General features: G+C 33.4%; 7 protein-coding genes across 7 annotated transcripts in view; 6 read left to right on the top strand and 1 right to left on the bottom strand.

The window, feature by feature from the left end:
• The window catches only part of LOC141677961 (transcription factor bHLH68-like), a 4094-nt gene extending 2983 nt beyond the window's left edge, over nucleotides 1–1111 (top strand). Inside the window, exons 8-9 of the mRNA XM_074484119.1 lie at nucleotides 117–164; nucleotides 702–1111. Coding sequence (XP_074340220.1) covers nucleotides 117–164; nucleotides 702–842 — 189 coding nt within the window. The 3' untranslated portion in view covers nucleotides 843–1111. The remainder of the gene's footprint in view (nucleotides 1–116; nucleotides 165–701) is intronic.
• An 11055-nt stretch (nucleotides 1112–12166) lies between these two features.
• On the top strand, nucleotides 12167–16558 carry LOC141678167 (bark storage protein A). Its single transcript, XM_074484417.1, has 5 exons — nucleotides 12167–12451; nucleotides 12569–12636; nucleotides 14290–14445; nucleotides 15099–15350; nucleotides 16035–16558. The coding sequence occupies exons 1-5, from the start codon at nucleotides 12232–12234 to the stop codon at nucleotides 16371–16373; spliced, it is 1035 nt and encodes a 344-aa protein (XP_074340518.1). The 5' UTR covers nucleotides 12167–12231; the 3' UTR covers nucleotides 16374–16558.
• Nucleotides 16559–21987: 5429 nt separating this feature from the next.
• On the top strand, nucleotides 21988–29060 carry LOC141678255 (putative E3 ubiquitin-protein ligase LIN-1). Its single transcript, XM_074484524.1, has 15 exons — nucleotides 21988–22882; nucleotides 24033–24233; nucleotides 24323–24408; nucleotides 24484–25638; nucleotides 25752–25896; nucleotides 25976–26233; nucleotides 26325–26631; nucleotides 27023–27147; nucleotides 27232–27348; nucleotides 27480–27611; nucleotides 27694–27816; nucleotides 27908–28018; nucleotides 28100–28246; nucleotides 28416–28661; nucleotides 28760–29060. Exons 1-15 carry the CDS (start codon nucleotides 22079–22081, stop codon nucleotides 28775–28777), a joined length of 3975 nt encoding a protein of 1324 aa, XP_074340625.1. The 5' UTR covers nucleotides 21988–22078; the 3' UTR covers nucleotides 28778–29060.
• A 1246-nt stretch (nucleotides 29061–30306) lies between these two features.
• Nucleotides 30307–34792, top strand: LOC141679169 (protein NRT1/ PTR FAMILY 1.1-like). The gene is made up of 6 exons (XM_074485677.1): nucleotides 30307–30361; nucleotides 30517–30621; nucleotides 30743–30960; nucleotides 31049–31602; nucleotides 31711–32613; nucleotides 34246–34792. Exons 1-6 carry the CDS (start codon nucleotides 30307–30309, stop codon nucleotides 34790–34792), a joined length of 2382 nt encoding a protein of 793 aa, XP_074341778.1.
• A 5495-nt stretch (nucleotides 34793–40287) lies between these two features.
• LOC141678774 (uncharacterized) lies at nucleotides 40288–45392 on the top strand. Its single transcript, XM_074485156.1, has 3 exons — nucleotides 40288–40533; nucleotides 43433–43721; nucleotides 44471–45392. The coding sequence occupies exons 1-3, from the start codon at nucleotides 40368–40370 to the stop codon at nucleotides 45183–45185; spliced, it is 1170 nt and encodes a 389-aa protein (XP_074341257.1). The 5' UTR covers nucleotides 40288–40367; the 3' UTR covers nucleotides 45186–45392.
• A 2822-nt stretch (nucleotides 45393–48214) lies between these two features.
• Nucleotides 48215–54860, top strand: LOC141678475 (protein tesmin/TSO1-like CXC 5). The gene is made up of 8 exons (XM_074484808.1): nucleotides 48215–48802; nucleotides 49552–49659; nucleotides 50271–50448; nucleotides 51853–52212; nucleotides 52556–52653; nucleotides 52759–52853; nucleotides 53674–54084; nucleotides 54458–54860. The coding sequence occupies exons 1-8, from the start codon at nucleotides 48546–48548 to the stop codon at nucleotides 54712–54714; spliced, it is 1764 nt and encodes a 587-aa protein (XP_074340909.1). The 5' UTR covers nucleotides 48215–48545; the 3' UTR covers nucleotides 54715–54860.
• A 1315-nt stretch (nucleotides 54861–56175) lies between these two features.
• On the bottom strand, nucleotides 56176–65786 carry LOC141681040 (peroxisomal fatty acid beta-oxidation multifunctional protein AIM1). The gene is made up of 18 exons (XM_074487102.1): nucleotides 65609–65786; nucleotides 65044–65115; nucleotides 64891–64953; nucleotides 64746–64802; nucleotides 64567–64634; nucleotides 64388–64469; nucleotides 64244–64299; nucleotides 63473–63775; nucleotides 63062–63148; nucleotides 62488–62662; nucleotides 62175–62296; nucleotides 61824–61987; nucleotides 59321–59575; nucleotides 58867–58988; nucleotides 58667–58788; nucleotides 58368–58516; nucleotides 56888–57026; nucleotides 56176–56599 (listed from the first exon to the last, which is right to left on the bottom strand). Exons 1-18 carry the CDS (start codon nucleotides 65700–65702, stop codon nucleotides 56558–56560), a joined length of 2172 nt encoding a protein of 723 aa, XP_074343203.1. The 5' UTR covers nucleotides 65703–65786; the 3' UTR covers nucleotides 56176–56557.
• Between the last annotated feature and the right edge of the window lie 6303 nt (nucleotides 65787–72089).

Genomic DNA, 72089 nt, shown 5'->3' with positions numbered 1-72089 from the left:
CACTTTAATATTTTACTTTTGCACAGTAAATTTAAAACGAAGTACATTAAAGTTGGTCCTTTTTAACCTGCTGATCAATGTGCTAATTCATGTTTTAAATGTTTAATTTCGTACAGCTGTTGAATGATAATAACTGCTTGAAGAGAAAAGCGGCTCCAGATCAGGTACTTAATCAAAAAAAAAAAAAATTGACTTTGTTAAAGTTATACTCCCTCCGTCCCTCCCAATTATTATCGTTTCTAAAATAGTGTCCGACCCGCATTTTAATATGAATAGAAAGTATAGTTATATAATTTTTTTTTTTAAAAATCTTTTTCTGGATAAAAGTTTGAACATTATATTTTTATTGAGAAAAAAAAATTTAAAAAGTTATAGAAATATACTTTATATTCATTTTAAAATGGGTGCGGAACAATCTCGCATAAACGATAACAATTGGCCAGGACTGAGGGAGTATTAGAGATAAAGCACTAGTTCGAGTACTAAGTGCCCGCCGTTAACTAGAATGTGAATGAGATATCACTATAAAATATATTAGAAACTCATTTTCATTCTCGTTAACTGGATTGATCCAGACGACTTTAAATGTTTTACGTTTTACAATATTCTGTATATTCTGCTTACATATGGAACTCCAACCAATTAGTATTAAATTTAAGTATTTCCACTTTTGCTAATTCTGTTGTAACTATAACTTGCAGGAATCAAATGAAGAGGCAAAGAAGGATCTGAAGAGTAGAGGGTTGTGCCTTGTTCCAGTATCATGCACACTTCAAGTTGAGAGTGACAATGGAGCTGATTATTGGGGTCCTGCAGCTCTAGGCGGCGGAGGGTTTCATTAGGAGTGTCATGGGCTCATGGCAGCACTGCTAGAAAAATCAATTAAGAAGGCTGAAAGATAGCTAGAGATTGTGGATATAACATCATGAGCAGTCACTCTGCTGATAATTTTTTAAGGCTGATTGCTCATGATGCTATGCCTGCAATCTTTCATGAATATCCCCCCTTGTTTATTACGTGTGCTAGTTGCTATATTATCTACATATATTTCCAGCCTCGGAGCTCTCTAATTAACTTTAGATAATCAAGGTTTAATGCTTGATTTTATGTATCTATAGTTTTAGAGTTAATTACCTGTTCTTCAGCATACTAATTAATCCTGCCTGCTAATTAATCATATCATGCATGTATACAATATGCTGTTATATATATCTTCCAGATGTAATTGTCAATATTCATCCTTCCAGATGCGTAGAACTGGAAACGACACTTGGTCGTGTAATATCTTGTGTTCTGTTCAACATTACACTGATAATGGTATAGAAATATGCCCCATATGTACTATATACCATGGTTAGCTGATTTTACTTCTTGACCTTTATCTTTCAGGTAAGGGTCCTGTTCCTTTGGGGCTATATTCAGGGATGTCGGATCTATATTTCAAAAATCCTGATTCAAGTTTTTTTTTTAAGGCGGATATTTATTTTTAGGGTTATTTCTAAAAATATAAGCGGAAATGAAAAAACCCTATCCGCGAAAAAAAATCGTGAAATTTAAAAAAATCTTTGAATCTGTACCCTTATTTTATAGATTTAAGGATTATACTTTATCTAACATTGATTCGGGGACGTCGAATCTATATTTTAAGAGTTCATATTCAAGTTTTCTTTCAAGGCGGATATTTTTCGCAGATAGAATTTTCTTTGAAAATATCGGCAGAAAGGAAAAAACTCTATCCGCGAAAAAAAATATCAAAACTTAAAAGAAAAATCTTTGAATCTAAACCCTTAAAATATAGATCTTAGAGTTCTGGAGCCGTATGTTAAACAAGGGTCCTCCCAATTGTCAGGGATTAAAACCCTTCAGGTAATAGTTCAGTGTTTGCTGGATAGTTGAACTACCAGCCGCTAATGTTTTTGTAATTGAATATTTATAAGCTTGATTTGAATAATAAAAAAGAAAATTTAATCAAGCAGGAATTTCTGTGAGCTGGTTTGATAATATAAAATTGTACTATAATCTGTTTTGTATAATTATAAATTTAGTTCTCCATTTCTGGAATATAAAAAATTCAAATACATGGTATAGAAAAAAAATAGTTTTTCTTTCTTTTAGCAAAGACCAGTTTATAATTTATTTATTTATTCGCAAAATCTGATGGTTTTTAACTAAAAACCATGGAATACATATACATCTATACTATCTATCTATACTATATTATAATAGCCGGAATAAAGATAATTTGGTTCAACGGTTTGGTTCAACGATAATTCCTAATTTTGATTATTACAAAAATAGATAAATAGTGTTATATATCTAATAAACTACTAAATTATTAAACTACTACTAAATATAGTATACTTATCATACTAAATTACAAATACAACTTATTCTATTATTAAAATATATAAATAATAGTGGTATTAATTAATGTTTTCCGCAACTCATGACCATAATATTTATGCAATGTTTATGAAGCACTTCGGCTCCATTTTTATTCTAATAAATGGATCATAGTAACTCCATATTATGTACAATTAATGTATCATTAGCCCAAATATATGTTTTTCATTTGGGCCTTCGCATGTTTTTCATTAGCCCAAACATGTCTATGCTTCTTCTGCTAAAATTAGTTGAGATCGTTGAATGCATGACTCTAGGGCTTATCATTTCAAAGTTCCGGACATTGACAATATACTTATAAGCCACTTATGGCTTATAAATTTGTAATAACTTATCGACGAGTATTTGTCGACCCAACTTATAAGCTGAATTTACAACTTATAAGCTGATAAGTTGAAAGTTGGCAGTGACGTACTTTTTTCCGACTTATTTTCATTTTTTCACTTTTTTCTAAAGTTTTGATTTTAAAATATAAATTTTTTAATATTTTCTAATTTAATATTCATGAACTAAGATAATTGTATTTAATAATCATTTGTTTTAATTCATTTAAGTAAAAAAAATTCTGACTTATAAGTAAATTTATCCAAACTTATAAAACTTATAAGTATTTATCAATTTATCACTTATTTCGCACTTAATCATTTTAAGTTATAAGTTACTTATTTTAAGATTTTCCAAACGGACACTAACTACGGGTTCCGAACGGTGTGTGTTATGCCGGCGTGTTGTTATGCTAGCCGTCTTTCAATTCAGTCAAGGTACGTATAAACGGGTATAATGAACTTTGTTTGTTTTGTAACCAGTGTATTAAAAATCGGAACTCCGATTGACTCGGTGAGCTTACTGAGTCCTCACCGAGTCAACCCGAGTACTCGGATTACTTGGGAAAATAATCTGAATGAAAACTTAGATAAAAAATCAGATGTAAAAAAAAAAATTATAGAAATAGTTATTAGTGTGTGTATATATCATATATATATTTCTTATCAATCAAAAATATAGGTATTACTTTTATTTTTATCAATATATATTTCTGTAGGTAATAAAAGGAAAATTATTAATTAATTCATATTTCATGCTTAAATCCGAGAGTTGGATGAGTTATTTACTCAAAGTCGTGAAAATCGTCAATTTTGTACATAATCGGGTATATAGATTATATGTTGACATAAATGTGTGAATTTTGAAACTTTTTTAAATCTAATTCGATTATTATGTTTGTTCAATTTTTTCTCTTTATTGAAATTTTAAATGTTAAATAGGAGTTAAAATGAGTTTGGCCCGAATTATGCCGAACTTGATCCGAGTTAAACTAAAAATTGAATTATTACCCGAATAATAAAAAATCGATTCTGAAATGAGTTTGAATACTCGTCCGAGTTTTGTCCGGGTCAGCTAACTTTTAGAATACAATTAATAACACAAGTTGATTCCCTGCTAGTGATCCAAACGATGGCCCATCCCTATTTCCAACTCTAATTCTAGATACTCAACTTCCACAACCATTTTAAATTTTTTATTCATCTAATTCATTAATTTTATTATTTTTTTCTATAAAATATAAGATAATATACATTTTGGCAATATTTTGATAGATATGATATGGAAAGAAAATAAAATCAGTCCCCTCTACTACAAAAAACAACATAAATTCAATTAAATAAATTTAACCGGACTAAATTCGACAGAATTTATCTAAATTTACGAATACTAAATATTCTTCTACTAAGTAGTAAGTGAATGCAAGGATCTTCTCTCATTTCTTAAACAACGTAATGTAACGTTAAATTTTGTTAAGCGTTCTGCGAATAAGGTTGCTCACTTTATAACGAGAAACTCGAGTTCAATAGCTGAGCGTATCTGGAATAGAGCTGATGTTCATCCAGAATTTCTTCATGTATTGTTGGAAGACTTGAAATTTTAATGCATTCTATTTCTGGCAAAAAAAATATTTGAATTCATAAGGCTAAATATAACTGTCAACCGTCAAATTTATATATGCATAGCGAAATAAGTTGAAATTTCATGCTACAAGTTGTGCAATGTGCATGTGCGTAAAACTCACGAAAGATTTTACGAGTCTTCGAAATGACGTGCCAAACTTACCATAACGAATTTAATAAATGAACACGATTACTATTACGTGTTGGATTACTCAGGCTCCATATGTACCATTAATAATGAGGAACCCTTTAAATATAATAAACTATTTGTCAAAAATGTCAAAACAAGGGATCAACGTATGGAGCTAAATTAGTTTTACACGTTTGGTCATTTGTTGTGGATTATATTAAGGTTTTCTATTTTTTAATGATTAAAAGTTGCTAGTATATGTATAATTAAGGATCAACTGAATTCCAAAATTAATTTAATTTTATTATTTTTTTTCAAATACCTTTATTATAATTATAATAATAATTATTATTATTTTCCATAAAAAATTATTACTAATTTCGATATGATTATTATTGTGAAATTATCTGGGTTCCGTACACTACCAAGAGCATGTGTTATAAGCTATGTTATTCGATTAGAAGTGACCAAGATGAACACGTGACTAAGTATTGGAGTTGGCTAACATGAAAAATTTACATATTTTTGCACCAAAATAAGTATTCAGTTTCGAATATTCATGTTCAAGTGACGAGTGATCGACAGGCGTACTCGATAGTAAAATAAATAGTTCCAGTAACATAAATTATAAGCGACCGTCACAAACACGACAAGAAATTTGCTCAATTGCGATGGAATTTTTACACTACAATTCGTCGCAATTGGCCCAATTACGACAGAAAAATATTACGTTTTTGCTGAAGTCTTAAGTTCAGATTTTCGTCATAAGTAACCATTTCGTCATAAGTATCAATTATGTCTCAAGTTCCAATTTTGTCACAAGTACATATTTCGTCATAAGTAACCATTTCGTCATAAATATTTATTTCGTCACAAAGTTAAGAAAAACTTCACAAATATTTCGTCTTTTATTTAATTTCAACTTAAAATTTTAATAAAAATAATTAACTTACGACGAAATGTTCAAATTGTCGCAACTTCAAATGATTTTCATTTCTCCGGCATAATTTTGGGAAATAGTTGAATTTCCCTCTTTGATAACTTACGACACATTTTAATTTCCGTTGTAAATTGGATGATCCGATCTTTTCCATTTTAAATATTTCGTCATAAATTTAGATAAAATATTTTTATATTTAATTTCATGTTAAAATTTTAATAAAAATAATTAACTTACGACGAAATATTCAAATCGTCGCAACTTCAAATATTTTTCATTTTTGTTTAAACTTGTCGTGCAGAATTTTATTAATAAAATAATAAATTTGCGACGATTTTGGGCTTTATCATAAATAATTACGACGTTTTACTTTTTCCCGTCGTGAGTTGGGCGCGCACTTTTTTCTAGTCGCAAGTTTTCCGTCGCAAATGGCCATATTTCTTGCAGTGAAATGCTCCTATCGTAGGTAAATTTTAATATTTTTAAACATAATGAAGAAGTTATTTTCGTGATATTTTATAAATTGTTTTTTCTTCCAAAAACACCCGAAAAACTCTTATTCTCTTTTTTTATCATATGTAACCCGCAGCCGCGATCATTTGGGTGCGCACTGGGTAACTCTTATTCTTATAATGATAAAATATAAATATACTACCTTAAACTCAATTTCAGAAAAAGGGGAGGAATATAATAAGAACTTATATATATTGTTTCAAAAAAAAGTACTTATATATATGAATAAATTCCAATACATTTGCGCATGCAGCATACATGCGCCTAATTCTGTTTTAAAATTTATGTATTATGGTGAAACTTTGAGTTCTAACAATCACACCTTAATTAGACCTGTAATAGATAGGGCCCGTTTGAGTTTCTTAACTTATGACTTAAAGTTGAAAAGTGTTATATAAGTGATATGATTATCGTAACTTATAAGTTATTTAAGTTATTTAGGTGTTTGGATAATTTTATTTATAAGTCGTAAATTATTACTTATAGATGATTTAGACGTTTAAGGATTTCTTAAAAAATGTAACATATAACTTAATAATTAATAAAATAAAATGAACATAAAGTACAAATGAGTCTTCAAAATGAGTTCCCAGACATGCAGATAGATGTAGACTGGATTGGTAGTTTTATCTGCACGTGAAATTGAATCTTCATCATTCCTGCTGACGCTTAGGTAAGTTTTCTAAATTCGTATTTACAAACATTATTTCTTAATAATTAATTATTATTATATATATTTTGTCTTTTAAATGTTAATTTGTGTGCAATTGTAATAAGGTATTTTTCTTAAATATTTAAGTTTTATAAATGTTTTGCAAAATTATCATTTTTATATTCTGCAATATTTAGACCATTTTATAACCACGTTTGCAACTTGAATTTTAAAAATATTTGCGAAAATACGTTCCGCAAAATTGTAACTAAATTTGCAACATAATGTGTAACATAAACTGCAACATAAAATGCAATCCGAAATACAAAATAAAGCAGTTACACAATATTAAATAAATATAATTTATTATGCAACATTGTATTTTTTACAAATATTTTCGGAATAAAATAACATTTTTGCAAATATTTTTAGGAGTTGGAAAAATTGCAAATAATTTTATAAAAAAAAAATTAGTTTTGATAAATTACCAAAGATAAATAATAAATAATTTTTAAAAACAAATGAATTAAAATATTTAATTTAGCTTAATTTCGACCCCTCCTGCGTCAACTGAGAAAATTAAATGACATGGTTTGTAATACGTCATTGGATTATTTATTTGGATCCTAAAAATGAATTATATATTTTTTCTGATAAATTTTTCTTAATATATTTAATACTGAAAAAATGAGAATACAAAAAAGGACATCATTCTATTCACTCTTAAATTATTGATTTTACATCTTTTTAATCACGAAAATTATCCATTTTGCCGACAATCGTTAGATGGATCGCCACCAATCTAATTATTCCAATAATTTAACATTTTTTCCAAATAATTTAAAATTTTGGGGTCAAGAACGTGAAGGGTTAATTGTACAATACAGTTACTGATTTTGACAGATTGGTTTCTGTCTAATAAAAATGAAAACCTCGTGCTTCATCAATAATACAAAAATGACCCATTAAGTTTCATATATTTTTGGGAAAAAATACAATTATCATTATTTGGCCCACTTATTTATATAAATATTGGAAAATCAGTGGTCAAATCAAACAAGTCGTAAGTTTATACTCCCTCCGTCCCTCTCAATTGATTATATTTGAGAGAGACGATTTAACACGCATTTAAGACTTAAGACTTATATATAGTATAGTTTCATATATTATTTTTTTAAAATTATTCTAAATAAAAATTCAATGTTTAAATTTCTATTGAGAAAAAAAATTTAAAAATAAATTATAAAACTACTAGTTTATAGCCCATGCTTTGCACATGGGTATTTCAAAAATTATTTAATAAAATAAATAAATAAATTTACAATTAAAATTGAATAATATAATTCTGAAATATTAAGTTATTTATATAATAAGTGTATTGCATCTACATATTATGGTAAATTTATTTAAGAACTACTTTCGTTACATAAGTTATTTTTATGTTATATATTTTATGAGATTATTTCTATAAGTAGATCTGTCAAAATTTAAAGTTTACTTCAAATTTGTATTAAAAACTTACCATAAGTAACACAATTCATATTTATAATTGTATTGCAAAGTTTCTATAATTAAAATGGGTCATAATAAATATATGAATCTTTTATAAACATAATATGGATACCAAAACTAAAAATGGATAGTCCACTGAGTCAAATTAAAGTTAAAAATTATATCCGAGTCAAAATATGGATATCAAACCTTAGGAAAAAGTTATCCAACCATTTATAATATATGGATAATAAAATTTTTGAATCAGTTAATTTCTGAATTATTCGAATAAATATTTATAAAATTTCCTGAAAAATCTGAATGACTAATATATATAAAATAATTATAATATTTATAAAAATAATTGTAAGAAGTTATATAAAATATTGTTTAATATATAATATAATTTGAAAAGCTATTTGGAAATTATTAATTTATTAATATTACTATATAAGTATGTAATACGTTGATATTATATAAATAAAATTGCAAACTTAAATTTGAAAGCTCGTAAGCCTAGCATACAATACAATATCTATACTATATTATAATAGACGAGATATTAAAAATTTGGTAGTTGGTCGGTCGACACTTGCTGAAATTACTTAATAACCTTACAAATTATTTTAGTTCTAATTAATATTGAGTCGATCAATTCTAATTCTAATTGATATTGAAATCAACTTCCTCTATTGATTTATCAATTTCAATTCTATTTTATATCGAACTCTATATCATTATAATTTTATATTAAATTCAACTTTTTCTACCAATTTATATTTTAATTCATATCGATTTCTATATTATTCTAATTTGTTACTTCGGGATAACTTAAGTTTAAGCAAACTAAATATAATTATTAAGATTTAGTTGATATATCATTTGAATCAAGTTAAGATAAAATAATAATACTATCAATCCTCCTAAAAAATTATATTAATGAACTTGGATAAATAAAATAATATATTTTATTTATCCTGGATAAAAAAATACATTATACAATTGATTCAGACTAACACAAAACTAAAATAAAAATACAATACGACCAACAAAAATAAAATCATATATACTAATTATTCAGTCTAAAACAAAATAATCTTAGTGATCCAGACTTTAAAAAAAATTAAACTAAAATAATTAGTTTGATTTGGTCGGTGTATTGAACATCAGGCTAAAATAAAATAATGTAAACCACTGATCCGAGATACATCGAATTCATATTAGACTAAGTATAATTCATATTCTATTTATGTGAACTTCAAAATCAAATTTTAATTAAAACATAAATATAATGTTTTAAAAATACACATAAATTACCAATAAAACTTTATCGTTCAATCAGTAATATTATCTTTTTCAAATATCTTTTATAAAATAATAATTAATCGATTAAGTAATCACCATGCTAAAATAATATTTTTTAAGGTCCCAACATATTAGAGACATTATATTTTTATCCTCAATAAAATAATAATTTCGTTATAATAACATTTTTCCTCTTACCAATATTATCAATTTAAATATGTTTAAATGTTCTAATAAGTTATGAACATATACGTCTACAACTATAATTATTATGAAGTAATATCATTTAAAATTTTAAATGAACAAAATTAAAAAAAAAATAAAAAATTATATAATATTAAAAAAAATCTGTGAAATCCGTGCATTGCACGGGTTTTAAGTTAGTAAGTACTAATGACTTATTCGAGTTTACTAAAACATTGTTTTTGATGTATAATTAAAAAAAAATTTGACCAAATAATAAATATACTAATGAAAAAGGGCAAAGAGCTAGAGTTATTGCAACTTTGAGTTTCGTTCACGTAAATTTTTGAGTCGTCCAAAAATTTTATGTTATAATCCAACGGTCCTGACCATTCGATCACATCTCGTTCAGTTCATTTCATCTCATTCATGATTTATCAAATGACCCCTTAATCGTGACTGTGTAGTAAGAACTAAGAAGTAAACTTATTTATATTTATTTACATCGAGTTCGCTTATGTTGAAAATTATTCAGTTGGAAAATTTTAGAACAAATATTCTACATTCAAACTCTGAAATGAATAATAGCATATACATGATAAATGATTGAATATAACGGCAATGTATTCTATCTCAATTTTGAATGATTATTTTTGAATTTGAAATTCATGTGCATTTAGTCTAGATTTTTAATATTTGTAAAAATATGAAGGTATCAGATTTGAATTATAAAGAAATACTTCATAAAATGATGATATTTCATCAATATTTAAAACAATTCGTTAAAATCTCATGTTGTTAAAAAATTAATGAATTTTTAACATTTTTTTCCCAATAATTTAACATTTTGGAGTCGAGAACGTGAAAGGGTTAAATGTTACTAATAATTAATAGTACAATACAGTTACTGATTTTGACAGATTTGTTTCTGTCGATTATAAATGAAAACCTCGTGCTTCATCAATAATATAAAAATGACCCAATAAGTTTTAGATATTTTTGAAAATAAAAATACAATTATTATTACCTTTTTTAAAAAATAATAGATTTAGTTCAATAATAAAATTCCATACGTCATCTACACAAATGATCGAGTCGAACAAACAAAAAATGGATCAAATCGCCGGTCTTCGTCCAAGTCTTTGTGCAGAGACCATCAATCGATATACTGAAGAAGATATATTTACATGTACCTCTTTCATCACAATCCCAACGCGTTTGAACTATCGACCATAAATGTAACTCAGTATAAGCATTCATCACTAAATCAGATCCACCACTCACAATAAAGGAGATAAACAAACACACTCTCACCAAGTAGAGAAAAATAAACTGAAAATCTAAATATAAAATTCAGATCTGATAAAATGAAATTTAAAAAGAGATAATTATTTCACCATCAAATCCAATATTTTTCGCTTAAATTCAAAATGAAAGAAAATCCAAATTCTGACAATTAGATCTAAAAACAAACTAAATAGATAAAAATTCTTTCCTGAAAAGAAAGATTATTGAAAGAAATAAACGAAATAAAACAAATCAACAGATTTGAGGCTTTTCACCGGATAAACGGACGAAAGTCTCTTTAAAAGGAGGCTGATTTTACGGGGGCTAGATTTTTTAGAGGAGGCTAACGGATTAGGCTTGTAAATTTGTTACAATTATTATTACCTATTCATCTATATAAATATTGGAAAATCAGTGGTCAAATAAAACAAGTCTTAAGTTCATAAATCCCAATTCGAATAAAATATATACACGAAATATTTCATATACTTCATCTTGCACGTAACGAATTCTAATTAATATTCAACACATTCACTTGTATTGCTCCATGTTATGCATCATCCACTGGATTCGACTATTCTTCATCCACATTTTGGTCGTGACTTTGTGTATATATATTTACATTGAGTTCGCTTATGTTGAAAATTATTCAATTGGAAAATTTAATTTAGAACTAATATCGTACATAGTTTCAAAAAAAAGAAGAACTAATATCGTACATTCTTCGGAAATTCTGAAAACAATAATAGCATATACGTGAAAAATGATTATTTATAGCGTCAATGTATTCGATCTGAATTTAGAATGATTTTTTTTTGAATTTTGAAAATTCATGTGCATTCAGTTTAGATTTTTAATATTAATCAAAATATGAAGGTATTATCTCCATTTATTTTAATTGTATATAGTTTTTTCAATGTTCGACATTAAATATACTGTCATAATTTATTTTGAATTTTTCTTTTTTTTTGTAATAATCTTTAAATATCAAATTTTTATTTAGAAGAAAAAAAATTACAAATATTTAAAAAAATATTAAAATGTGTGCCGAGTCCATGTTCCCACAATACTACCTAAAGGAACAGAGGGAGTTTCCGATTAGATTTTGAAAATTCTTATTAAAATTTTGTGGGTATTCAGATTATAAAGAAATACTTCATAATATGATGGTATTTCATCAAAATTTAAAATAATTCGTTAAAATCTCGTGTTATTCACAAAGTCATGATTTTTTTTATTTATACATGCAGACATTTATATATTTACGAAAGGTGGAGGGATGGACGTGGAAGAGTACTAGTATAAATATTAGCATACGTATACATAAGTTATAGACAACACATACACGGAGAGTTTAGAGGATAGCAGAATAATTAGCAAGATGAAGATGAAGATGGATTACATGTGGCTTGTTTGGATGATGGGAATTATAAGTGTAGCAAATGGTGCAATTCCTAAGAGTGTAATGCGTGATATAAAGAGGATCAACAATGAGGGTTCATACTTTGGGATTGTTGTGCCAAACAGCTTCGAAATGAACCCTCTTCTGCAATCTTCAAGCTTTCTGGTTGATGCAAATCTTCCATCTTTGGATTTTGCAGGTTCTTGAAACACACACGCGCACGCACACTTTTAAGTTCAGGTTTTAGGAAGCTGGCTTATACCGGATCATATCTCGTATCATTAACACGATAATTTGATTCTTGTTTTTGTTACAGGAAGAAGGTTTAGGGTAGGGAGTATAAAGGAGAAGAAGGTTATAATCGTTATGACAGGATTGAGCATGGTATGTACAATTTACTTGCATTTTTTTACCAGCAAGTTCAGAGGTTGAGCTGCAGATATATATGTAATTAGTTTTTTAAAAATAGCAGCAATTACTGGGATACCATCTTCCAAATAATTCCCTGATATTTAAATGCATATCATTATTAGTTAAAACAAAATTTCATTATATATTTAATTATTTGTGATAATATGTTATTATCTTAAGAATAACATACCACTACAACAAATCTACAAATCTGGCCATTTACGACGGCCAACTTACAATGGGAAAAAAATGTGCAGCCACGTGGAAGAATGACTCATTTAACTTACGACGGAAATCTAATTCCGACGTAAGTTATTTATCTTTATTAAAATTTTAACTTGAAATTAAATAAAAAAATATTTTATCTAAATTTACGACAAAATATTTGTGATAGAAAACATTGAATCGTCCAACTTACGACGAAAGTTAAAATTTGTCGTAAGTTATCAAATTGGAAAATTCAACTTTTTCCCCAAAATTTTGAGGGTAAATTTGACTTTTCTCAAATTTTTGGCGGCCAATAATTTATGACGGATTCCGTCGTAAATTAGTACATGATTTTTGATATTTTCAATTTTCAAAAAAAATATTATTTCATGATCCAACCATATTAATGTCAGCATTTATTTAAGATTCTTTATATTGGGGATGCGGGATTCGCATGCATTTTAAGGTTCTCGTAAAGTATGTTTTTCTAAAAAAATTTAAATATTTTTTTTGAATAAAAATATAATTTTTAAATTTTTATACAGAAAATAAATTTTTTTTAAAAGAATTATAGATTTATATTTTATAGTAGCTTTAAAATACGGGTCGTAAAAAATACTTAAAGAAATGAGTGAAACGGGGGAATATTATTTGTTTACATTTCATTGATAAAATTTGTAATGAGCCAGAGTCGAATCTAGAACATGGATAACAAGACCCGGGAAAACAAGATTTAAACCTTTATCAGTAGACAATAGTTCAGCTTGAATGGAAAATTAATCTTTTGAATTCCATATCCAGGAATTTGGAGTTACCTGACGTTGAAACTGACAAAAAACAATAGGAAAATTTAAATGCATGTTTTCAGATGGAAGTTTTTAGAAGATATTAGAAGTTATAATCTCCTCTGGAAAATTCTCAAACCTAATTATTTGTATTTACACACCCATAAATATTTAAATATTTACACACCCATGTCTTCGATTGGTGGGATCTTGATATTTTGCATTTGCGCGTCTTTTATCGATTAACAATACTAATTATTGTTATGATATTTTGCATTTGAGGAATGCGGGTCTTTTAACGATTAACAATACTTTATCTGTTTCATTTTATCGGTCGCTTGACTTTTTTGTACACATCTCAAGATGCATTGACTGCTTAATAAAAATTATCATTTTTAAATTTTCTTTTTGTAAATAAAAATTTAAGTTATATATTCTTATTCAAAAAAAGAAAATTTTAAAAATTATTATTTTAACTATACAGTCAAAACACTTAAAAATGAGTGCAGAAAAGTCAAAAGTCTATTAAAAAGAAACAGAGGGAGTACTAATTATTGTCATTAAACTAACAAATTAAGAGTGTAGCATTTTATTATATATGTACTCAGTAATTTTATGTGCTGCATGGAAAAAGTTGAATGCAGGTATTACTACACAATTGCTGCTAAGTCTGTTTAATATAAAAGGAGTTCTTCACTTTGGAATTGCTGGAAATGCAAATCCTCAGCTTGAAATAGGAGATGTAACAATTCCTCAGTATTGGGCTCATACAGGCCTCTGGGTTTGGCAGGTACACATTTATATAGTCCCAGTTTTAATTTTGCATATGTTGATGACCTCAACTTATTTATTCTTTGAATCATGGGCCGGTCTATATTCCAGTTTAATTATATTTTTATGTTGTATGTTTGATACTGAAATTGACGTGAATGTATGAGTCACGTCACTAAATTTGAACTTATTTGAATGGATTTTTTTGAAAAATACTTAAGTCCAAATATATTTTTGCAAAAATACTGTCATTTTAATAAAAAAATGCAAAAATATTTTTTTATTTGCAAAAATACTATTTTTCAATTTTTTTTTGCAAAAATACGATTTTTTGCAGCTGAAATCAACTGAATGCAACCTACGGCGAGTTTCTGCAACTAAATGCAACCTCGTGCAACTAAAAAAACTAGATTCAACTAGTTGCTGCATATCTGCTTGATTTTAGTTGATTTTGGTTGATTTCGTATTTTTGCAAAAAAATCAGAAGATAGTAAAATCGCAAAAAAAAATTAGAAAAGTTAGTATTTTTGGTAAATTCTCTGTTTTAATTTAGAATTTCACCTTTTAGCAAAAACTATTATGCTGATAAATAATTTGCTAACTATCGCATGTTACGGATTAGTGGCCGCTACGTATATCTTCATAATTACGAACCTAAATTTTATATGACAGCGGTATGGACAAGGCCCTGATGATGAGCTACCATTAGAAGTTAACGGAGATTACACGAGAACAGTTGGATATCTAAAGTTTTCGAATTATACGAACGGTACTGCAGATGATAAATTTTCCGATAATCTTCTGAACAATGTATGGTATCAACCAGAAGAGATCTTTCCTAAAAATGGACAGCCAGAAGAACGACAACATGCGTTTTGGGTCTCCGTCGATCCATATTATTTTTCCCTTGCGAAAGAACTAGAGGTAATCCTAGTTATTTATTTGACGGTATTTTTTATTAGTAGATGGTCCCGGACAAACGATTGTTAGCAGCATAACATACTGCAATGTTATTATGCAGTACGTAAGATGATATGACGAGTCCACCCATGTATTCATATAAAAAAAACCTAGTGTTATATGATATGCTGCAACAATCGTTTGTTCCAGACCGGACTCGTGATACTATCGAGGTTTGGAACTAGAGGTAATCCTAATTATTTATTTGACGATATTTTTTATTGGTATAAGATCTAGGACAAATGATTGTTAACAGCATATCATACTGCACTATTATTACGCAGCACATAAGATGATACGATGCGTCCACCCATGTATTCATATAAAAATAAACCTAGTGCTCTATGATATGCTGCAACAATCGTTTGTTCTATACCGGACCCCTGACGAGGTTTGGAACTAAAGGTAATCCTAGTTATTTATTTGACGATCTTTTTTATTGGTAGATGGTTCAGAACAAACGATTGTTAGCAGAATATCATACCGCACTAATATTATGCAGTACGTAAGATGATATGATGAGCCCACCCATGTATTCATATAAAAATAAACCTAATGTTGTATGATATGCTGCAACAATCGTTTGTTCCAGACCGGACCCCTAATATTATCGATGTTCCGGTTTACTAAAAAACGTGTTGAAAACAGACGATGAAGTTGAACGGATGTGTGAATGCAACCACATGTTTACCAAGACCACCAAAAGTTACAAGAGTCCAAAGAGGTGCAAGTGCCGGTGTGTTTGTAGACAATGCTGCATACAGAGAATTTCTGTATACAAAATTCAATATAACACCAATTGACATGGAAAGTGCAGCTGTGGCTCTGATATGTCTTCAACAAAACACTCCTTTCATTGCATTCAGAGCTCTTTCTGACTTAGCTGGTGGTGGTTCTGCTGTTTCTAATGAAGCTGACATCTTTTCTCCCTTGGCTGCTCAAAATTCAGTTGATGTTTTAATTCAGTTTATTACCCTAGTTAATTAATTTTCTAAACTACACTTGGACAATTCACACAGACCCATTTTAGGGTTGGTTCAGTGTAGTTATATCGTAAACCTAAGGATTAATAAATCATGCTTATATTTGTATTGAATAATATTGTATTTTTGTTTGATAAAATCTTTGTTGGGCCAGATTTGTTCCCAATTTATTTGGGTTTTGTTTATTCTGTTCTTATGAGAGCTTGGTGTGTTTTGGTGTGATTCGATGTCCAGGACGTTAGATCTGCCGGATTTTCATAAATTTGATTCAGTGATAAAGATTTATATGGGATTGCAATTATGATCGATAACTAAAATTGGTTTTGGTGAAGGCGATACATGTGTATATATGAATTTCAACAAATCGCTTGATTGCGTCTTCATAAAGACTAGATTAATCAGCGATATGATCTATTTTATGTTTGTTCGACTCGATTGTTCTTGTAGATGCCGTATGGCTTTTCATTATTGAATAATTCTGATTTTTTTAAAAAAAAAAAAAAATTATTGTCACATGATGTATTGGACTCATGGTTAATCATTGATTCATTGAACTATCATTTGTTTTTGCATATTTTCGAATAATCACAAAGTCAAATCCTTTGTAAACGGTAAACCGTGTTTTATGGGAAATCTTGAAAACCGTACATATTTTATGAGTAAAATATTATGTTAAATATTATAAAATAGTTTTTATAGATCATATAATATTATAAAATGTATTATTTTATAAAATATGTTCAGCTCGCAGATATTTTGCTTGTTGAACGAAAACTATTTTAATTTAATATTTTTAATAAAATAATAACTATTATAAAAAATATTTTATTCAATAATATTATTTAATAATATTTTGATTATAAATCATAAATAATATTCGAGATCCTCCAAAAAAGTGACCTTCATGGAATAATAAATCGTACTTGTGTTTGTCGCATGGTCCATCCTTATTTGTCCTGGTAAGTAATTAGCTCAAACTCGACCCGATACAGGGTTATGTTGGCTCGATTCGTTAAAAACTAGAGTTTGAGTTTACACAAAAAAATGTGTGCTTTAACATAAGCGAGCTCGAGCCGAATTTTAGCATGTGCGACACGATCTCGGCTTTAACTCGTCTCGTTAAAACTCAAAAGAATATAAATATATCATGATTTTAATAATAATATTTACATTTATAATTTAAGATAACACCAATAAATTATTTTACGAATAATTTGGATTATTTAAGGATAATAGACTAAAATTTGAATTTCAGTTATGTCGAAACTGATAATAAGTTAGTCCATATCACTTTCAACTATTATTATTAAGATTCAATGTTATCGTTCACGAGGTGTTTGTTAAGGGATCAAGTTCGACTTAACTCATTTTTGTTTGAAAAGATCGAGTGTGGCTCGGTTTGTTAACGAGTTCAAACTCGAACACAATTTTTATGCGATAAAAAAATTCAGTTCGGCTCAGTTTATTAAGAAAAACAAAGTAAGCTTGGTTCGTCAAGGACAAAGTTTGGCATAGGTACATCATCGTTAAAAACCTATAAAATCTTTGAGATCCAATAAAAAGGATAATCATGAAACCTAACAATAATTCATGTATTACGACATAAAATCGTCTTGGATATTTTATCGGGTTATTAAAAAACGGTCTGGACCATCGACGAAGAATGAGTAAATTGAGCTCCGGAGAACACGTATTCGAGCGCACTAGGCGGTGCTAGCCGGGGTTAGCACTAAGAAGTGCTAGCCCCGGGCGAGCACTAGTGAAACAGCCCGCACTTTCGGACTATTAATTCTAAATAAAAAAAACTATACAATTTACTAATTGAAATCTCTATTTCAAAGGTGTCTATTATAAAAGCGCAGCTAACGGAAGTCCAAAAGTCAAACCACTCCAAACCTAAGGTCCTCAAAACTTCAGCGCTATCCAACTCGAATCTTAGACAAAACCTGAAATTGTAAGTAATGAGTTATACATCCCAGCAAGAAACTAATCGATCCAACTAGCAGGCCAAGTATCACATGCATATAACAAAATACGATAATCTATAAGATACGATATTTGAAACAAACACTTTTGATACATATTTTTATTCTTATTCGATACATACGATACACATAACACATAAACAACAATAATTCAAAATTAATAACTCATGTCACGACAACTACAACCCGGTGATAACGGTCCTAAATTTTCAGAAAAATGTCACTATAATCCGGTGACTACGGTCCTAAGTTCTTATTAGATATTTTCACAAACCATGGCATAAATTAGAGATCTCAAATTATCATTGGCACACAACACATATACGACAATACATATACTATAACACATAGTACTTTCGAATATATCATCACTTAGCCCATGTTTTGATAATCAAATATAAATGCATAACATATAATTTTTAAAACACTAGCAAGATCGATCGAAAAGTTACCTCCAAACCTCATCATATCTGAAATTATCCTTTTTGACCCTCTAAACGATGTTTTCTTGAAAAACCTGAAACACGAAAGTTGAAGAAAACGAAAATAGCTTTCCGAAAAGTCCAGAATCAACGAATTCCGACTTATGATGAATTTTCTACGAATTTTACAAGACTGCTGATTTTTGTGTAAAGAGCCCTACGAATTTTATGAATAAAAACGAGGAAGACGAATATCGTGTATTTATAACGATACAAAACCCTATGTCTTAACCTACAAATTATCCATATTAGAATCTGATCCAAATTTTAAGCTTGTTATTCTAATTCAATTTTAAATCATAATCTTAATCAAATTTTAATCCTTTTAATTCTATTATTTTATTATTAATCTAATTCTAATATTTGCGGGATATTATAACTAGGAATTGCTAGCCCTGGGCGCGGCCGTTTGCGACGACTTTCAAATAACGAAAAGTTAAGATGACACTTTATTCACGATAATCGCAACAATGAAGGTGTGTGACGATCGCTACGACGAAGGTGTCATGACGGTAGTCACAATAGAAGGTAACGACGACGATTGAGTATTGATGAGAAGACCACAGAAGAGGTCACATAATTAGGAGAGAACGAATGTAATCATCAAACAACAAGAAGTGATTCGGTCTCCGGGGAAATGCCCCGGGACCCCTAGGGTGCGCCCTGTAGTATATAGATACAGAGGGTGGCCGTTTTGCAACGCGGAATAAATAAAGGATGGAAATTTTGCAAGGAAGGTTGTTCCAACAACTCAGAGAAGAATTTAACATAAAATTAAACAAGTGAAGGAGAGGAGCCTCCGGAGAGGCCCCACCTCTTAGGGTGCACCCTAGGGGTCCGAAGGAGCCTTCAGAGAGGCTTCAACCCCTTAGGGTGCGCCCTGAGGGTAAAAGAGGGGTCTCCGGGAACCCATTTTCCTGGAAAGTATTTTAAAGGCGTCTTTTTGTATTCTTGTGAGTTGTCCTCGTAGGAGAATGATCATTAACATTTAATGTATGTTTTGGGAGCCATCTCTCTTCATTCAATGAGTTGTACTCGTCTTATAGTCCAGTAGGGTTATCCTCATCGGGGGAGAGAATGTGCTTGAGCATTTACGGTAAATACCGGTTATACATATAATTACGGTCGACAAAAATAGCGCTAGTATAGAGGATATCCACCAACCGAAGAGTTTACTTATCCGTGAAATTCCGAAGTAACCGAGTCTTGAACCTTTGTGACTAGGCCGCGTCCTGGACAGTCTTTAAACAAATACATGCTTGAGTTATAATAAAAAGTTAGTTCGATTGATTTCTTGTTTCCACTGTCCGACTTGATTCTCTATGAAATGAGATAAATGAGATACATAACCACATTGTAAGTTAACGTGTTTGAGAGTTCCGAGAAGTCAAATATAAATTCTATCAATATTCGCCCCTTTTAAGCACAAATTACACACTCTAGCAATATTTCTAATCAACAATCATCATTATAAATCTTGATTCCGACCCTGAATTTCAATTTTTTTTGTTAACAAAATTCATCCAAAACCCCATGTATTATAGATGGAAATGAATGGTACACACAACTCCACCTGCATACACTATAATCTAAAATCATTGTGGTCAAACCAAGCCTAAGGTCGGTGATACAAACTTTACAAATATAAAGACAAGTTCTCAAAAAAGTTGTAACAAATTGACATCTCCTAACAAGACCGACCAGAGGAGTGCGGAAACTAATAATTAATCAAGATTTAGCGGGTCCAACACTCTTAATTTGTTGAAAAATGTAACAAAAAATCTAAAAAGAAGAGACTAATTAAGTAATTATTGCTAAAATCTATTCATTAATACGCATTAAACCGTCCAAGAAGCAACATAGTGTATACAGTCAAAGCCGGCAATGGACGGCTTAATCATTTCTTATTTACATTTTTTATTTGTTTAGTAATATTTATTTGATTTTTTAGTGATTATTCGGATACTAAACAACAAATAAAATGGATATTCCCTATTTTCGGTTACCTTTTGTTTGGCGTGTCGCAAGAGCGTAGGGAAAAATATCCATGGAATTCAAATTCAAAATCTAAACTAATTAAGTGAATAATATAATTTTTAATTGTAGTTGATTGAATTAAATAGATTTATTATTTTGTATGTATACAATTGAATATGTGAATATTTACAAACACTTTAAATTGGACTGAATTTTTAAAGAAAATATTGGTGGATTAAATTTTGCGGATATTTAGAGTGCGACTGTACGGACTTGACCGCCAAATATTATAATATTTTGCTGAATATTAAAAATACTGTTTTCGGGAAAATATAAAATTAGTAGTCTTACGGAAGTTTAAAAAACTACTGAACATTTGAGAAAAAAACTAACGAATTGAATCAAATTAAAAAATTAATTTAATATTAATGTTTGGTAGTTGGTTGATTGAAATAACAATTCGATTTAAATTCGTTAATTTTTAAGAACTACTTCTCAATTAAAGTATTATATGTTTGCTAATTTGCTAAGTTGCCATTTACATTTAAACCTCGCAAAATGATACGCTCGGGGATATGAAAATTATATGTATTTAACGAGATTATTCATTTATTGATATTAAAATATGTTATTTTTATTATATTGATCATAAAAAATTAAAAAAATGCTAAAGTTTTTAAAACTGTTCCTGAAACGGTTCGCAAATAATTATGTGTCAACTTGGTCATTCATTTATAAATAAACTGAACTCGGCATGTGTTAATATAAACTCCGTGTAATTCAGAATAAATTTGAGATTCATTTCGGGAGTTCTAGCATTACTTTAAAAATTACTCCCTCCGTCCCTCCATGTTCTTTATACCGGAGACTGGGGATCGGTACGTATTTTAAGGCCCCGCAAAATATGGTTCTCTAAATATTTTTAATTTTTTTTAAATAAAAATATAATATTTAAGTTTTTATAAAGAAAAAAAATTAAAAAATAAATTATACAACTATGCTTTATAGCCGTGTCAGGTATGAGAAAAAAAACATGTAAAGAAATGAGTGGTACGAACTACGAAATGTTAGTTTTGAAGATATTATTTATTTTACCTAATATTCATTTTTAAGTTGTAACTTTCATTTTTGTCATGTACCATGTCCTCTGTCTCGCGCCATCACCGTAAACAGTTAATTTAGTTACCTCTGCCTCTGTCCACAAAACTCAAACAAAAACAAATCAAAATATCAAACAACTTCATTGTTCTTCTTGTTCCACCACCATGTCCTCTACCGCTACCACCTCAGATGAAATTGTCCATCACACCAGTACCTTCTTCTCTGAAATTCTTTCGCAATCCGATCTTCGACGTCGTATTTACGCGATTTTCAGACAAAAATTCTCTTATTCAGACCAGAACATTGTTAAACAACTAAACATTGTCACAGAAGCACTAGAAACTGTAATATCAACTAGTAGTAATGTGTCTGTCAGGTCTTCGTCGCTTAGATTATCCGAAAAGCTTCTTAATTCTTACACTAAAACCTCGTTTTCATCGTTTCTTTTGTGTCTTGTTTATTTTTTATCTAATAGTCCTATAGAAGCTGCATTTAGTTTATTAGAAGTGTTTTATGATGACCCTTGTCTTGCTAGATCAGAAATATCACCTCAAGTTTTCGAGGAATTGTTTTTACGACACTTTGTTCGTGTTCTCGAATGGTATAATGAGCAAAAATCAAGAATTCTGTCTTCTTTGTCTAAGGACTCTGGATATGACAGTGATGATCATTCGATTTGTGTTGAGTCGGTTGGTGTTTCGTGCACGACTTTGTTGTCGAAAATGAATGGGAATCAGGCTTTGGAGTTGAAGGAATTGGAGAGGGATTATGAGGATGTTCTTGATGAGAATTGCAGAGTGTTTGTTTGGTATTTTAAAGAGGTTCTGGAGAATGCAGATGAAAATGCAGTGATTGATCCGCCGTCTGTGGTACTGGAAATAATCGATAGAGAGGACGAAATTGAGGATGCTGATGAGGTAGTGGAGATTGATACTGATGGATCTGGATTGAAGAATGGACGGTATAATGTAATGATTATTTCCAGATTTATTTTTTAATATCTGTTCTACATTATTTGTGTTTAGTTCCTGCTTTCCACATTCACCTTTGTAGCCTTAATTTCCCAAATAAGATAACAACGGAATGATCTATCATGCTCGTAGAGCAGAGTCTGTGGAGGGTAAGATGTAAGCAGATCTTTCCATTACTCCTACGAGAAGAAAAGCCATATCCGATTGACCCTAGCTTACACATTTTCCCCAATAAGATCGATAAGCTAATGTCGTTCTCATCTACATCTCCTTTCTAAACTTAGGGTTCCATACATTAAGTATAATTTTCCCAAGGAATTTTATGTTTTAGTCTTATATCCCAATAGAACGGAGATAGTTTTTTCTTACAAATATGTCCTAAAGTTCAAAAGTCCATCCTTTTCTCGAGCTTGTCTTCCTGACATTTCAGGCTATGTAGATTCTTGCAACTTGTATGGTAAGTGCAAGTTTGATTTCAGTGGAAGAGAGAGATTTTCCATTGTGCCTTTCTAATGTAGTCAATGGGGGATTTTTTTTTTTTGAAATACATTGCCCCCACCAAAAAGTTGCATTTTTCGATATATTTATTCTTCAATTTGTAGAATTTAGCTATAGAACCCTGAGAATTTAGTTTCTAAAGATTAATAGAACCTTTGAAAGAATTCAGGTCATATTCAGAATTTTCAAAGCATAATAGTACTCTTTAAGTTAGGAAGATCATTAAAAACTTTAGCCTTGTTGACTTGATTGTAGAACATTCATTATGGTTACTCAATCTTCTGGAATGTTGACACAGTACCTTATATATATTGCACATTTGCCACAATTTCAATTATTTAAGTAGGTCTGATTTAGTAAGCAATCATTTAGAAAGATTACGTGTGTCGATGTTTGTAATCTATTGAAACAGTAGGAACATTGTCTGAAATGACCCTCCTTCAAAAATGGAGTTTCATGTGAATGTCAGTGATGTTACTAAAAAATTATCAAACCCCTAGATAGCATCTGAATATGCCTATTACTTTCTGTTTGTGAAACACAATGATACTTAGTCAACTGGAATCTGGCTTTTTTGGTTGAGATCCAGTATGGAGATTCAAGATTTTGTGTTATGATTTACATATCATTTGCCTATTACTTCCTGCAGCCAATTTGGACTGAAGAAGAAAAATATGTATCGAGAAATCTCTCCAAATTTCCATCTTTTTTCCCTGAAAGGGTCTCTATGAAAGTCCTAACTAATCTGGGATCATTAAAGAGATCAGCGGCATCATTCAACAAAGACTGTGAACCTGAACCAGTTGCTGAGTATAGCTTTTCTTCTTCGGATTCTGAAGGGCAGAAAGAGGTACTAATATTGACAAGAACTGTTATTCTCTGTTGACTGATTACCAATCAATTTATTTTAGTTATAAGATGTAATAATGTGTCTTCCAGGAGATGGACCAAAACAGAACTTCACTGGAATCTAGACAAAGCCCATCCCGGATGATAGAGCTGGCCAATACAACAGATTCAAGCTGGTACATTATAAAGATAATCTTACAGAAAGCTATACTGGTTTTCACATCTTTTATTTTATTTTTTATTGTCACCAGTTCTCCAGATCCTGACATGACAGATACCGATAACCTGCCTGGAGAAGGAAAGCATAAAGCCCCTAGGGATTTTGTCTGTCCGATAACAAGTTATATATTTGATGATCCAGTGACTCTTGAGACAGGACAGACTTATGAACGTAAAGCAATCCAAGAATGGATTGACAGGGGGAATTTGACTTGCCCCATTACACGGAAGAAGCTGAATGGTACTCAACTGCCTAGTACAAATTACGTTCTTAAACGTCTAATTGCAAGATGGAGAGAAGAGAACTTCAGTTCAACTCTTGTTAAGTCTGAGAATCAACATCAAGAAAGTGAACAAAGTTTTAGCAATGGCATGCCTCCAGCATCTCCTGACAGTGTCATAAGCCAGGCTACTATTGATGGCGCAGTTGGTGAGCTACGACATGCAATAGAAACCTTATCTATGTCAGAAATATTAAAAGAGTCTGAAACGGCAGTACTCTGGATTGAGAGGTTCTGGCAAGAAGCTAACATGCAAGCAGAAATTCAAACTATGCTCTCAGAACCACAAATTATCAATGGTTTTGTGGATATCCTTTTTAATTCTGTTGATACTCGAGTCTTGAGAGCCACAGTTTTTCTTCTTTCTGAACTTGGATCAAGAGATGATAGCGTGATCCAGACACTATGTGGAGTAGATCCTGATGTTGAATGTGTTGTAGCACTCTTTAAAAAGGGTTTGCTAGAGGCTGTTGTATTGGTTTATCTTTTGAAAAATTCCGCTATAAGCTTCATTGATATGGGAATACTAGATTCTTTATTTGATGTTTTAGGAAAGAAAGAGGATGACTTTGTTAAAATGTGCATCAAGCCACAATCAGCTTCCGTTCTTTTGCTTAAACAGATTCTTGGAAGTGTCGATGAAATTAGTATATCAGGAGCTCTTGGAAGTTTCCTTTCAGATGAAGTGATTGAAAATATTGTATCCAGCTTAGAAGCTGAGTGGCACGAAGAAAGGTTTGCTGCTGTCAGTATCTTGCTGAGATGTATACAAGAGGATGGCAACCGTAGGAACCTTATTGCTCAAAAGGCTGAATTGGCCACACTAATAGAAAGCTTTTTTGAGGCAAATGATGAAGAAAGGTTTCAGATAGTTCAATTTCTTTCAGAGTTAGTTAAGTTGCACAGGTACTCCTTTGCTGTTTCTTTCTCTTGGTTCTAACAGGCCTGTACATCTGTAGCTGTTTTGCAGTAGCTGAAAGCGTAAACATTAATTTTTTTGTGATTTTGGATATCTTCAGAAGAATAGATAATGAGCAAGTACTTCATATCATAAAGGATGAAGGTACTTACAGTACAATGCACACGTTACTCGTATATCTGCAAACAGCACTCCAGGATCAACGTCCTGTTGTGGCTGGTCTTCTTCTGCAACTCGACATTCTGGTTCGAATCTCTCTCAGTCTCCCCCTCTTTCCAAAATATAATATGAGAGTAAGTTAATAATTGAATTCTTTACTCTTAGATGAAGCCGAGGAAGGCAAGTATATATCGAGAAGAAGCACTAGATACTATTATCTCGTGTCTTAAAAATTCAGATTTCCCTGCTGCACAAATAGCTGCAGCTGAAACAATTTTGGTCCTTCAGGGGAGGTTCTCTTATTATGGGAATCCGCTAGCCCGAGCTTTTCTTCTCAAACGCGCAGGTCTTGACAAAACTGACAAATCTATGATGATAAAGGACCATGTAATGATAACTTCACAGAACAGCACAGAAACTATGGTGAGCTTCTATTATTTTGGGATTTGGTATTTTTTTCAATTTTTTTCGTACTAGAAGTTCTCTTTTAGTGTTGCATTTATCTAATCTATAGGAAGAGGAGAATGCTGCTGAGGAATGGGAGAAAAAAGTGGCATTTGCCCTGGTGAGCCATGAGTTTGGCTTACTCTTTGAAGCTTTAGCAGAAGGCTTAAAGAGTACACATGCAAAGTTACATTCAGCATGCTTTTTATCAGCTACCTGGCTTTTAGACATGCTTACCAAACTGCCAGATACTGGGATCCAAGGAGCTGCCCGAGCCTGCTTGCTCAAGCAGTTCGTCTCAATCTTTAAGTCTGCAGAGGATGTAGAAGATAGAGCTATTTCCATGCTCGCTCTAAGCAGCTTTATCCATGAGCCTGGTGAGTAGTTATCCATGGAATCTGAAATTCTTTGTTGCGGTTTTTTGCAAGACACAGTAATATCATACAAGCATGACATACTACTATCTACTCTCCCTTAGGGCATACTTTATATATGAAATGAAATCTTTTTGAAGGAAAAATTCTACCGTCTTGCTTGACCAGTCATTAACAAAAGTGATCAATCCAAAACATAAAATAAAATAGGAAGGTACTTGCTGAAACTTAATCCCTTAGAAAAGGAAAATGTGTTAGGAATTTTGACATCAGTTCCAACAATATAGCATGTACAGTAACAACTGATGTATCATAGTTAATGATATATCTTCATGTTGTTCATGTTAATTTGTCACTGATAAATTCCGTTTTGATGTGGAAAATGGAGTTTCAGAGGGGCTACATGATATGACCTTATATGTGAAAGATGTCCTGAAAGGCCTGAGGGAGCTTAAAAAATCTTCTGTAGTTGCTTCCGAGGTGCTAAAAAGTTTAGCAGATGGAAATGACTCTAGTAATGTTAGTTTCTCGTACCCTGTACAACTTTATTCCGTGAAGAATAATTAACATTAATCTAATCTTAGACTAATTTGGTTCCTTCAGGAAATGTGGATTCATAAAGAACTATATCAAGAAGATTGCAGTGCAAATGGTGAAGTTTTATCAATAGTGTGCTTTAAAGATAAAATATTTTCTGGTCATTCAGATGGGACAATCAAGGTAATATGCATCATATGTTGAAGTTATGCTACTTATTTAGCTTGTTATCTTGTATCCTTAAGCCTGAGAGAATGAATCTTGCATCCTTGCCTAATTTTTTTTCTGATAGAATTTTTTCCCATTTGCTATAGGTATGGACTGGTAAAGGAAGCATTCTGCATTTAATTCAAGTGACTCGGGAACATACCAAGGCAGTTACTAGTTTGACAGTATCAGAATCAGGGGATAAACTATACAGCGGTTCTCTTGATAAGACCGTGAGGGTAGGCTTAGGCTATATTCTTACTTAAGATCTGCATTCTGAATATATCAGTTTTAGTGCTAAGGATTTGCTTTCATGTGCAGGCCTGGGATGTTGACAATGGAGGAATGCAATGTGAACATGTTTATGATATGAAGGACCATGTTAACAGTCTAGCAATTGCAAATAACGTCTCATATTTCATTCCTTATGGGGCTGGAATCAAAGTAATGCACGATGATCATATCGTTTAAGCAACTTAGTTGTTTTGTATCTGTTCCCACTTAACTAATAAAACCTAGCTTGTTTTTCTATCAGGTGCACTCATTGAATGGAGCATCAAAATTGCTGAATCCGAAAAAATATGTTAAGTGCTTGGTCCTTGTAAACGGGAAGTTGTTTTGTGGATGCACGGATAACAGCATTCAGGTAGCACAGATAACAGCCTGGTTGGTGGACCTGCATATTTCTAATTTACCGTTCTCAGATAAGATTTAATAATTTTTGCAGGAAATTGATATGGCAACAGGGAAACTCAGTACCATCCAAAGTGGCTCAAGAAATTTTATGACCAAGGCAAATCCTATTTATGCACTGCAAGTTCATGATGGACTACTATATTCAGTTAGTTCACCCTTGGATGGAGCAGCAGTAAAGGTACCTATTACATGCGTTTTTCATTAAACGTCTATGATTAAATCAAGCCTATCTAATTGCAGATATGAAGAACATACTGTCTGTTATAATATCTGTCTGTTGCATCTTATGATCATAACAAATCATAGTGGTTAATTAACTAAATATCGTTTAATCCATGTTCTTCAAGATATGGAGTGCTTCAAATTATGATATTGTTGGATCAGTTCCATCGACACTGGAAGTGCGATCCATGGTGGTAAGCTCAGATTTAATCTATTTAGGATGTAAAGGAGGGATAGTGGAAGTTTGGTGCAGAAAGAAACTTGATAGAATAGAAACACTAGAAACCGGCACAAATGGAAAGATTCTCTCTATGGCTTTAGATAGCGATGAAGAGGTTCTAGTTATTGGCACTTCTGATGGCAGAATCCAGGTAACAGATATAAATTTTTCGCGTCAAACTTACTAAAAATATTAACTACTAACAAGTGCAAGTATGTCAATCTTCTTACAAACTCTGCTGGATTGCAGGCATGGGGACTAGGCTGATTTCGATGCCATAAATTCATGGAAGATGTGAATACATTCAATCAGATAAATTCAAATCGACATTCTTTTTCTAGATATAAGCTTCTCCACAGAGAGCTGATGCTCAAAGAAAATGTATATAGTATATAGTAAAATTTCAAAAAAAGATATACTTAATTCTTTATGTCATCATGTTGTAACTTAATCTTTGCCTATTTGCAAGTGCTGTACAGAAGCTCGGCTCATATGTGCAGAATACTGAATACACATTCTTTGATTAGTAGTGCTACACTTCATTTTTCCACTTTCTTGATTGAGCAGTGAAAGTGATCCTAAATTTCTAATATTTTGCCTTTCAGTTTGTCTTTTTTGTAGTAGTATTTAAAAGTAACAAACCTGGAGAATCCATAGATTTGTGTCAAGTAGTTTTCTTCTAATAGCAATGTCAACATAAAAATAAGAAGTAGCCAACTAAAACCTACCATAATATTCTTTTTAGTTATTAGACGATCTGCAAATAAAGTTGCTCATGCTATCGCAAGAGCCTCTTATTATGTAGCTAATCGTATGTTCAGGAGGGTAGACAGCTTCTCTCCTGAGATTCAAGATGTAATCATGAATGATTTTCAAGTTTAAGAAAAAAAGTTACCAGAGTTTTTTTGATAATTTTATCCTCAGATGTCTGAGTGAAGAACAAAAACAGCAAACTGAAGTCACCACAGATTTATCGATAATTTTATTCACATCTGTTAAAATTCTTGTAAACGCCTCTTTGTCTCTAAAATCATAGGTCACTGTAAGGATACAACATCCAATATAGCAGATACAATATTACAAGAAGAAAACGATAGAGAACCAGTAATGCGAGAAAAAAAGTTACAAATGCATCCAATCAACATCAAGTGGATGATGAGTTATCAAATGCAGATGAATTTGGTTGCAGAAATGGCCATTTGTGAGAATACCTGTTACTTTATACTTTGCAGTAAGACAAACTTTTATTTATTATGATATATATTAGTACTAGTATTAACTAATAAAGTACAGTGTTACAAAATGATTAGTATAATGATGTGTGGTCTTCAAGTAGAATCATTCAATTTAAGTGAAGTATTAAGCAACTGTCCAGAATGTAATGGACATACCTCAGATAGCACAAAAACTGATAAAAAAGTTAACTAACACAGTGGATTTTTCTGTTAAACAGGAGAGAATAATTTTATAACACTATGCTTCTGTGCTTATAGAAGAAACCAAAGGCTCTTAGCATAGTAACTTGACCATTTCAACTTGCTACAAGCAATGCCTGCAGATTCAAAGCAACTAAACTGGACAAAAATAAGAACGCTTTCAGCGCATATTACACTTGTCACAGCTAATAAGTTTCAACTCAAGTGCTTGTACTAATCTGAACTTACCAATGGTTCAGCTTAAATGATGCTACGTAATGCCTCGTTCCAAATACATTTGGACCTAGTTCAGAATCCATTTTGGGACTTCAACTTAATTTCTGATATTATTTTTAACGTCCGATGAAATGTACTTTAGCAATGCCATTTTATGAGAATGTTGTGGCAAATGGAGATGATCATTATAATAAAGCCGGTTTTACAACAGATAAATCAATGAAAATGATATATAAAATTGAATTTGGAATTGCCGGACACATATAATACAAAGTATTGAAGGCACCTCCATATGTTCTTTTAAAATTACTTAATAACTCACTCTCTTCATATCTCAAGTCTAAATTTCTGCAGAGAAGTGCAGAAATTTGAGCTACTTTGTAATGGAAAAGATGAAGTCTTCATCAGAACTAGTCACCCGGAAACTAGGAGGCCTTAGAACCATGCCCTTCATCATAGGTGATTATTTTCCTTGTGTACATGTGCTGCATTTTATTTTTCAGAAAAAAACAATACATTGTAAAAGCTACTACTGTTCTTCAGAAGCTGGAAATTTAGATGGTGATTTGTTTCTTTGCAGCAAACGAGGCATTCGAAAAGGTGGCAAGTACAGGGCTTCATGCAAATATGATTTTGTACCTGATTTTTGAGTATCACATGGATGTTGTTAGAGCAACTACTGTTTTGTTCTTGTGGAATGCCATTGCCAATTTTATGCCAATCTTGGGAGCCTTCTTGGCTGATTCTTACTTGGGTCGGTTTCGTGTCATTGCTTTGGGGACAATTGTTACCTTAATTGTAAGCTCATTATCTCTTTGTCCCCAAATAATCATACTAGATGTTTAGAATACTAATATTCTTGTACTAAAATCTTCTCATACTGCAGGGTACCATCCTTCTGTGGTTAACAGCCATAATTCCAGAATTCACGCCTCTTTATTGTGATATTCGAAAGCCAAGTGAATGTGTGACAGCTAACTCAGGACAGCAAGCAATTCTATTCATCTCACTGGCTGTTATGGCAATAGGGGCTGGTGGAATTAGGCCGTGTTCTTTAGCCTTCGGTGCAGATCAATTTGATAAGCCTGATAACCCGGAAAATGAGAGAACTCTGCAGAGGTTTTTTAACTTGTATTATGCTTCAGTTGGAATTTCTCTCATGATCTCAGTGACAGTTATAGTGTATATTCAAAATGTTTTCGGTTGGATTGTGGGATTTGGAGTTCCAGTAGGATGCTTGTTTTTGTCAACAGTACTATTCTTGATTGGCTCTCCTCTTTTTATCAAGACAAAGCCAAACAAGAGCATGCTTCAAGATTTTGTTCATGTTGTTTCATCATCTTGGAGAAACAAACACCTCTCTTTGCCACCCGAAAAATTAGATGGCTGGTATCATCATAATCAAGGATCTAAATTCATCGCACCAACAGATAAACTGAGGTATAAATTTGGAGTATATTTATTTCATGCTGCAATAATCTTCAGAAAATGCATTTTACATGTAAATAGGCTTTCTAAAATGTCTACTTTTTGTCTGGACTTCTATAGGTTCCTAAACAAGGCTTGTGTCCTTAGAAATGGAGAACCTGATGGCTCAGCTATAGCTCCAAAGAAAACATGCACAGTTCAACAAGTAGAAGAACTTAAAGCACTGATCAGAGTTCTCCCAATTTGGTCCACAGGCATCATAATCGCGGTCACTGTTAGCCAACACTCATTTCCAGTACTCCAAGCAGATACAATGGACAGAACTCTCATAGGAGACTTCAAGATTCCATCAGGCTCCTACGGAGTTTTCACACTTCTAACACTAACAATATGGGTTGCACTCTATGATCAACTCATAGTACCCCTTCTAACAAAGATCACGAAAAGGCCAGGTGGTATTACCCTACAACAACGTATGGGAACCGGGCTTTTTCTCTCCATTATTGCCACTGCAGTGGCAGCAATAACTGAGAAAATCCGTCGACAACATGCCATTGACGAAGGACTAGAAAACACACCTAAAGGGATAGTAAACATGTCTGCAATGTGGCTGATTCCACAATATGCTATCATTGGACTAGCTGAAGCATTCAATGCAATAGGACAGATAGAGTTCTACTACTCTCAGTTTCCAAAAAGTATGGGGAGCATTGGAGTGGCTCTTTTTGCATTAGGAAGTGCATTTGGGAACTTGTTAGGCAGTTTGATTGTGGAAATAGTTGATAAAGTTTCAAAGCATGGAGGGAAAGAAAGTTGGGTTGGAAATAACTTGAACAAGGGCCACTATGATTATTATTATTTGGTTCTTGCAACATTGTGTGCTGCAAATTTCTTGTACTTTCTTGTCTGCAGTTGGGCTTATGGGCCTAATGTTGAGCAAAAAGTCTGGAATCATGAAGAAGAGGTCATGGATTTGGAGGAAGATTCAGAGCTGTATGAATCTTCAATGATATCTGTTGCATTGTCTAAACAATCTCCTCTTCATGTCTACTGACATGCAAGTAATACAATATTGAATGTTCAATCTTGGTTGTAGTTAATTTTCTCAGTTTATGTTAAGGTTGAAATGCAACACTAGTATCAGGTTATTCTGCTGATGAAATGTTTATTATTAATTTAGTTTCTTAATAAGATCCAGAGTTCGAGTTCTGCCAAAACAGTATTGTACTCCTTTAATATTTGGCTTAATAACCTTTTCAGCCTCTCTCGGTCTCAATCTCAATCTCTCTCGCACCTCAGTCTCTCTCTCGTTATCTCTCGTGTTCTTCCTCTTTTCTCCTTCCCTTCTTCCGTCTTTATCCTTCCGGTCGCTGTTGTCTTTTGGCTATTTGATTTCTTCCATTTTTCGGCCGATTTCTGGTGTTCAGATCCCAGTCGAGTCTCGCAAGGACCAAAGTCAGCTTAAAAGCTACCTAGAGTTTCCGTAAAGCGTTGCAAGATAAGTACCCATGACCATTCTTTTATGGTTCAGTATATATGAATAGACTGTTCTTTTATTATCGAACAAGAACAGAAACGTTTTAAGTTACGTTTTCTCTGTAGTTATATTTATTTGTTTTAAAACTGTTTTGGGGAAAAGTAACTTCGAAAGGTACCTATCTCGAATACAAATGATTTGTTAACTAGTTTTTACGTGTGATGTTAAATGAACAATTTCAAACTAAGATAGGTAAATTGATTTGAAAACTGGATAAAACGATCAGATATTGGATACATAGGGGCCAGAGTGGCATATTGAGGTTGCGTAAGAGGCTAACTCGGTTGCGCGCACTACCTAACCGATTAGTCCAGCAGGTCAGAGACCTAGCTAGTCTCTGAGTTCCGGAACGGGTGTATGGGATGGCAGTTGGAGCCGTCTGGTGTCGATATCCTGATCAGCTGTCTTCACATATCCATTACGTATCTGACTTGGCTTTATGATTTCCGTAAGAAAATAAGTGATTTGTACAGTTGAATAACAAATATGAATATCATGTTAAAAATTGGACTCTGTTATTTACACGACACACAACTATGTTGTTTTATAAAGAGCATGTTAGCCAGTGATATCCAGTTTCTTTTATCGTTGTTTTGATAGAGATTCAAAATAATTTACAAGTTACTAATTTCATGTTGAATTATAGTTCTGTTCTTATAACTGTTTACTTTACTATTTTTATCTTGATATTCATATGTTGGTACTGTTGAGCGACTATATGCTCACCCTTGCAACCCGTTATATATATATATATCGCAGATGCCTAGAAAACCTATCAGACCTTGGCAGAATCGAGTCTCAGCCCCTTCTGGGTCTGGCTCCTCTGAGGTAGTTTGTATCATACCATATGCGGTCTGATGAGTTGCTGAATAAGTTTAGTGTGTCATACTTTTAATAAATGGTTTGTAATAATGAGTAACTTAAATCATACTTGAACCTGGATCGGATCTTGGTTTTGGGAGTCAGCAACTCATTTTAGAGGAGCAAACTTAAAAGTCAGTCGAGGGTTCCGACGGCGTTACCCTGACATCTACTAATATTTTGATAGAATTGTCTTAACCTTGTTGTGTCTTTCCTGTATATTTATATTGTTGACGGTGACCCATAGTGATCTCCAGTTCTCCATCCCGGGAGAACAGACCAGACTCAGACAATTCAGAATCAAAGAGGACCTTAGACGTTGTAGCTGAGGAGACTCTTATGCCTCCCCCACCAGTACCTCAGTTTATTCCACGAGACATACCTGGACCTAGTTCCCGTCCCTGTTGGGTACGGAGATCAGTATTTAATGTTAGGGATTTCCCACCAGGTTGTGGACCCAGTTCTCCTTTCTCTAGACCTCCAGTCCCTCCTTCTGCTCCTACAGGTACCTCTTCCCCGATTCCATATCATGTTCACCGGGCGGTGAATAGGTCCTTCATTAGAGAGCAGAGCCTGGAGCTGGCCGCGCACCTCAATCGAGTGCCAGTTCGACCCTTTCAGGGCATCCTTGTTCCTTCACTTGATATCCAGGCCCGAGTGAGGACTTTGACTCAGACTGCTGTTGAGCGAACTAGGTCTATTGAACCTTTTATTAGCTCTGAGTTTAGTGTCATTCAGTACCAAGACTTGGTTAACTGGTTGGTGTTCGAGTTAGGCTCGATTGGTGGCAGTGGCAGTGGTTAGAGCAGAGTTGCAGCAGTGTTAGACAGAGTTCAGAGTTGGTTCTTCAGGAGTTCTGTAGTTGTTTTCTTTGTGTACATTATGTTGTTGTAGTTTGTAGTAGTTGGAGGCTGTTATATCAGCCAATTTTATTGTGTACTCGGATGATTTGGTAGTTGGATATCAGTTGTACCAGTTGGATTTCTGTATGTTGTTATATAGTAGTTGTTTCATTATGTTGTTCGGTTTTCATATACTTGTGCGTTGTTATTATTGTTGTTACTATTATTGTTGCTTCTGTTGCTGGTATTTCTAGAATATAATCATTCACTCAGGATGGATCTAATTAACTGAGGATGAGGATATTGTCTTAGTGGCAGCACTCTCCTGACACATATGTATAAACTGTTTGGAGCAATCCATTTTCTTATATATGACTACTATGTTTCAGGAGAATGCCACTTAAGAAGAATTCTCAACCCAACAACGGATCTGTTGGGGATCCCTCCATGAGTGAATTGATAGATTTGTTGCGTCAGCAGTCTACTCAGCTGGCCCAACAGCAACAACAATTCCAGCAGCAACAACAACAATTTCAACAACAACAGCTCATACAACAACAACATCTACAGATCCAACAACAACATCAGTTGAGGGGGACAACCCAAGCTGTTAGTTTTAAGTCTTTTCGGGCTGTGAAACCCCCATAATTCAAAGGTGAAGTAGATCATGTTGCTGCCAGGATCTGGTTGAAGGAAATGGAGAAGGCTTTTGCACTCACCAAGGTGAGTGAGGATTTAAAAACAGATTATGCTAGTTATTTTTTGAAAAATGATTCGAACTATTGGTGGGAGTCCACACGAGTGTTAGAAGGAGAAAGTCCTATTCCCTGGACCCGATTCACAGAACTGTTATTGGAAAAATATTTTTCGGATTGTCTCCAGAGTCAGATGGAGATGTAGTTTCTAGAGTTGAAGCAAGGAGACAGAAGTGTCACAGAGTACGAAGCCAAGTTCACGGAGTTGGCTCGTATAGCACCAGAGTATGTGAGTTCGGAAGCTCAGAGAGCGAAGCGGTTTCAACAAGGATTGAAGCCAGAGATTAGGAGTGGAGTTGTAGCTTTACAACTCAAGATATATACTTCGGTAGTTCAGGCTGCCTTAGTGATATAAAGTGATCAAAGGTTGGCTGCTAAGGAAAGAGGTGAGAAGAAAAGGAAGTTTGAAGTTGGGTCTGCAAAGTCAACACAAGAAGGAGTAAGTCAGAAGTTTCAGTGACGGTTTGGAAGGAATAAAGCCAGGAAATTCAGGAGGCAGAATTTCCCCCAAGTTAGGCCCAATACTACCTCAGTCAATTCTACTCCGACAAAGTTCAGCAAGCCGGTGATCGATTGTAAGACATGCGAAAAGAAGCATAGTGGTCAGTGCATAGAGAACGTCAACTGTTTCAAGTGTGGCCAAAAGGGTCATTATTTCACTAAGTGTAAATCTGAGAACCAAGGAGTAACCTATTTCAGCTACGGCAAAGTGGGGCATATTGCTAGGAATTGTAGATCAGTTACCCAGGGCAGTGTAGGAAGAAGTGCATCTCAAGGACCAGCAACAAGTACCGCTAGAGCTAGAACTTTTAAAATGACTAAGAAATCCACGACTCAGGATTCCGATGTAGTTGCAGGTATGCTTCCTCTTAATTCCGTGCCTGTTAACGTTCTATTTGATTCGGGAGCATCTAAATCTTTTATATCCATGAACTGTGTGAATAAAATGCAATTAATGTTGGAAGACTTAGATGAACCTTTGACCATAGAGTTGTCTAATCAAGATAAAGTACCTGTAAGTCAATTCTGCCATAAGTGCTCAATAGAGATTTCAGGTCATTCTTTTCCCGTCGACCTATTATCTTTTGAGTTACGAGAATTCGATGTTATTCTAGGCATGGATTGGTTGTCTCTGTATAAGGCAAATATTGACTGCAGGGAAAAGAGAGTTGTTATGTATACAAAAGATAATGTAAGGATAAGCTACCTAGGTCAAAAGCAGGACAAGAAGTTTCTCTCAGTACTGCAGACAAAGAAATTGTTAAGGTAAGGATGTGAAGCATATTTAGCTCATGTGGTATATACTAAGAAAGAGACCCCTACTTTGGATGAGATTCCCATAGTAAGAGAATATCCCGACGTCTTTCCGGAAGAGTTGCCAGGATTACCACATGATCGAGAAATAGAGTTCTCCATTGATTTAATACCAGGATCAGAACTAGTTTCTAAAACTCCATACCGAATGGCTCCAGTGGAAATGAAGGAATTGGCCAAACAACTTCAAGAACTGTTGGATAAAGGAGTCATCCGACCAAGTCTTTCTCTGTGGGGTGCTCCAGTGTTATTTGTGAAAAAGAAGGATGGAAGTATGAGGTTATGTGTTGATTATAATGAGCTGAACAAGTTGACGATCAAGAACAAGTATCATTTGTCGAGGATTGGCGATTTATTTGACCAGCTTAAATGAGCATGTTATTTTTCAAAGATTGACTTGAGATATGGCTACCACAAACTGAAGATCAAGTTTGAAGATATACCAAAAACTGCATTCAGAACAAGGTATGACCATTATGAGTTCTTAGTGATGTCGTTTGGATTGACTAATTCACTACCCTCCATTCAGTGTAGAAATGCTTCATTATGGCCTCTCTGCATTGATAATGATCTGTGAAGATGGTCCCAACAATCCACTTTATATTGTCACTATCTTTGAACAATGAAAATGATTGCCTTCTCTTAAGAGCATCAAATCCAAGTCATTATATGGCAAACTATCTAAGTCATCACTTTCATGTCTTTCCCCTTCACTTTCATCTCCCACTTCCTTACCTAGTCCTAAGTCTTCTCTGTTTCTACCTACCCATTCCACCCCCTCATCAACATTGTTAGCAAAAACCATGTCATCATCAGTTATAAAATAGTCAGAATCATCAAAATTATAGTCATCAAGTTCATCACTCCACTCCCAAACATCATTACTTCCATCTCCTTCAATCTTTTGAAATAATTATGATCTTCAAACGAGTCCAAACTGGTTTCATCACAATGCTTGACATAAACATCTATCTTGTTATTATTTGTCCTAACAAACCCTATCATATCCTCTATATCAGTTTGACATCTCATTAGAACTAGACCATTTTCCAAATCTTTAGTAGGATTCCAATAGCACATATAAAATAGTCCACCATGACCTATAACTTTAGTTCGAGCTCTCAAATTATCATAAGTCAATTTCCCTTCAGATTCAAAATAGTACAATGTCACTCGTCCACCAACATATCAGTTCGTGGTGCCCATTTTAACCTCCCACCATGATATGAGGTTAAATTTATGATACCATCACATTTAATAGCAAAATAAATCAAGTATAACATTTAACATCGGGGGATACAAGATTTAGTCTCTACAAAAACACACACATAATTATCACAACATGCAACATCAAATACTTTATATATACACAAAAGCATCAACTATTTAACAATATAAGTATCATTAAAGGCTAACTCATACAATACAAAGACGATCAATTAAAAATCAGAATGATAGTTTAAGAAATCATACCAGTAGAGAGTTCATCTGAATCGGCCATGATTTCAGACCAGTAAACGTCGTTGTTGAAGGCCAAGATCAAGATGAAAGGGTTAGATGAAAATGAAAGGGGTTGAAGGAGATGTAAAGACAAGGGATCGTTCGTGTTTGTGTTTGTATAATTACATTGTCTGAATATCAGGTGTTAAAGGACATAATTAACCCTGCCGATTTGGGCTTCTCTGTAACATTAATGCGGTCCAACTCGGCCCAAGGATTAAAAAACATGTTTTGGATAACCGAGTGACAAAAATGTATGGTTTTAAACCTAATGGGTTTATGGGTGTACGAGTGCAAACCTTGAGGCTGAAAAGGTCATTAAGTATTAATATTTTTATTTTGATAAAATCAACTATAAATCTAGTTTTATTTTTATTTTCATAAAATCAACTATAAATCTACTTAATAGTATATGAGGGGTGTATTCAATTCAGATTTTAGAACATTTATAACAATCCATTAAATTTGATTGATTGTTGCTAATTTTGGCTGATTTTAATTGTACGCAAATTTTAGCGGAGTTTTTGAATAAATCTCGCAGAGTTTTGCTGATTTAATGTGATCGGGGAATGTAATAAAAAATATATATATGAAATACATTGTTGAATTTGTCTAAACACATGTTAGACATTATTTTTGCAGTAGGCCTTAACTTACTTTCTTATCTTTTAACGGATAATGATCACACAACAGTGAAAAGATCTACGCAAGAACATTCCGCCATTATGTAAGCTGATTGCTGAACAATGATCGTTGGATATTTGAGAGGATGGATGAAGGGTATTGTATATTTATAATATCATGCCCATTAATAATAAATCTTAATAATTATGTATACTCTTTTTATGTGCAGCTGAAACACATTTTTATTACTATTAACGAAAAATTTATTTAAAAAAATGAAATTAACACCTTGCGAAGCAGGCAAAAAATTATAGTATTCATATTGTCACTTCTCTCCCACATGATCATAGACATTACATGTTTAGCAAGCAAAACTTGAATAAAAGTAGAGATTATAATAGATAGGATAGGATTAATGAAAATAATAATGTACTTTTTATTAAAATCCACTCACAATAATTATATTTGAATGTGATCATACTTCGATCATGTAATGTAATAATATACATAGAAGATTTGTCATCCTCGAAAAGTTATCTAGACTTACCTATAGTTACCCTGAATATAAAAAATTGTTTATTACATTAATTTAGCTAAGATATAGGAAGAAACTGGGTAATCATGATAATTTTTAATTATATTTTAAATTTAGTTTTTATTTCTAGTTAACTTATTTCCACACATTTACCGTTTCCTCGGAATAAATAGAGTTGAAATATTAGACAACTCGTAACACCTCTACCTTAAAATTGGTGAAATTATTAATTAATATTTATAAATTCATATGTTAAATTTGTACTTTTTATTTGAATTTTGAGATGGATAACTCGTTATAATTTAATAAATGAAATTAATTAATGACTATGATAGCTATATAATATAAAAAAAGGTCACACATACTGTTTTAATATTATATCTATTCAATTATTAAATATTAAACAAGCCTCTAATCTAAAAATATTTTAAGAAAAAATGTTTTTTTGATAGTTATGAACAAAATGTTATTCAATCAAAATTATGGTATAATCTTTTAGTTCTAATCTAACTTATACAAAAAAAATGAAATCCAATCTTATAGTTACCCAATATAAAAAAGAACCACTCTTTTTCAAAATTAAATATTTGACATATTTACATTTTTTAACAAAAACAAAAAACCTAATCCTCATTTTTTCTCCACCCAATTAAATTTCAAAACAAATACTAATAAAAAAAAATAGAGGTATTAACATGTGCGTAAGTAGGCTTTTTTTTTGGTAAAGTGCTCACACCTTCTTTTTAATTAGGGTTCTCGCCCTTTTCTCTTTATTTAAACAATTGACAGCGAGAGAGAGAGAGAGAGAGATGGGTTCGAGAGAGAAAGATCCGACGATGCCACATCAGCCTCTTCTCAGCAGTCTCGTCGTCCGGCCAACTGACAGCGACGGTGGTGGCGGTGGTAGCGACTACGAACCCGGTGAGGTCCGACCCGGCCCGCCTCCTTATTCTCGCTCCGATCAATTCGCTGATGGTAAGCTAAAAAATTCAATCTTTTATAATTATTTTACTATTTTTGTTGTTTTTTAATCTCTAGTTTGTTAATTACTGTAGATCTGTTGTATTCGTATGTGATTTTGTGCTTTTTTTTGCGAAACTCTAATTTTTGATGGTTGTATTGTCATTCTATGCTTTGAAATTTACGGTATAATCGAATTAATTAGATTAATAGAATTGACTGTTTAGAAAGTAGTGATAGTACTAGTATATGTGGTTTCGTTTAGTTTTATTGTTATTGTAGAGTTGTGTTTAAATTTACTTGTTTTATGGTTGTGATTTTTGCTTTAAATTGATGTGTTTTTAATAATTGAAGGTTTAGGAAGTAGTCGTAGTAGTACTTTTTATGTGATTTTTGCGCTTATTGTAACTTTTAAGATAGTGATTTTTTATGGTTCTATTGTTTTACTAGCTTTAAAAGTACGTGTGCATAGAATAATAAATTAAATGGTTAGGTAACCCTTGAGCAACTTTTGAGCTTTGGAAAGTTTAGTATGTGATTTGAGTTTTAATATAACTAACGAGGTACTTTGGGAAATTTGAACTTGCATTAATTGTAGTGGGGACGAGAGGCCAGGCTTGATCCGGCTCTGCAAGGACCTTTGTTCTAGAGTGCTCAAAATTAGGTTCTACACGGACACTGTTTTTAAGTATTAAATCTGTGCTTTTGTCACGTTTACAGTCTTGAATTGAGAGTCTATGTATTTTAAGAATAAAGTTGCATCTAGCATATATAGTGCTACAGATCAATGACTTGATGTATTTACAACCAGACTGGTCTTTGCTTTTTTTGACTGTTATGATCTTTTAAACGGTTAAAATGATTTAAATTTTTATATTTTTGTTTTTTAAGTTGGAAGGCCTGTTTCTTTTGTATTGCTTTTATAATTTTATTGTCAAATTTCTCTTAAAAAATTGATATGATGATCCAGTCTTCCTTTGTGTTTGAATCTGTAAACTCTCTCTCTCTCTCTCTCTCTGTCCCCCCCCCCTCTCCCTTCCCCCAATTTTAATTTGTCTGTGTAAAGCAGCAGCTAATATCTTTGAAATTCTTTTGATTTCCTTTAAAAAAAAATTAAAAGATCGTTAATGACATATTAACATCATTCTTTGAAGTAGTCCTGGAATGGCCCGAGTTGATGTTGTGCTGCAAAACATTTTATTGAAAGCTTTTAGTGTTGGAATTTAATGACGTTAAATTAAACCATGCAAGCATATATTTCTAAACCAATTTTTTTTATTGTTTCTGTTTTTCATTGAAAAAACGTGTATATTTAGAAAAACTGTTATGAATTTATATGTTATCTTTTACTGCAATTGAGTTACATTTCAAATATCCACTTCTGTGCAAATTTCTAACTGTTTCAAGAAGAATATATAATTATCAAAACTTGTAGCCTGTATCTTATCTAATGTTGCAGCAAGTAATTAATTTGTTATATGATTGTGTCCGCTTCAACAGTTCTATTATCATATTCAGTTCACATATAGATGATACTATAACATGACTAACATCGGAACATGCTCAAGTAATATCATCTAATTCATAACGGTAAGTAGCAGAGATTCATGAGCTCTATAGGTGCATTCTTGCTTCTTGTTTTGATCCAATGTAGGTTTCAGTAACCTGCTCAATATGCGCCAGCACTAAATCTATGGATCTTCAAATTATAAACGATTTTGCTATTGTGTTTTACAGCTGACAATGTTGCCTGGTGCAAGATCATGGTGTCTTGAGAAGGCGCATTGGTTTGTTTCCCGGGAATGGAATTTGGGTTGGGAATTTATTTTTTTGTGTTTGTTTAGTTTGGGGTAGGCATGTGGCAATGTCATTTGTACATTGTCTCATCTGCGGTCATGAATGCACAAGCGTTTTGCCATGGTGTTATTTTGTGTTACGATGGAGGTGTTAACTTGTTCCGGGATTATGTTATTTTGATGAGTGGTTGAGCTTACAATATCATTCGAGGCAGGAGCAAATAAATGAAGATGATGTTTTGTACTGGGGTCAAATTCTGTCCGTGTTCTGCACAATTATGGAAATGATGCCTGGTTACCCGTAAAATTTATAGTTAATTCTCGGTGGGTTTGGGTTGACAATTAGAGTGAGATCCATGGTTTGCTGGAAATTGTGCCTTGTTAAATGGATGGTCTTAGGAATTTATTCAAATTAATTGGTTAACTGGTTTGAATTGATTCTTCCCCAAGTTCGCTTCAACTTTACATGAAACTTGGTTACTCAGATTACCTAGTTTGTATCTTCCTCACACTATAGTAGGGTTTATGGTTTAATATCTGGGAACTAGAACTGAACATATAAGTTTTTAGAAATTGCATTAATCGAAGGAGGTGGATATATGGATGGTGGGTTATTCAACTTGTTCATCATAGAACACAGTGGGATTTTGGTTATTAGTTCTCTGTAGGTATGAGTATCTGGTCTTGATGATTCTTGCAGGTGCATTGGCAGTGCTATGTCGGTTTAATTTTATAGGATTAATACTAGACTCTCTCTCAACTGTGTGCCTATATATGGGTGAGGATATGGTTAAATTCTCTTCTCTTAATCAGTGATCAGGGTTTTATTTCTTAAGATAATGTCTGTGGGTTTGTTCTGTGGGTTTGTTTTATCAGATCATTGGGTTTAAGCGGATGAGCTTTGTACTTTCTCTATGCCTAGTCTATTGTTTCTGTATTACACATGAAAAAGAATGCAGGAATGATGGTAACTGTTATTTCAGGATTGGCTGAGTTTGATTGATATATTTTGGGGGTCAATCGTCATTCCCTGGCTGTCGGGGCATTTTTATCTTCTGTATTTTGATGTGTTATTGGTTTCCTTATTTTAACTTCTTTGGACATTACTGGGTTTTCAGGATATAGAGTGCGTGCAGGTTCAGCTTCTCCTGGGCGGCGTAGAACTACAGAACGTCGCTATAGTCCTGAATTTGATCATCCAAATGGTCCACCTCGCAGTCATGGATTTGGCAGAGGAAGAGATCCTCCAAGATATCGAGATCATTCACCCCCTTATGGTCATATGAGGGAAGGTGGCAGGTTTAATGGTAGAGGTTTAGGTCCTGGACCATTCAGGGGTGATGACCTGCCTAGAAACAGTCCTAATGTGCGTCCGAGGGAAGGAGATTGGGTATGCCCTGACCCCAGGTGAGACCTGTATTTTCATACTTGATGCCCTGTATATTTTTTTTACTTCTGTATGCCCTGTAAATTTTTGTACTTCTTCACATTGAACACTTCCAAATTCTTTAGTTAAGCTTGAGTTTTCTGTTGAAGTTTTCATAGACGCGTCAGGCATTTATGTACATTTCTTTATTCATCAAGACACATTTACGTAGTGACTGGTGTGCTGATACTGTTTTATAGGCTGTACATGTGTTTAACTTTTGTTATCCATTTGCTAATAGCTCCTCAGTGATTTTTCATATAAGTAGAATTGATCTGTATTTTGTGTATATAGTTTAGGACTTACGTTATACCGATGGAATATGGATAAATATCAGCTTCCCGCTCTATAGTTGTGCTTTCATGTTAAGCATCAAACTTCCACATTCTTTAGTTAGCTTGATCTTTCTGTTGATTTTTTCATAGACGATTCTCAGTCATTCATATATATTAATACTGTTATTCATCAGGACGTGTTTACATGATGACTGTCTAGTTGATACTGTTTTATAGGTTGCACATGTGTTTAACTAATGTTATTGATTTAGTACAGCTCCATAGTGATCTTTAATTTAAAGAAGAATCAATATGTTTTATATGTAAATAGCTTATGCCTAAATTCCATTTTCTTTATCATTTGTAATTATTTCAATAATATTTTCTAAACTTTTTGGCTCCTGTTCAGTGTAATATAATAATCCTTTCTCATCCAGTGGTTTATATATTTCCAGGTGTAATAATTTGAACTTTGCAAGGAGAGAGTCCTGTAACAAGTGCAAAAGACCCCGGTATGATCTAGCTCGGAGTCCTAGGAGGGGTTATGCAGGGTTTCCACCTCCTTTTGCTCGACGCTACCCTGGACCAGGACCTGCACTGGACCGTTATCCTGGGAGGCCCATGGGTGGTTACAGATCTCCTCCTCGGAGTTGGGCTAGGGGTGGTCCTAGAGAGTTTGGGCTCGGTCCTCCACGCAGGCGTGAAGGTCGTTTTCCTGACCAGCAGATGCGCAGAGATCATCCGGATTATCTTGAAGACAGATTCAGGGACAGGCCAAGGTTTGAGAGACCAATTCCTCTGGATTGGGAAAGAGAGCGGGAAAGAGATACCATCTTAAGCGACAGGAAAGGGTATGAAAGGCGACCACTATCCCCGCATGAGCCTCCTGCATTGCTTCCTCCTCGTGGTCACTGGCCTCATGACATGAGAGACAGGAGTCTGACTCCAGTCAGGGATCTACCTCCACCAAGGCCTCATGATGTGAGAGAGAGGAGCCGGTCTCCAGTCAGGGATCTACCTCTCCTGAGGCCCCATGACGTGAGAGAGAGGAGTCGATCTCCTGTCAGGGATCTACCATCACTTAAGAACTACCGCAGAGACATCTACATGGAAAGAGATCGAGATGACAGGCGGCCTATGGGGCGGGATCGAGTCGGTGATGCATACTGAGTTCTGTTGGGAGTGAAGTACAAATCCTTGTAGTGGCCTCAATTGGTATGATGTTAGAGGAGACCGTTTGACACTTTACAAGTTTTGTTGCTTTCATAAAACAATTCCTGGGAACTGTTGTGAGCCCGGAAGAAATTCATACTCTATTTAATATTGTGTTATTATCTTTCCTAACTTTTAATTCTAGCTCTAATTTTTATTGGTTTAGTTGTGAATGTTAGACACTAGACAGTGTTCACTATGAACCCTTTTTTCCATGTGTAAGGGTGAAAAATGGACAGGATTTATAGATTTGCTATGTTTAATTATCCTGGAAATTAACCTGAAGAAATTACAGGGTTTAGCTATCGTTTACAAATTATGTGGAATTAATCGTGAAATGCGGATAAAAGTACTTCCATCATTTCACAGTAATAATCTATTTTCAATTTCACGCTTGTTAGGAAAATAATAATTTAGTGATATATTTTCACTTAATATTCATCGTAAATGCATGAATGTACTATTTATCTAGATTCATTGTTATACAATTTTCAGGGACAATTTTGAAAGAAAAATATTACTTCCTCCGTCCCTTTCAATTTTTTACATAATTTTTTTTTATAATTTTTTTTTTCTGAATAAAAATTAAAAATTCAACTTTTATTCAGAAAAAGAAAATTATAAAAATGAGTTACATACCTATATTTTTTATTCATTTTAAAATGCGTGACAGGAAACTTTTTCAAAAATGTAAATAATTGGAAGAAAGGGGCTGAGGGAGTAATAAATTTATATTATAAATTGAAAAATGAACATGTATTAGAAAAAAAAAATTCAAAAGGATACTACTATTTTGGGGGGAGTCATATTATTTTTGCTATCCGGTAATGTAATCGATCAATTAATTGTATTAAGTAAATATTGTTTAGGATAATGTCTGAGAATGGTGTATTATATGCATTTTTATCCTCATTCCAAAAGAAAATGAATATGCAGTTTTCTCAAAAAACCTTTAATTTATATATGCACAGAATATATAATGATATATAAAAATACGTAAAAATAAGCGAAATAGTACCTTGACTCATGATTTTATATTCACATGTGATAAGAACTATCTTCCTCCTTAATTTTCAGTGTCCGGCTAAAAACTCAAACTTGTCACATTTAAAATTTAGCTGTAATCAAATTACGCTTATCAAGGAAGTAATTAACGGGAGAAACGGGTTTAGGAATCCTAGTACGCTCAGCTGGAATCACCTCTTTCTTTTCCACAGCTACTTCATCTTTCTGACTCCCTTTTTCCGACGCAACTAACTTATCTCCGATAGCTCTACTCCAATAGATTTGCCCTGCACGCTTCTCTTCAAAAGGGGAATTTAATTATATGAAAAATGTCATTTTTAGAGAACTTTACAATTCGAGAAATATAAATTGAGTTTGTAACTCTGTATCCGAAAAACTGAGCCGATATTCATGAAATCGAGATCATAATTATATAATCTGATAGTTATCTGAAAATTAAATTAAATTGATCCGAATATTAACCCAATTAAAAAATGATCTGAAATACTGGATCTGATTATAAATTGTAACCAATCAAAACCGGGTAATATATTAACACAACTGAATATGACCCGAAATAAATAGAATTCATACTTAAAAGTATTTTATGTTTATGATAATATAATTATTTATTCATAAGTTTTTGTAAAATTACATTATATTATATTAAAAATTCTACATTTAATTAAAAGAATATTTTTTAAGTCTCAAAATTTGGAAAAATTAATAAGTTCTGATCCGAAAATACACGAACCGACTTTTATCTGATCTTGATCCGAATTTTATCCGCTTTTAATCCGAATAAGACCCGCATCGAATCACATCTGATCCGATACAAATGGTCTCCAAATATATCATAATTCGAAAGTGGATCCGACTCGAAATTGATTCAATCCGTAGTCGATCTAGAGCCCATCCCGTTATCCGAATTTCTAGAGCCCGTCTCATTATCCGCAAGTTAAATCAAATATATCCGTTATATTACGTTTAAAGTAAGGTCTGGTCTCGGGGTGAAAGTTTAGGCATATCCTACGTTATAAAAAGATTTAATCAAATATATTTAATATATCCGCTTAGAATAAAGTCTGAAATACGCATAATATTAAAATAATGTAACTTTAACACTATTTTAGTATTAAAATTACACTATATATAAAATCAGTTCCACTCTATTTACATTATATCTTACACTAAATGTCTATATAAGAATATGATATTCTTAATTTTTCAAAAGTAGATAAATTATTTGGATATAATAGGATATAAATTGGATACGTGGAAATAAATTTGTTTTTGTTAATAAATTCGAGGCCATAGTAGGAATTATGAATTACATCAAATTTGATGTAAAAATTATACCACATATATTTTTGATACCAAATTTCGTGTCTTACTATCTTGATTTTACACCAAAATTTATATTATTATAGTGTTATAGTATTCTGTTGAAGTTCTTCTCTGAGCAAAAATATTAACATACCCTACCCCGTAAACTCTAACCAGAGAGACCACTTTTTAAAGAACCCTAACTCAGTAAATAATACATAAAATAATTCCCCCTAAAATAGTGTATTAATAATATAAATTTGTTGTGTAATCATCTAGGGAGTAGGGGCCATTAACCCTATATTTTAAAAGATATATGAGTATTTATTGAAATCTATTTTTAAATTTTTAAATATTCAAACATTATATTTTCAATCAAAAATTTATCAATTTAACCACAAAAAAAGCAAATACATTGCGCAAAATTATTTTATTTTTCTATGTAAAAAATTTCATTATATGATATCGAATTCAAATGTAAAATAACCAAAGTCACCTCCACACTTACAGCAAATTACAACCGTCCGATTAAAAACCAAATAAAAACACTAAACACCCCGAACATCAAATATCCACCGTCCGATTAATTCCTAATCACACGGTCGAAAAAATAAATCGTAAAAATTGAAATTTCAAAAGCTAGAGAGGGAGCTACAATCAACACAACACAAACAAACTCTCTCCTCTTCTTGTTACATATACATACAACACTCTTGTATCTATATCATCAATTGAGCTCGATTCAACATTGATTCAATTGAATCTATATATATTTATATCATATATAAATATATATTCATATAATTTATATGTTTATATAATTTATTCGTAAAGTTTCGTTGTTGTTTTCTGTTGTTGAAGGACAGATTTATCGATTCGAGGTGTTGATTTTGGTGCGATGTTGAGATATATAACTGAATTTTAAGTGAACACTGAGAAATTCGTATCGATCTCGTTGAATTTATATTTTGTTGCTGTGAATTGCGAATGGAGCCAAGTGATGGTGTTTCGAAAAAGGCTCCTCAATCGGAGCCTTCATCGAAGAGGCAATTAGATTTCGGAGGTGTTTTGACGAGTGCGATGACATCGGAGAGTAGTGGAAGTGGAGTGTTGGCAGGTAGTCAGTTGAGGCCTGTGGTTCAGCAATTGCCTGTGAAACCGGTTGTAGTGCAAACGCCTGCGATTACGCAGTCGTTGTTGATGCAGATGCAAGCGCAGGCGCAGGGGCCTTATCCGCCCTCGAGGTCTGCGTAATTGTGGAGTTTTGGTGGTTTTGTTGATTGTATTGGTTTGAATTTTGTGTTTCGTGTTTGTTTGTGTTTTATTATTGGTGGTTTTAGGTGTTTGCGGTTCTGGTATTTAACGGAAATGATAATTGGGAATTGGTTTTAGGTGTTTGCGTTTCTGGTATTTAACGGAAAAGATAATTGGGAATTTGTTTATTAAGTGATTTGTTGTTTACTTGGTTTGTTTAGTTAAAGGTTTTTTTATAGTGATTGCTATTAAGTAATTAGTTGTGGATTTGTCGGTCTAAAATTTGAATGTGTTTATGCTTCTGCGTCATCAGGTTTTGCTTCTGAATGGTAAACACCCCCGGAGATGCTGGTGTTGATCCAGTAAATAGCTATTGTCAATTTTGTTAGCATATTCTATTACACAAGTCAGAGTAAACTTTATCAGAAAAGTGTTTATTCATGTCTTACATTTTCTCTCTCTCATTCATGTAAGGGATTTGAATTTTGACCCCAATATTTTGTAAATGTTTTTTTTTATGTAAAATGGGAATGTGTTATGTGATTTGTAGCTTTTTTTGAGTTAACATGACGGATCTTTGCATAGTCATATTCCGATGTGTTTTCCTTGTAGGTTACATGTGGTCTACATGTCAGCATATATGATCCTTCGGGTTTTTTTGTACTTTCTTGAAGAAGCAAAGTGTTTGCTTTTTAGTTTTTTTATTTTTTAACACTAAAATACTGTATCTGTTCTACAGAAAACCAGAATCACCAAAAGCACGCCCAAGACAAAATCCTGAAGTGAAAGACGGTACACCAAAAAAGCAAAAACAGTGTAACTGCAAACATTCCCGTTGCTTGAAGCTGTAAGTATTGCTAACACCTCTCATTTGGCTTGTAAGATCTGTAAGTCCGTTGCTTGAGAGAAATGGACATCGTACAATACCTTTTTACATATTACTCAAATAAATGTAGTGTCTGGGTTACGAACTTACTATAATGGCAGTAATAGATTAAAAGTACTATATAGTGGCATGTGCAATGATGGTATACATTGTGTAATGACTAATGACTTTCCGTTGGCTGGTATGAGTATGGTCAGTAGAACCTTAGCCAACTCAGGGCAAGAACTTGATAGGTTTCACTTACTTACAGTCCCAAACCCGGTGTTCGTGGCTGCTGGGTTTGGATTACATATAGTTTACTATGCCACTTTATGTTAAAAGAATATATTTCTTACACTTTGGAAAAAACCTCTCGTGGTTGCAATTTGGGTATTAGTTTGCAACCCTTGTCTTAAGGTTGGAGTATGGTACTTGGTAGTTCATTTAGTGGCGGTTTCAAGCATTGACATCTAATTCCTCCTCTAATTAACAGTAGATGACCTTTTTGAATACATTAATATACTGTTAATTTGCATTTTTTGGGTTTTAACTTGAGTTTGATTTTAATCTTATTTTGTTAATGTGGTGGTCAGATATTGCGAGTGCTTTGCATCCGGAATATATTGTGATGGTTGCAACTGTGTACATTGTCATAATAATGTTGAAAATGAGCCTGCCAGACGAGAAGCTGTTGAAGCTACTCTGGAACGCAATCCAAATGCATTTCGACCAAAAATAGCTAGCAGCCCACATGGTACTCGAGATAATAGGGTATGCGATTTGTGAATTTTATTGTTCTTATATTTAGTATAAGTTCTATCTCTCAAGCTCTAAGGTTGCAGTTTATATAGCAACTCCATGTCCAATACAATTAGCTCCAACACTAAACCTGCTACATATTTTCAGGATGTGTTGCACCTTAAAGTTTAATGTGCAATCTTTAATATATGGGAATTGGGTTACATATGATTCTGCACACACAATTAATGGTCAAGTGGGTCAACCTTGTACATCTTTATTTTAAGTTGAGAAATATGATGCATGATAAGGAACTAAATCTTTTGGAGGTAGTATTGTCTAGATGTTTAAATATATTTTAAACTTACTGTTGTCTAGAAAGAAGAGAAAGTAGTGTTATAACCCCTGTTGTCGGCACTATTTGTGGCTTATTCAATGTTTAATTTTACTAGAGGTTTCACAGTTGGACAGCATAATGGAATTGCGTGAATGCTGTTTTTTAACAACTTACTTTTGTCTTAAGTTTCTGATCTACCGATGTTTTTACTCGCATCACCATTACAAACTTTATCTTGCAAGGTCTCTCGTAATTTATAATACCATTGCCTATAATAACCATCGTCTTATGATAATTTAAGGTTTAATGATTATTGAAGGTGGTCTTTTAGCTATAGGTGCCAATTTTGTTGTTTAGTTATACATCAAAGATGGGAATATCTGGTCAAGTTTACATATCCTGTCAATTAACTTTTGTTTTGGCATTTTGCATATCCTGGTCGAGAACAAAGTTTCTAAACGTATTCAAAGGATATGCTTGTGCATCAATTCTCAACCAGCTTTAGTCTGTAGAAACAACCTGAAAAATTATCTTGAGCTTGAGTGGTTTCTCATGTTTGGCTCCTTGCTTGCATATGTGTTTGGTTGGGTAGGATGGAATAAAGGTGTGAATATGATGAAAAATATAAAGAAAACCGGAGGGGAGAGATAGGTTAGGATAAGATGATCGTGCAGATTTATAATGATATTTAAAGGATATGAGTGGAAGGCAGGAATGACCTTTGTATATAAGATTGAACGACTTCTAGTTTAGACTTGTAAGATAATATAGAGGAAGGGGTCTAGTGCGTAAATGTCCAGAAGAAGTTTATATTCTTTTGAAAAGAACTCTATCCTTGCACTTTTTCGTGATCAAAGTTCCTCAAAATAAATAAATTATTGAATCCAAATAATAAACAATCAATAGTACCCCTAACACAATTTTATGTAGTCACTGGCACTTTTAAAATGCTCTGCATATTTGTACTATCAGTTGGCTGCAAAAAAACTTGAAAGACATTCTTCATTATTTCTGAACTGATACTAGTTCAAGTTACTAAAAAAAAATACAATCAGTTTATATTCTTCTGGAATACTTGATAAATTTTACACTTTATGTAGGAGGAAGCTGGTGAAGGTTTAGTATTGGCAAAGCATAATAAAGGATGTCATTGCAAAAAATCAGGGTGCCTGAAGAAGTACTGTGAGTGCTTTCAAGCCAACATTCTTTGCTCTGAAAACTGTAGGTGCATGGACTGCAAGAATTTTGAAGGAAGTGAAGAGAGGCAGGCCCTCTTTCATGGTGATCATGCCAACAACATTGCATTTATGCATCAGGCAGCAAATGCTGCCATTACAGGAGCGATTGGATCTTCTGGTTACGGAACTCCTCCGCTGTTCAAGAAGAGGAAAGGGCAGGAAATCTTGTTTGGTTCAACAGCAAAAGATTCGTCTATTCACAGGAACCAACAATTTCAGCAGGTATTTTTTTAGTCTCGGCCCCTCTGACATGTTTTTAGACCTTATGACCATTTTAATAACTATTATACGTGAAAAAAGAAGTATCTACTTGTTATTTGTGACTGTGGTATTCCTGGGTATTCTGCCTTGTGTCCAAATGACTGTGACATAAGCGTCCTAATATTATAATTGTCATGGTACTGGGAGGAAAGCTTATACATTAATCATAACAGAAGATGATTTTTTAAAAAGGTACTGGGTAGAAAGGTAACTCAAAATATAGTAAGAAATATGGGGACCTGTATTAAATTCTACATTGTGATGTTTGATGATTTATAGATAAATATATTTATTTATTTGACAGACGAATCTCTTCGGTGGACCTGCCCCTTCATCTTTATCTTCCAATCCTGATACCAGTGTCAGCAACTGTGCACCCGTGGGTCCTTCAAAATCATACAGGTACGAATAGTAGTGCTTGTCAAGTTTATTTAGATGATTTTTACCAATGATCAACATTTGTTACGAGTCACTTGTTAATAAAATTAGCTTACGACATGGTTTCAGGTCTCTTCTGGAAGGTCTAGTTCAACCCGCGGATTTGAAGCAACTTTGCTCTGTTCTAGTGGTATATACAGGAGAAACTGGCAAGATAATCGAAGGTATATATACTTGCACCTATGACCGATACTTCACGAGTAAAGTCAATGATCTTTTGCCTGCTGAATGCAATAAATTTTTTGGGTAAATTGTATCTTTCAATATTATATTCGAAACACCATAACGAAGAACACATTCGAACTCCAGTTCTGAAAATTTAATAACAAGATAAATTGAGTAAGCATGTGATGGGCCAAAATGACACTTTATTTGACCTTGACCCACCCTTAAAGTTTTCGGAGCATATTTATCATACTGGTCTTTAAGCTGCTCTTGAGAAACTTCCATGTACTATAAGCAGGACCTCTGACTATCCACTTATCTAGAAAATGTACATTATTCAATCCTTGGCATTCAAGGTGTGTGCACTATAATAATGAGGCCCGCCAAAGATTTGGTTACCTCCACAAGTGAGCTTTTATGTGTCTGTATATAATGAGCCTATATGTTTTAAAGAAATGGGAAGTGGAATGTATTTATTGTTAAAGGAGAAATGTTGAAGTACCCAGCTACAGAGGTATACTTAAAAGTACATATACTTCTAATTTAAATGTATAAACTATTTGTTTGTTTTGGAATGTGTTTCCCTAAATTATATGAAAAAAATATTATTCTCTTCTTTTCACCAAGCAGATGAGCATGAGTTCTTCTAATTTACTATCTGAGAACTATAGATCATTAATCTAATTATATTCAGCGAACTACACATGTTAGCTAACTATAACTCAACTAGTATGGGGAAAATATTGTTGCCCTGAATACAAGTATCATCATAGTACAATCCATATATGTATTTCTGTTAATTTGTACTTCTTATTACAGATAGAAATGCTATGGAAAAGCAAGCTGAAGATCATAAAGAAAATTCCCTCACTTCATCGAATCAAGAACAGTGTCAAAGCAGGAGGGAATTTGATGCTGAAAGATCAGTAATTGATGATCATTCGGGTGCTAACCAAACCGAAAAAGTTGTACCCAATGAGTCCAGTTCTGATGGTGCTGATCTATCCAATGGAAGGCCGATGTCCCCTGGAACACTGGCTTTGATGTGTGATGAACAAGATACAGTGTTTGCTGCTTCCCAAAATGGGGGAATCGGCCATGGCGATAATACAGCCTCTCAGTTGCCGGAAGGAGAAGGCTTGACGGAAACATATGTTGAACAAGAAAGAATTATATTAACAAAGTTTCGAGATTGTCTGAACAAGCTCATTACCTTGGGGCAGATAAAAGGTAAGTCTCTTGTCCAATTGTTCAATATTGTGTTTGCGCATTTAATTACTCCACTTGTACATGAATCATAAGTTGTCGTTTAGGCTCTTTGATGAAAATGGTGAAGGCAGGGCTGTCAACAAGATAAGAAACTAATTTTGGTTTTCATTTCTTGTAAAAAACTTGCTCCGTTCCTATTTAAATGTCCTTCTGGATAAAGACTCAGCCAAATTGATCAAACTTTGACCAAAAATTTTCTTATATTTTGTTATAATCAAGTAAAATTCATATATATATATGAAACTGTGTTTACTGTATCTATATACATTATTTAAAAATTATATGGTCACATGCTGGATCCTCTGAATTGTTGTGTTTATTGTCTATCTTGCAGAAAGGAAATGTTCCACCATGGCTCAAACTGAATCAGAAGATCAAAGTAATGCTCTCAGAAATACCCCTGCAAATGCTAGTACAGGAACCATAAATCACCAAGGGCCTTTTAGCAATGGTGTCCCTGCACATTCAACGCTTCCACCTGTGTCGATGGTACCTCGAACGGTTAACTCAGCATCACTATCCGCTGCTTCTGATAATAACCTACAGCCTAAAATTCCATTTAGTGCTGAGAATGGAACTTCGAAACAGTAGTGAGAAATTGTTGTAAAAAGTTAGGATGGGATTATTGCCAAAATTGCTTCTGCATCTCTGTAGTTCTTATCTTTCTTTGTTGATGCAGCTGCTAAATTATACCTAGGCCTCATTTTTGAATTGACCAGGATCTGACCTTTTGCCTACCAGTATTTACAAATTTAAACCGTAATCGGGTTAAATTGACATACTTCTGCCACAACTACATTTCAGTAGACAACTAAATGATTCGAGTTTAATGCATGTTACATACATAGGTGGAAAACATGCGCAGTTCTTTTCTAAAGGAGCTTCGTATAAGTTATGCTGATAAATATGTAAGAAATACATTCCATTTGAAGATTAATAGCAGAGATGATAAACACGTATACAGTAAACATAGATAACGGAAAAGAACGTAAGAACTACGCATAAAAATGGTCCAATGGCAGGAGCGAATATATAAGAATGAATTGGCTTTATAGCAAATGAACGGTGTTCTAAAAATCCCCGATTCAACCGATTAATTTCCTACAAAATATCCTACCGACTGAAATCCGATTAATTTTTACGAATTTTTCTTTATTGCAGTATATATAATTATTTATTAAAATTAAAATATTATATTAATTTAAATATGAGTAAGTATAGAAATTATGATATAATAAATATGTATTTTGTTAATAAATAACTAATATAATGATAATAATATATTAAATATAATTTAATATTATAATATATCCGATTTTTACTCCAATTAATCATTTCAATTAATCCCCGATTTTCAATTAATCCTAGATTGGTAACTCGACCGATCTTCCCCTATTTCTGATTTTTAAAACACTGCAAATGAATAAATAAACCTAACTAAACCTACAAAGCATTCCCAGGACATGAAAAAATTCACCAACGATTGAGTCTGTGCAGTTAAAAAATAAAGAGATATGCTAGAGTTCTGTGAAGGACAAATTTAGCCTATTTTTATATAAAATTGACAAAAATAACCAATTTCTGAAAAGTAGGATAGCCAACTGTCAGTGGAGTATCCACTTTATATAAGATACCCAACTGACATTGGAGTATCCCATATATGAAATACCCAACTACTCGTGGAGTATCTTATACAAATTGGATACCCAACTGACAGTGGAGTATTCAATCGGCCAAAATTGACCACTTTTTTCGGAATGACTATTTTTGTTAAATTTTTTCAAAAATCGGCTATTTTTGTCATTTTTTCTTCCAAAATCGGTACCGAATACATAGTTGGCACACTTTGATTAGTTGTATAAATCACCAAGGAGAGCCCTCCCGCACTCCTGTATGCACATGCTGACCACGAAATCAAAAATTAATACGGCATTCAGGAACAATTTTGGGAATCCCTAGCTCGGCTCCAATATACAATATCTTGAGAAAAATGAATCAGAGAAAAAAAAATCTTCCTGTAAAATGGGATTAAGGTCTCTTCATGAGAGAAAATAAGTAGCAATATGAACTTTGCATATACCATAATCTTGTATTAACATTCTGACAAACACTGGATACACCATTCCATAATCAGGACCAGTCGGAAACTATAATTGCATAAAGGAGGAAAGGAGGAAATACTTTTATGTTCAATAAAATCTCAAACGCAATAGCAGTTGATACAAGTTATATCGACTTCTAGACATATAAATGTAAGCTTTCTAGAAGACAATATAAGATGCTTCTCTTTATCTTCACAAGCACCATAAGAAACTACTTTATTTGTCGTAAGGACTCAAAACGCTGTTCTTATCTTCTCACCATACCGGACTTTATTTGTGATAAGGACTTACAAAACACCGGATTTCTCTAAAGACTGGTGTAGATGAGTTTCTCAAAGACGGGACATTGATGTTGAAGATGTAACCGGTGCACTCTGCAGGCAAAAAAATGAAGCATCAGGAGCCTGGATGTGACTTGTAAGTACAAAGGGAGCCTTTAAGCTAGCATCATTAAAATAATAACAAAAAAAGTACTACACTGTTTCGTCACAGAAAATTAGCAAAGCTAAATGTGCACTTTACAAGTTTGCTTCGTTATACTAAATAAAAAGAGTTCATGTGTTTAGAGGGTATATGTGAGAGAATTATTGCCAAGATGGCATTCTAAAGTAAAGGTTTTATATACTATGGGTGTATAGAGATATAAATGAAAGAATAGTTACCAATGGTACGCCTCTTGTTGCTCTTTCTTCCAAAAATCTTGATGGTTTGAAGAAACTACCATATACTTCTGTCCACTTCTTTAGGCTTGTATATATGTGTTTGGGCCCAACTGTGTCTGCCCAAAACACAATCCCACCACTGCCAAGTTGCCAACATTTGTTGATACATCAAGATTTGTTATAAGTAACATCATGCCAACAAGATTAGACATATGAAAACGAAGTGATCATTAACATTTTACATTTTAATTTGCACATTTCGATTAACCTTAATTACATGGGATTCTGCGGGCCTGTGAGTACTTGTAAAGAACTTGTACTACCTAATTTGAGGAATTTTAGTCTATCCAAAGCATTCCACCCATCACCAGTTAAAATGTAATTAAAGATGATACTCTAGAGACTAGACTAGTAATCTTGTCCGAGAGGTACAAGTTTCACACCCTAGAAGACGTGTTTGCTTGGTTTATTTGTCAAAAATTCGGCAGTAATGCTTTGACACAATATCTGATAAAATAGGGTTGAAATAACATAGAAATGAGAAATACATCACCCGTCCGAGGATCACAATCCCATAAAACAAACATGGCACCAATCTCCAGGTAAATATGTAGTTAAAGATAATAGTCGTGACTAGTAGTCTGTCCGAGAGGTACAAGTGACATACCCTATAATACGCGTTTGCTTGGTTTATTTGTCAAATATTCGGCAGGAATGTTTTGACACAATATTGGATAACATAAGGTTGAAATTACATAGAAAATGAAAGCAAATACACCACCAGTTACAATCCCACAAGACAAAAATGGCCTACCAACAAATATTAATATTATTAACCTTTCCTGCCACATTTAAAATACAGATATATTCATTAAAAGAATATAAAGGGGGCCCAGAGATAATGATTTTAGAGTATTTCCCCTCATGATGAACCTTAAAGGCTCAAATAGAAACTAATTGATACATTATCTAACTTGGTTCTCGCAATTTCCTAACAAACAAAAAGCTATAGCCCTAATATCGTACAAGTTCAAATCCCGAGTTCCAAAGTTCAGAAATTTAACCAAGTAAAACAATATAGGTTTGGTCCTAATGTAACATTTCACTACTGTTCAAATATTGGTTTATATTGCATATTTACTTGTATTACTTTGCACCAAAACGATAAATTGAAAACCAACATTTGAATTAATTTACGACTCCATATCCAGAACTTTTGTCTTGGTGTAACATCATATTTTTGTTGCAGCATTTTCATGATTAAACAAGTGATTGTCATGAACTAAAAAAGTTACAAAAGAAACACTAAAAGAATATTAATCGCATGGCAAATGTCATAATATGAAGCAAATTATACAAAAAACGGAAGAATTTTATATAACTTTCAGCAGATCATAGGAATATTTACGAAGATCAAAACAATTTTACTAAATAATTGCAGCAAGAGTGAACTTGGTGATGTAAATATATGTTTACTCACCGATAAGAGGGAAAACTCATCCCAAGGACAGACGCGACATCAAGGTCGGATGCACGGACAACAAATCCTTCATCGAGAACACGACATGCCTCATTCACAACAGGAAAGAGGATCATCTCCACAACTTCTTTATCAGTGATTGTTATAGGCTGCAACATAATGTTTATACATCAGTAACTATTTCCAATCCAAGTTTACTCTACATTGCTTATATAATTACACAAAATAAAAGTCTTCAACTAAAAGAAACAACTATCTTACTAGAAAATCAGAAAATCTTTTCACACTGCTTAACATACCTTTCCTCCGGGCATAATATTCGTGGTCCTTCTAGCTTCCTCTATAATTGGAAGTACTGAAGAATCTGGTTTTGGCTTGCTTCCCTTCTGATAAATGTAGTATCCTTTTCCGTTATTTTTACCTGTGAAATGCATGTCAGAAACAGAGATGCAACACAAAACATAAGAACAAAAACAGAGAAAAAGATGGTCATAATTACCATTGCGTCCATCTTTTATCATAAGGTCAACCAAAGGAGACCTAAATGTGCGATCAGGAAAAGCATCTGCAAATATCTTTGATACAGCAACAGCCACTCCGTATCCAGCTAAATCCTGAAGCCTGCAAGTATTTGAAAGGGATTTAGAAATATTCAACCATTTTGTTCCTTTTAAAAGAGGATATATAATAAAACCATTGATTATGAATTACACTTTATTACTACTACAAAATTTCTAACAAATTACTGAATAGTGCATATACAGTTACAAAGATTTGCATCATATTCCCTATAACAATCATGTAGGACCCCCCCCCCCAACATCCAAATAACTACAAGCATGATCATGCTGTCATCTTTTGCCTTACATTCATGCGTTAACTCACACACGCACACATTTTTGCCCTGTATGCACACCAAAATTGAATTTGTTGTTGAAAGAGAGGAACATTACTGAAATGGACCCATGGGAAGGCCAAAGCTGCTGATCAATCTCTCAATTCTGAAAACATCTACTCCCAAGTTGACTAAGATATGTGCACTCTGGGTATATGGAAAAAAGGTCCGATTGACAGCAAATCCTGCACAGTTTCCCACCACAACTGGAACTTTTTTGATGGCTTTACCAACTGCCATAAGATCAAGAACTACTTGCGCCGAAGTTTTCTCCGTCCGCACAATCTCCAGAAGAGGCATCACATGGGCAGGACTGTTCAGTGTTCAGTATGAAATAATTTTAGTTCAGAAGATAACACATCAGTAAAAAAGTTCTTATGCATATCAAAGATGAAGTATCTAATTTGTAAAAACATAACGACGAGGAAAAACGCGAAATGTGTTTCCTTAGGTGTGAAGGGGAAAAAATTCTGCATTAACCGGATAATTCTGAATATTAATGAGGCATATAAACAATACAATATTAACATTTTTTACGGGAAGAAAAAACTATTTTAATCGAGTGCTAAGACAACAATCAGGCAGCTGAGGACACAACTTGTTATGTGTGATGCTAGAGTGATGGGATGATCTTTTATTACCCAAAAATTAATTGTGAGTATTTGTGATGCACCAAAACATCAAGAAAGAAATTAAAGGGCAAAAGAGTAATAACACCAGAAGTCAAGTAAAAACAAGTCAAACAGATAGCCGGGGGTAAAAAGGGAAATGCAGAGAAAGTAAAGAGGGGTGAACAGTAATATAGGGGAGGAAAATTAGGGTTTTGGCTTATCGTAAGTGTAGTAATAATTATCTACTGAGACTTGGAGAGATCTGGCCTCTCGAAAGCCCAGCTTGTTCATCTCATTTTAATGAATGTCACTATTTATTTTAGTAAAACGTTGCATCTATTATTTTATGTGTTAATTCTGAGTTAAATAGTAGTAAATCCATCACAGTATCACATGGGCAGGACTGTTCAGTGTTCAGTATGAAATAATTTTAGTTCAGAAGATAACACATCAGTAAAAAAGTTCTTATGCATATCAAAGATGAAGTATCTAATTTGTAAAAACATAACGACGAGGAAAAACGCGAAATGTGTTTCCTTAGGTGTGAAGGGGAAAAAATTCTGCATTAACCGGATAATTCTGAATATTAATGAGGCATATAAACAATACAATATTAACATTTTTTACGGGAAGAAAAAACTATTTTAATCGAGTGCTAAGACAACAATCAGGCAGCTGAGGACACAACTTGTTATGTGTGATGCTAGAGTGATGGGATGATCTTTTATTACCCAAAAATTAATTGTGAGTATTTGTGATGCACCAAAACATCAAGAAAGAAATTAAAGGGCAAAAGAGTAATAACACCAGAAGTCAAGTAAAAACAAGTCAAACAGATAGCCGGGGGTAAAAAGGGAAATGCAGAGAAAGTAAAGAGGGGTGAACAGTAATATAGGGGAGGAAAATTAGGGTTTTGGCTTATCGTAAGTGTAGTAATAATTATCTACTGAGACTTGGAGAGATCTGGCCTCTCGAAAGCCCAGCTTGTTCATCTCATTTTAATGAATGTCACTATTTATTTTAGTAAAACGTTGCATCTATTATTTTATGTGTTAATTCTGAGTTAAATAGTAGTAAATCCATCACAGTATCACATGGGCAGGACTGTTCAGTGTTCAGTATGAAATAATTTTAGTTCAGAAGATAACACATCAGTAAAAAAGTTCTTATGCATATCAAAGATGAAGTATCTAATTTGTAAAAACATAACGACGAGGAAAAACGCGAAATGTGTTTCCTTAGGTGTGAAGGGGAAAAAATTCTGCATTAACCGGATAATTCTGAATATTAATGAGGCATATAAACAATACAATATTAACATTTTTTACGGGAAGAAAAAACTATTTTAATCGAGTGCTAAGACAACAATCAGGCAGCTGAGGACACAACTTGTTATGTGTGATGCTAGAGTGATGGGATGATCTTTTATTACCCAAAAATTAATTGTGAGTATTTGTGATGCACCAAAACATCAAGAAAGAAATTAAAGGGCAAAAGAGTAATAACACCAGAAGTCAAGTAAAAACAAGTCAAACAGATAGCCGGGGGTAAAAAGGGAAATGCAGAGAAAGTAAAGAGGGGTGAACAGTAATATAGGGGAGGAAAATTAGGGTTTTGGCTTATCGTAAGTGTAGTAATAATTATCTATTGAGACTTGGAGAGATCTGGCCTCTCGAAAGCCCAGCTTGTTCATCTCATTTTAATGAATGTCACTATTTATTTTAGTAAAACGTTGCATCTATTATTTTATGTGTTAATTCTGAGTTAAATAGTAGTAAATCCATCACAGTATTGTCAGAAAAATTTGAATGAAAATGATAGGCAGGAGAATTTATACCTCTGTAATTTCAAGATATAAAAGATTGCTACAGTAATTTGCATTATATCGCACATTTCAAAGGGAGAAGTACACAATACGAGCTTAAAAGGAAGAGTTTATGAAAAAGTAACCTAAAAAAGTGAGCCCCCACTATCCTGTCCTGTGACCGTGTCTTTTCTCCAATTACGTTGAGGTCGATTGTAGAAGTGTTGGATGCCAAAATACAGTGGGGAGGGCAGGCTTTCTCAATCTCACTAAATATCTTTTGTTTTAGTGGAATACTTTCTATGACAGCCTGCAAACAAATGGTAGTAGTGCTAATTACATTGCACAGGATGCAAAAAGCACAAACTAAGCAAAATTTTAACAATTTCATAACTTAATAATATCCAAGCAAGTTGACAAAAAAGTAAATATTGTAACAAGTACTAGGGAATTAGTTGTAGACATATTGCAATCCTATATGAAAAAATGAAGCATACCTCAATGACCATATCTACATCTTTGAATTCTGAATAGTCCAATACACCTTTGAGCAATGTTAAAGCTTTTTCTGCTTTATCTTTTGTCAACTTTTTTCTAGTTACTAAGCCTTGAACATTAACTGTCAAATAGATCATATCGTTAAAGCAAAAAAAGCCTTAAATACAATATCCTTAAAGCTGACCACAGTCAGAAGAAAAAAAATTGAAATGGATGCATGATAACTTTATACATTTGAGCAAATTTCTGGCGGAAGTATATGTAGACTATATCCATAGAAGTAAGAAATATTTCATTAATTTTACTAGTTACCTTCAATCATTTTTATTCCTTTAGAAAGAAAATCAGAATTGATTTCCTTGAGCACAACATATATGTTGCTCAATATAAGAGCTGTTGCTATTCCTGAACCCATGAGACCACCACCAATTACAGCAACTTTCTTTATAGGCTTTGGTTTGAGGCCAATGTCCGTAACATTAGGTACCTGACAACATAAGGACCTCCCAGTCATCATATAGAAACCAAACTTGGGAAAATACAAACAATAAGGCAAACATACTAATAGAAATACAGGCTCTAAGAAACTTCACATACATTTTCTGCATACCTAATGAGGAAAAATGTAGATTTCCCTTATTGACATTCTAATATAATATCTACTTCAGCATGAAGCAGAAAATTATGGGCTATATGTCAACAACAAATGTTTGTAATTCTCTTGTTGAGGAACGAGAGCTAAGTTGGCTGTTATCGATTACTCTATTTTCACAGTCAATTTAAATCCACAAATATCAAATCATAGTTAGAAACTGAAGAAGGGTAATAGTGATCCTTATGCTTTAAGATACATAAACGATACTTATATTATTTACAAGTAATGTACCTTGGATGTTGCACGTTGAGCAAAAAAGACATGAACCAGACCTCTCGAAGTGTCTGTTAGCACCAACTCCTTAAACACAGCAGACTCCTGCAAAAAAATATTGTATCATTATTCAGATTGCACATAAACTAAAAAAAATACATGAAAAATAATTTCCATTAAAAGCCAATAATTATCGCCCTTTATCACCCCAGCACTTGAACTATCCAACAACCTACTCCTGTGCTAGAAAAACAAGGTATCTTATATTGTTTACAGCATTGGCAATTTGAATACAGGACATCTACATTTGTCAAAAACATGTGCGAGATAAAGTAAGTTTCAGGGAATCGTTGACAAATTGACAACTGAACATTCTCTAATACTTCCCAGAGGGGGAACTATCTAGTACAAATGCATTAGTAAGGTTACCTTTAGTACTCCACTATATCCTCCTTGAACTACCCCTTCATGGATTACGTCAAGGCATGCCTGATGCTGAGGCATGTTAGGAGCAGTACGTTTGACTTGTTCTCTTGCAACTCTTATTATTTCATTTGCTTCTGAAAGAGAACCAAGCTTATCTGTCCTTTGAAGGGAACTTATCCAAGGTTTGCGCCTGTCTGCAATATCTGATGCCCACTGCCGAGATACTTTAAGCAATTCGTCAGGGGACACGATGGCATCAATAAGTCCTAGCTTCTTTCCTTCTTCAGACAATATTGACTTAGAGAACTGCAAAAATGACTTTTCTCATTAACAATCTGAATATATATCATTTATATATAAACATGACCAGGCGGATCTTCAAAAAGTGACCAGTTATCGGAAGTAATGTCGGAATGGGAGAGGTAATCCCTCAAAAAATAACTAGATGCTAAAGAGCAATGATATTTATATCAATGCATTATCAACATTTTGTAATTATGTCTTTACATGGCTCGATATATACCATCCAACTAGTTTGTGACAAAAGCAAATAGGTTTTGTTAGCTGAGTTGAACCTATATTAGATTCAGGTACCTATATTCTAGTTTACTTTATTGATGCACCACAGGTTATTCAAAACAAAATTTGGCATCCTCCATTACCAAACAATTTTTACACAGAAGGTAACCTACTGATGTGTCTTGAGACTTGAAAAAAAATAATACCTTTCTAATTAAAAGTTTCGTCCACAATGTAACAGGAAAGGAGGCTTACCAGCATCATCTCAATTGCCTTTGGAAGTCCTACAAGCCTAGGAAGCCGTTGTGTACCTGTAGCAATAACCACAAATTAGGGTGCTCGCCCAAACAACCTTGGGTCCTTAAAACAATAAAATATATATAAACTTGGAAACTGCACCTCCAAATCCAGGAATAACTCCAAGCGTCAATTCAGGCAAACCTAGTTGAGCTCTAGGTGCTGCAATACGCGCATGGCATCCCTGGATAAAGCGAAAAGATGTTAACATGATGTACTAAACTTTTACAAACCCGACTAAATTAAAGATCAATCTATCCTCAAATACAAATGGTACAAACCAGTGCCAATTCCAAGCCACCTCCAAGTGCAAGTCCTTGTACAGCAGCAACAACAGGTTTTTTCGCATCTAAATCAACAAATTCACATCGATAAGTACCTCCATTCAACATTTCTTCCTCAACACTAACTGAATCACCAAAAAATAGTATTTTTACAAAAAATGCAAAATTGTAAATACCTTCAATTGTGTTAACCACGAGATCAACGGATACATCAGGTAATTGAGATGGATCACCTGCCAGTTTAATACAAAAAACAATCAGTTTTAAACGATCACCCTCAAGCTTTCATTAGATTAGGACTACCTCAACTAATCACAGTACCAGTTTTATGAACTCTCTGGAAAACATTAATATCAAAACCTCCGGAAAACCTTCCTCCTCCACCTACAATTCAAAATTCATTATCCACAACTTAAATAAAAAACACTCTGAACACTTAATTAACCTAAATTCAGCTCAAATATCAAACATTACCGGTTAAAACAATAGCCTTCACATCATCTCTCCTCGTAGCTTCCGAGAATTTCTCCTTCAATCCAGCCAAAACTTACACACACAAAATACAACATATCAACAACAAAATGTAACAAAACAACAAAACGCCCCAAATTGATCGGGACTTTAAGTGCAATCACGATCGATACATAAAGTTGTATATATAAATCAACATATCATTATATCAACAATAGAGTAAGCAACTACAAAATCACATTCAATATATAAAGATATTCAGTAAGAAAGAACTAACAATAAAATCAACATATCAACGATCTCTCTCTCCTCAATTACAACATATTATATGTAACGGCCTCTGCTCTCTCACTCTAATCTCTCTCTCTCTCTCTCTCTCTCTCTCTCTCTCTCTCTTCCTTCTCTCTCTCTCTCTCTCTCTCTCTTCTCTCCCTCTCTCCCTCTCTCTCTCTAGTAAGTATAGAATCAGTAACAACAAACTCAAAAATTAACAACAAAGCACGCATAATTTATCAGAAATGAAATGATCGAAAATAGATACAAAAGTTGTAAGTATAGGGATAAATACTTGGAAGAGCTAAAGCATTGACAGGAGGATTATGAATAGTGATCACTGCAACGGCGTCGTTTCCGACCTCCATCGTCACACGAGGCACCGCCATTTCGAGAATATGAAAAAATTAAGCAGAAAAAGAGCTTATAAGTTTCTAACACAAATAATCAACGGGGAGATGCAAAAGCGTGTAAGTTATGTTTGACTGTGATATATATAGATATACGATCATTCCATGATTGGATAAGTTACGAAAATATCCTCTTTGTTTTCTTTTATTTGTCATTTTAATTTTTGCACACTATGCCTTTTGATCGTTTAGTTAAAAAAATTCTAAATTAAAATATAAGTTATCTACTTTAATTTATAAAATTGAAAATTTTATAAACGATAATTCGAACTAACCGATCATAATACATTAAAATATACGTAAAAGTTAGAGTGACAAATAAAAAAACAAATAAAAAATAGAGAGAATAATAAAAAAATTGTTTCATATTTTTTTTGTAATTTAATATGTACGTATAAGGTTGTTCACAGATTATTTTGATCTAGATTCTCGTTTTTTCAAATTGAATCAATATGAATGGTTTTTTAAAACACAAAATCAAACCAGACCGGTTATATACCCAGAACAAACCAAACCGGATCATTGAATAACGGATTGGTTCGATTTCAATCCATGTCTTGAACTCGATCATTTACTTGTATTTTGATTTTGTTAAACTTACAACAACGAATCGCTTATTTAAAAAAATATAATATTAAGTTTATAATATATTAATATTATTTATTACAAATAAGAATTATTATACATTAATTTAATTTAAATTAATACATATGTTAGTGAAACTACAATATATTAATAATTAACTCACGTTTTTATATATTAATAAAGTAATATAATGTATTTAATATAATATACACACTCACATACAAAAAAACATAATTTATAATCTTAATTTATAATTATATATTAAAAAATTTATATATTATTATATAACGGTTTGGTTTGGTTTAAACATATTTAAAATATTAGAAACCACAAAAAAATCATTTATGTATAAATGGTTCGGTTAACCGAACCATCAATAACGATTTTAGCGATTTCGATATTTTTGTTCAAATTGTCGGGGTCTGGTCCAGATTAACGATTTGGCAGATTTTTTCAACAAAAACTATATATGTATATAATCATATTTAAAAATAAAACTTATTTCCTTCCATTTTGCTAAAGTGCATAATAGTTATACAAGACTATTTTCAAATATATACATATTATTATAATTGTGATTGTTTTTAAAAAAAATGACTTTTTAAAATTAATCGATTAATTCTCGATTTTTTATCAAAAAGTATATGATAAATTTTAGTTTCAAAAATTAATTTTGTGTCATGACTAATTTCAAATAGAATATTATCTTGATTTATCTTTCTGACAAAATTACCCAATATATCAATAAATTGCTAATGGTAATCTCATCCGTTAGTTATGATTCCCGAAATTTAAAAATTATAAGAAACGAATCACTTATGAGGTAAATTATGGATACGTTTTACTTTTTTTGCTAATTAATTAGTCACGCAAATATTAAAATTTAAATTTTTAATATCCTAAAAGGAATAATATCTTAACCATTACGTTAATTCTTTGTTATTAAATTCGATTTATTTCGAGCTACCAAATTATTAATTAGTTGAAAGTATTGGTTTGTTGGTTTGTTGCAAATCGAGATCACCATATACTAGTGGTGCGGTGGCCGTCAAAGGAGACTTTTGAAAGTTGGTGGAAAGAAAGTAAACGAGGGTCGTCTTAAAAAATCCAAAGAAAATATATTAAAATGAAAATCAAACGTGTATGTCATGTGTGGAGTCAAACTATTTCAAGGGTAGTTATTACGAGGAAATGTTTTGTAAAAGCTATGTTATAGCATCGGTCGATTTTTTAAAAATCGCCGATAAATTGCTCAAAAATCGGTCAAAAATATTTGTCTGATTTTATCGATTTCTGATATATCGTCGATTAATCATCCGATTTTTTAAAAATCGTCCGATAAATCGTAAATCAGTATCTCAACTGAATAGTTCCGATTTACGAAATTTGTAACACTGTTAAAAGCCATTATCACTTGATATTTTATTTTTAGGAGTAAATACTAGAAAATTTCCTCGAAATATTAGTTCACATTGCTTGTCTTCGTTGGTTGGTAGGGCAAATTAATGAAGGAGATTACCATCGAATGAAGCTGCATTATTATTTACTAAATAATCTCACTCTTTGTGGTTACCCACTTTTCTTGCACCCATTCGATGGACCTACATCTATTGTGGTCACAAAACTGCAAGGTGCTGCAGATTACAGAGCTTGAAAACGCTCTTTTGAGATACAACTATCATCAAAAAGAAAACTGGGTTTCGTTAATGGCACTGTGGTAAAAAACACAGACGATGCTACGGAGGCGGCTCAATGGGAAACCTGCAACAACATGGTCATCTCGTGGCTTCACAACAACATCTGAGACAACATAAAAAGGTATGTTCTCTTTATTGACTCAGCTGCTGAAATATGGACACAGCTTGAAAAGAGGTTTTCTCTTACTAATGGCTCTAGAAAATATAAACTTACAAAAGATTTATTTGCCTTAAAACAAAACACATTAAGTGTGAATGATTACTTTACTGCTATGAGTTCCTTGTGGGAAGAAATAGATTCTATGAGTGCTCTCCCTGTTATAAAAAGCATTACCCCAGAAATAGCTACTTTTCTTCAAGCTGTTAATACTTATAAACAAGAATTTAGACTGTTTCAATTTTTAAATGGCTTGAATGAGATTTATAGCACCCAGAGAAGCCAACTCTTGATGCAGGTTCCTTTACCCACGATTGAGGTGGCCTGCTTAGCTCTTCAACAAGAAGAATCTCAAAGAGATATTTTGCAAAATGTCATCAGCCTTGATACTGATATCTCAGCAATGTATGGTAAAGGGCCACAACAAGCTGATAGACCTATTACGTGTACCAACTGTGGAGGAAAGAATCACCCATCTGATAAATGTTGGTCTGTTGTTGGTTTTCCTCGATGGCATCACAGATATAGACCTCCAGCTCAAAGAAAATCTCCACAACAACATCGATGGAATGGAGGCAAGCCTCAAGCACCTAAGATGGCCAATGTAGCTTCATCTGAGCAATCTGGAATTATGGTGTCAGCTCAACAACTAGAGAAGCTCCTCAAACTATTGCCTACTAACTCTTCGGCCACAACCTTCTGAAACAGATGATGAACTTGATTATAGCTTCTCAGAAATGGTGCTTACTGGCCCCTGCAAGAAAGATAATGGTGCTTGGATCATAGACTCCGGAGCTACCGACCATATGACATCCTCCTTGCAGAAAATGACCAACATACAGTCAGCTCCACCAGGGTGCACTATCAATCTTCCAACATGTGACACTACCTTGATTACTCATGTTGGAGATATTATCTTGCCTTGTGGTTTAAAATTGTTACATGTGCTATATGTTCCACAATTCACACACAATTTATTGTCAATACATAAGCTAGCAAAAGATAACGCTTGTGATGTTATGTTCTACCCTGAAAAATGTTTGATCCTGGACTCTAAACTCAAATATGTCAAAGGCATAGGTATTCTTACCAATGGCCTTTACTACTTACAACATAACAAACCTGCCAGTCCCCAACCTCTATGCCTCACAGTTGATTCTGGAACCTCACTTAATGATATGTATAACCTCTGGCACATTAGGCTCGGTCATGCCTCTAACTCTAAACTCGCACATATACCTTGTGTTAAACCATATCTCAACCACCAGCACCAAGTGTGCATCACCTGCCCAATGTCAAAATTCACAAAACTCCCTTATACCTTGAGTGACTCTCACTCTATTAAGCCATTTGCTCTAGTACACACAGATATTTGGGGCTCGTACAAGGTACCAACCAAAGGCAAATTTCGTTATTTTTTGACCCTCGTAGATGACTTCTCGAGGATGACTTGGGTTTACCTACTTCAGTGCAAATCAGATTACTATAACATCTTGCTGGTATTCCTTAATTATGTGACAACTCATTTCCAAACCCCTGTCCAAACCATAAGGTCTGATAATGCCTTAGAGTTCAGTGATCAATCCTGTCAACAACTTTATGCTGAAAGAGGAAAAGTTCATCAAAAGTCCTGCCCATACAGACCTCAACAGAATGCAAGAGCTGAGAGAAAGCACAGACATGTGCTCGAGGTTGCGAGGGCTCTAAAATTTCAAGCAGGTCTTGATTTATCTTACTGGGGTGATTGTGTACTTGCTGCAGTATACATCATAAACAGATTACCATCTTCGGTTTTAAAGTTTAAAACCCCTTATGAGGTGCTCTACAAAGAAATCCCAGATTATGATCGATTCAAAGCATTTGGATGTCTCACATTTGCTAGCAATCCTAAACATACCTCTGATAAATTTGCACCAAGGGGCATGCCCTGTGTCTTTATTGGATACCCCCCAAATACTAAGGGATATAAACTCCTAAACCTGACCACTAAAGAAAGCTTTGTCACCAGAGATGTTGTATTTCATGAACGCATCTTTCCTCTCCATGACAACACACACCAACAATATATACCACCTGTACCAGTTTCTTTACCTCAAAACCAATATGTTGATGACATTCCTCTTCACCAACTTGAAACTCACACTCCCACACCACCTGCTACTCCTGATCACACAGCCACACCCTCTTCTATTCCTGACCCAATCATAACTTCTCCTGTTTCGACTACAGATCATATTTCCTCACCTGAACCAGTCCTCAGAAGAACTACTAGAACGATTAAACCTCCCACTTGGATGGACACATATGTCAATCCTGTCACACACAGATCCTCTAATATTGTCACTGTGACATCTCACCCCGTGCCACCTCAATTTCATTATTTTCTGGCCTCTATCACTAAAGTTGCAGATCCAACATCCTTCAAAGAGGCAGTTAGGCACCAACATTGGGTCACTGCAATGAACATAGAGTTGGAAGCTCTTGAAAGTAACAGAACCTGGGAAGTTACTATCTTGCCTGCTGGAAAGAAGGCCATTGGTTGTAAATGTCTTTTCAAAACCAAATACAACGCAGATGGCACGATTGAAAGGTATAAATCTAGGCTGGTAATTCTGGGCTGCAAACAAATACACGGAGTAGATTTCTGGGAAACATTTGCGCCGGTGGCCAAAATGACTACAGTGAGGACTGTTCTTGCTGTTACAGCCATGAATAATTGGCAAGCTTTTCAGATGGATGTCACCAATGCATTTCTGCATGGTGACCTGGAAGAAACAATCTATATGAAGCTGCCAAAGGGATATGCAGGATATGGTAGCAGGATTAATCAAAATCAGGGGGAGCTTCAACCTACAACCCTTGTGTGCAAGCTTCAAAAATCTCTATATGGGCTCAGACAATCTCCAAGGTTGTGGTTTCATAAGCTATCTGTCACACTGTTGACAAATGACTTTGTTCAATCAAAGGCTGATTACAGCCTATTCACTAAAAATTCTTCAAACACCATTACTCTGATTCTAGTATATGTGGATGACTTGCTTATAGTTGGGAACTGCCAGACCTCTATTGATGCTCTAAAATCGATCCTTTCTAAAGTCTTTCATATGAAGGATCTGGGAAATTTACGATACTTCTTGGGTTTGGAGATTGAAAGAAATAATAGTGGCTTCTTCGTTTCTCAGCAGAAATATACAAGAGACCTTTTGAAGGAATACAACTTGCAGAATTGCACACCTCTGAAACTCCCTATGGATATGCACCTGAAGCTTACTCCAGAAAAAGGAGACCCGTTACCCTATCCTTACCCCTACCAAAAGCTGTTGGGCAAGCTCATATACCTAACAGTGACCAGGCCAGACATATCCTTCTCTGTTCATGTTTTGACTCAATTTATGCACAAACCATCTACTATTCATATGCAGGCTGCCAAACGTATATTACGATATCTAAATGGAAATCCTGCACAGGGCATACTCATGACTTCATCTTCTGTTGCACAACTAGTTGCTTACAGTGATAGTGATTGGGCAAGCTGCCCCTCAACTAGAAAATCTACCACAGGTTTTTGCATAATGTTTGGTGCATCTCCTATCTCTTGGAAGACAAAGAAGCAAACAGTCGTTGCTCGATCCAGTGCTGAAGCCGAGTACAGAGCCATGACACTGACAGCTTGTGAGATCACCTGGCTTACCTCTCTACTCAAAGATATGGGCCTCGACAATTTGCCACCTACAATCTTGAAAGTTGACAATCAGGCAGCACTACAGATTGCAGCAAACCCTGTTTTGCATGAAAGAACGAAGCACGTGGAGATTGACTGTCACTATATATGGGACAAAATCAATGCTGGGGATATTCAACCTGCTCACGTACCTTCATATGCACAGGTTGCTGACATTCTCACAAAGTCCCTCTCAGTTAAACAAC

This window comes from Apium graveolens, chromosome 8 (genome assembly GCF_009905375.1).
Source record: "Apium graveolens cultivar Ventura chromosome 8, ASM990537v1, whole genome shotgun sequence".
NCBI lineage: Eukaryota > Viridiplantae > Streptophyta > Magnoliopsida > Apiales > Apiaceae > Apium > Apium graveolens.
This window is presented reverse-complemented; position numbering and strand designations above follow the sequence as displayed.

Coding starts and splice junctions, on each gene's coding strand:
- LOC141678167 (XM_074484417.1), top strand. CDS start 12,232: ATGAAGATGAAGATGGATTACATGTGGCTTGTTTGGATGATGGGAATT. Junction 12,637..14,289: donor TTATGACAGGATTGAGCATG/GTATGTACAATT, acceptor GCATGGAAAAAG/TTGAATGCAGGTATTACTAC. Junction 15,351..16,034: donor CCCTTGCGAAAGAACTAGAG/GTAATCCTAGTT, acceptor TGTTGAAAACAG/ACGATGAAGTTGAACGGATG.
- LOC141678255 (XM_074484524.1), top strand. CDS start 22,079: ATGTCCTCTACCGCTACCACCTCAGATGAAATTGTCCATCACACCAGT. Junction 24,409..24,483: donor AATACAACAGATTCAAGCTG/GTACATTATAAA, acceptor TATTGTCACCAG/TTCTCCAGATCCTGACATGA. Junction 27,349..27,479: donor ATTCAGATGGGACAATCAAG/GTAATATGCATC, acceptor CATTTGCTATAG/GTATGGACTGGTAAAGGAAG.
- LOC141679169 (XM_074485677.1), top strand. CDS start 30,307: ATGCCATTTTATGAGAATGTTGTGGCAAATGGAGATGATCATTATAAT. Junction 30,622..30,742: donor AACCATGCCCTTCATCATAG/GTGATTATTTTC, acceptor GTTTCTTTGCAG/CAAACGAGGCATTCGAAAAG. Junction 31,603..31,710: donor GCACCAACAGATAAACTGAG/GTATAAATTTGG, acceptor GGACTTCTATAG/GTTCCTAAACAAGGCTTGTG.
- LOC141678774 (XM_074485156.1), top strand. CDS start 40,368: ATGGGTTCGAGAGAGAAAGATCCGACGATGCCACATCAGCCTCTTCTC. Junction 40,534..43,432: donor CTCCGATCAATTCGCTGATG/GTAAGCTAAAAA, acceptor CTGGGTTTTCAG/GATATAGAGTGCGTGCAGGT. Junction 43,722..44,470: donor TGGGTATGCCCTGACCCCAG/GTGAGACCTGTA, acceptor ATATATTTCCAG/GTGTAATAATTTGAACTTTG.
- LOC141678475 (XM_074484808.1), top strand. CDS start 48,546: ATGGAGCCAAGTGATGGTGTTTCGAAAAAGGCTCCTCAATCGGAGCCT. Junction 50,449..51,852: donor ATGGTACTCGAGATAATAGG/GTATGCGATTTG, acceptor CACTTTATGTAG/GAGGAAGCTGGTGAAGGTTT. Junction 54,085..54,457: donor TACCTTGGGGCAGATAAAAG/GTAAGTCTCTTG, acceptor TCTATCTTGCAG/AAAGGAAATGTTCCACCATG.
- LOC141681040 (XM_074487102.1), bottom strand. CDS start 65,702: ATGGCGGTGCCTCGTGTGACGATGGAGGTCGGAAACGACGCCGTTGCA. Junction 64,954..65,043: donor GAAGGCTATTGTTTTAACCG/GTAATGTTTGAT, acceptor TTTGAATTGTAG/GTGGAGGAGGAAGGTTTTCC. Junction 62,663..63,061: donor CTCAACGTGCAACATCCAAG/GTACATTACTTG, acceptor TTATGTTGTCAG/GTACCTAATGTTACGGACAT.